The sequence below is a fragment of the Berghia stephanieae genome, chromosome 2 (assembly GCF_034508935.2).
Source record: "Berghia stephanieae isolate SIO BIC M18660-M18661 chromosome 2, UCSD_Bste_1.3, whole genome shotgun sequence".
In the NCBI taxonomy this organism is placed as follows: domain Eukaryota; kingdom Metazoa; phylum Mollusca; class Gastropoda; order Nudibranchia; family Aeolidiidae; genus Berghia; species Berghia stephanieae.
The window spans coordinates 5,848,028-5,920,116 of NC_088361.1; the positions used below are offsets into that span (position 1 = coordinate 5,848,028).

The 72,089-nt window shown below is 34.9% G+C and overlaps 4 protein-coding genes and 1 pseudogene across 4 annotated transcripts in view; 3 read left to right on the forward strand and 2 right to left on the reverse strand.

The window, feature by feature from the left end:
• Nucleotides 1–969: 969 nt before the first annotated feature.
• Nucleotides 970–13,094, forward strand: LOC144964217 (GPI-specific phospholipase A2-like PGAP3). Its single transcript, XM_078898232.1, has 7 exons — nucleotides 970–1,387; nucleotides 2,502–2,651; nucleotides 4,836–4,898; nucleotides 5,571–5,632; nucleotides 6,868–7,001; nucleotides 8,294–8,504; nucleotides 9,055–13,094. Exons 1-7 carry the CDS (start codon nucleotides 1,106–1,108, stop codon nucleotides 9,119–9,121), a joined length of 969 nt encoding a protein of 322 aa, XP_078754358.1. The 5' UTR covers nucleotides 970–1,105; the 3' UTR covers nucleotides 9,122–13,094.
• A 6,127-nt stretch (nucleotides 13,095–19,221) lies between these two features.
• LOC144964218 (tetratricopeptide repeat protein 1-like) lies at nucleotides 19,222–30,090 on the forward strand. The gene is made up of 6 exons (XM_078898233.1): nucleotides 19,222–19,351; nucleotides 21,264–21,728; nucleotides 22,317–22,490; nucleotides 23,186–23,371; nucleotides 23,950–24,004; nucleotides 27,378–30,090. The coding sequence occupies exons 2-6, from the start codon at nucleotides 21,360–21,362 to the stop codon at nucleotides 27,512–27,514; spliced, it is 921 nt and encodes a 306-aa protein (XP_078754359.1). The 5' UTR covers nucleotides 19,222–19,351; nucleotides 21,264–21,359; the 3' UTR covers nucleotides 27,515–30,090.
• Nucleotides 30,091–37,180: 7,090 nt separating this feature from the next.
• On the reverse strand, nucleotides 37,181–45,849 carry LOC144964219 (phosphatidylinositol N-acetylglucosaminyltransferase subunit P-like). The gene is made up of 5 exons (XM_078898234.1): nucleotides 45,792–45,849; nucleotides 43,344–43,432; nucleotides 42,153–42,225; nucleotides 41,138–41,256; nucleotides 37,181–40,147 (listed from the first exon to the last, which is right to left on the reverse strand). The coding sequence occupies exons 1-5, from the start codon at nucleotides 45,836–45,838 to the stop codon at nucleotides 40,032–40,034; spliced, it is 444 nt and encodes a 147-aa protein (XP_078754360.1). The 5' UTR covers nucleotides 45,839–45,849; the 3' UTR covers nucleotides 37,181–40,031.
• A 15,214-nt stretch (nucleotides 45,850–61,063) lies between these two features.
• LOC144966695 (battenin pseudogene) lies at nucleotides 61,064–62,972 on the reverse strand (annotated as a pseudogene).
• A 7,721-nt stretch (nucleotides 62,973–70,693) lies between these two features.
• The window catches only part of LOC144964220 (uncharacterized), a 2,655-nt gene continuing 1,259 nt past the window's right edge, over nucleotides 70,694–72,089 (forward strand). Inside the window, exon 1 of the mRNA XM_078898235.1 lies at nucleotides 70,694–72,089. This exon is cut by the window's right edge and continues 1,259 nt beyond it. Within this exon, the coding sequence (XP_078754361.1) occupies nucleotides 70,712–72,089 (1,378 nt within the window). The 5' untranslated portion in view covers nucleotides 70,694–70,711.

Sequence of the window (72,089 nt, forward strand, 5' to 3'; positions counted from 1 at the left end):
CATTATTATTATTATTATTATTATTATTATTATTATTATTATTATTATTATTATTATTATTAGGCCTACTACTACTACTACTACTACTACTACTACTACTACTACTACTACTACAACTACTACTACTACTACTACTACTACTACTATTATTATTATTATTATTATTATTATTATTATTATTATTATTATTATTATTATTATTATTAACCATGTCTAATACTGAACATCAATAGCAATGTAGAATCTTGTGACAAAGCCAGCGTGTATCGGCTTCTTGGACAAAGCCCAAGAAGGTTTCTCTTTGTTTTGCTTTTGTTTTTTGTTTGTTTTTGTTTTTTAATCTGGACCCGTTCTATAAGACATTCAACACTATAACCCTAGAAAGAGGAGAGCTAACGCGTTAGCTCGCCTATTTCTAGGCTATAACTGAAGGTTCATTGTGACATGGGTTAATCCACCTGCTGGTGACTATTTGACTAAAAAAAAACAAAAAAATTGAGCTTTTATATAGCGCGATATCCACTTAATGTGCTCAAAGCGCTTTACAATGAATGTTTGTTATGATTTATTTATTTAATAATTGTTCCAGTGTTGTCAGACAAATTTAGAGAAGAAAACAACAATACATATACAATTGACAATGTCAAGGTTTGAAATTATGCTAACATTTCAAAGGTGGCGATGTCCACCCACCATGCACTGCCACCCACCCACCCACACAGACGAACACAATTACTCATTGAAGCCAAACCCGGTTTCTCCATGAAAAAACCCCACAATAAATAATAAAAAATAAAACACAAGAAAACAAAAAAAAGAACAGTAATGCGAGACAAATCTAAAACTAAAACAAACAAACAAAAAGGAAAGAAAGAGAGAAAACAAGAAAAACAAAAACAAACACAAAACCGACGTATGCACCTAAGAAAAATGGCAATCCTACTATGCTACCGGCCGGCCACCGCCCCCACCCCACTTCCGGAGTCGACCGACTGATGAAAATAATCACTTCAGACAGTCCACGACAGTTTATGAATGAATACCCCTTTCACTTTTCATGTTCTGCATCCAATTCCGTTGATATATCATTAGAAGACCAGCAGTAATGAATGAGATTACATTTATTTTGTTCCAAACCATATCTGTTCTATTGTTTCAATTAGTTTTGTCATCGAGGGGAGACCGATCCTACATATTTTCGAAGTGTTTGAGGGGATGCTCTCAGCAGAATTGTACCAGTGAAGGAAAGTTCCTTGAAAGTAGACAACCGTTTCACCTAAAAGTTCTTCAGTGGGGATGTGATGATGATTGCAAATATGAATGCATGTGGCAAACTGTTAAAGCTTTTGACGACGATGGAAGCGATGTGCCTCAATTTTTTGGAAAGGTACGCTCTGATTATGAATCAATCAAGACTCAAGACGCAAGAAGAGTATCTGAATCTGCATAGCCATAGGCTAGGACTAGGATGGGGATAGGATAATTCTATTCTACTTCGAAAGGTGCAATTTTTGGTTTTGGTTATGTGGGAGGGGGAGGGGGAATCAAACATTTAATAAAGCCTTGATATTATTCCAATTACGCGGCGTCAGTTCCAAGTAAACTGGAATTATTATTATACCAAAAAGATCTGTCAACTCAACAACTTAGATATTATTAGTCATTAAAATTAAATGTATTTTTCATCAATTACTGGTCATTCCACCAGGAGAACAAATGTGTGAATTCTAGCAATGAGATAGTGGATTGTAAGTGATCGACTCAAAATCAATAAGGCTCTTAACTTAGTTTAAGAGGCTTTCTGCTTATTTAATAGGATGGGATATTTCTTTTCTTATTCATTTAGATTAGATTGTAAGGAGAAAGAGGACAATTCTTGGTTTTGGTTAATAAAAGATGGAGAAATAAACGAACCAATGATGAGGCATTCAATAAATATGTGGAATTAATATTTTTAAAAAGGGGGGTCCCGATAGCTCAGGTGGAAGAACTTCCATATACAGGCACCACTCAGGAAAAATCCACGAATATACAACAAATGTCATAAGTTATGTATAATAACATATTTATTAAACATTTATGATGCATAAGTATTCAAAATGGAAATAATTGGGATTTGTATAACTAGTTAAGACGTCTTCCATAAGGAAGTATAGTATAACCATTAATATAGATAATATCCGCAAGAGATGCTTTGAATGAAGTTCTAAATATTTCAAATTACTTTTAAAAATAAAAGATAGAATTAATGTAAAAAGAATTAATTATGCAAAGGTTAAAAATAATAAGAGCCTAAAAAAATATAGATTTTAAGGCTCGTATTTTTAAAAATTGTTTTATTATTGTTATTCAAAACTGTTGAAATGACTAAGTATGGATGTCTTAAAAGGTGGGCTTCTTGATTGATATGAATTCAAATATCCTGTAAGGAAAAGGAATTGTGCTAAGTAAACCTACTTACTGATTTTTATTACCCTCTTGGCTTTGTTTGGTTTCCACAGTGGCCATTTGTTAGATTTGCTGGAATTCAAGAACCCGCATCGATGGTATTTTCTGTATTTAATGCAATGACTCATCTTGCCATTCTACGATTTAGGGCAAACATTGATTCATCAACCCCTATGTATTATATTTGGCATGGGATGGCGTTGGTAAGCAAACATTGATTCATCAACCCCTATGTATTATATTTGGCATGGGATGGCGTTGGTAAGCAAACATTGATTCATCAACCCCTATGTATTATATTTGGCATGGGATGGCGTTGGTAAGCAAACATTGATTCTCATTTACACTAGTATAAGAGCTCTGGATTTTGTATTTTTGAAATTGATTTTCCTTAAAATAAAATAGTTAAAAAATAAAAAAAAAATCAGGCAGTTTGAAGAAAAATGAGTGTGTTTTTGTGTGTGTGTGTGTGTGTGTGTGAATGTGTGTGTGTGTTTGTTTGTAAGTGTGTGTGTGTGTGTTTGTGCGTCTGAAGCTTAAAAAGTTCAAAAAGTGCTCCCACTAAAATGTGCTGAAAGTAGTTTACTTTTACTAGGGGCAAGTTTGAAAATTTGTGTGTGTGTGTTGTGCGTCTGAAGCTTAAAAAGTGCTCCCATTAAAATGTGCTGACAGTGGTTTACTTTTACTAGGGGCTGAAATCATCTGCAAAGTCAAACTGTAACAATAAAGAAGAGACATTATGCCTGTGTGGCTCTATTAGTAGAATTTCTTTCAACAAAAACCACACTTTTACTTTTACCAGCCATGAGTATAATGAGAGAATCTGAATAGGTTGTCTTTTCCAAAGACTCAATTTTGTGTGCCCACCAAGGGGGACTGGAACATGGGACCTACAGGTCAGAAGTTGAACGTCTTTCCACAAGACCACAAAGCTGCACAAATAATAAGTGAACCTTCGTATTTGACTTGTAGTAAAAGCCTTCTGGGCTATTTTTATTTCTGTGATTTATAGTCTTCGTTCATTGTTCATGTATAATGTCAATAGTTCCGTTCTGCTCCAATCCTTTAGTTCTCAACCAAACATGGCTTGGCAAGTCTGACATGGAAGATTATTATTATTCTCATATATACTGACAACCCCATGACTTTGATCGGTGCTATATACACCTAGACACTTAACGTACAATGTAAAAATATGAATCGATGTGAATATTACAGTGCCTTATTTTCCATTCTACTTTAAAAATTTTTTTTATTTTTTAACTTATTAGGTTTCTTAAAAAGTATATAGGTTTAAAACCTTTTTATCGTCTCGGGTGCAAAAGACGCAAACTCTGCTGAATCATTTAACTGCAAAATTACTTCTCTGAGGCAACATTTTACATCCTGGAACTGTCCTTTACCGAGAAAAAATAGTTTTGTCTGGATTTTATTTTCTGTCTCTTCTTTGCAGAAATTGAAACAAAATGACCATTTCTTGAGTTATGTATCGTAGGACAATTTTAGGGTCAATTACTAATCAAGATGGACTCAAAGGGAAGTGAAAGGTGGCTGACAAAGCAAGAAAGAAAAATAGAAGTAATCAGAAGGTCTGAAGTTTGATCCCCAGTCGAGGTCGACTGATTTTTGGGATGGTTTTTTTTTCTTCTATTTTTCTTTCTTTCTTTGCCTGGCACCTTTCATACACACTTGTTCTTATCCGAACCAGATACACACTTGTTCAGATCTATATCTTATACTGGTGCCTGCTCCTTAATTTGTTTAATTTGAAATTCCTTGGTTGGGTATCACAGGATGTTATTGGGGTAAGGCCACTGTAGTCATGCATTTTAAAAAAAAATTTTTTCTTTGTTGATATTATGCCGGGATTATAGTTTCTGTTTCTTCTTTGCAGAAATTGAAACAAAATGATTGACCTTCTCCTGTGTAGTGTATAGTGGGGGCAAAACTCTAAGGGTCAATTACTATCAAGATGGACTGGGTATTTTTTTTCACAAAGGGAGGTTGATTTTCCTGGGTTGGGTCTCACATGCAATTGGGGTAGGGCCACTGTAGTCATGGGTGGTGATTTTTTTTCCCTTTGTAAATCATCTCTTGAATGTCTTGGTTCTATACATTAATTAATATTTTGCTTATATTTCAGACATTGTCAATGACATCAATATATTGTCATTTTCCAGATTAGACAGTGTTTTTCATCCCAGACTAGATACAAAAGTACATTTCTTCTAGTTCCATCCATCATCTACTTCTGTTTTCCCTTTTATCTAATCCTATTGTCTTACTTTTCCTGATGCTTACTTAAATGACCCATGTGTTTTGCAAGTGCTGTTAAACTTCTCAAAAGCAAAAACAATGAACAAACCTCTATTTTATATTTATTGTAGGTTGGTATTGTGACATGGTCATGTGCTGCCATCTTTCATACCAGAGATTTTCCTATAACAGAGGTAAACATCTATTATTTATTTAAAATGACTCTATATTTCTTTTGACAGCATACAAGCCTTTAAAAAGATAAGCACCAAATATGCTTTTTTAAAATGATTTTACAATAGTCCGTTCCAAGATCTGTGCTCATAGAAAATCATATATTCCTCTAAAGCTTCGAAATGTGATGCCATGCTGTTTTTGCAGTCCAGTTTATGTTTTAATTGATATTTTGAATTTGAATTATGTTGGTCAAAAACCAAACAGTTTCATTGCAATGCCAAATTCCTTTGATCTTTTCGGCATTTGTGATAAATTCTGTCTTGAACTTAAGAATGTTCAATACAAGGATGTGATGTGTCAAATTCACTTTGACATAAAGAAAATCTTGAAACAGAATTGACAATCAATGGAGTAGCTAAGTTTATCATTTAGGGTTCTTCGAGTAGTGCATCTCGTGCTGCATTAAAGTACAAATATTTATGTTAACCTGTACAATTGTACAGAGATGCTAGCGGTACACCAAAAAATCATATTTGTATTCTGTTTAAACCTTTGTAAGATCGCATGCTTTTTCTCTCCGATTGTACATTTTAAATTATTATTTATTTATTTATCTATTGGTTTATTTTGTAAATAAATAGACATATAGATATATCAATTTTTTACAAACTTTTAAAATTTTATTTCAGAAGTTAGACTACTTTAGCGCCTTTGGACTTGTACTGTATAATCTTTTCAGTTTAATTGCAAGGTGAGATGCTTTTCTGTGAGAATCCTCAAAATGTTTTTATAAATAAATAAAATAAAATAAAATTCCCTTTATTCATCCCAAAGGGAAAATTCGTCTTTAGGGTCTATTCCAAGGGAAGACTGGAATAACCCAAGCGTCAGCGGCAGAGCAGCGCCGCAAAGTGAGCTAGGCGAGGTGACTTGCCCAAGGCCATACAGCGCAGCCGCGGGTGATTGAACTCTGTACCTTTTGGGCACGAAGCAAAGACCGTACCACTGAGCCACGCTGCCCCAGCGTGTTACTTTATAATATTTATATTTTAATTCTCTGCTTTTGATTCAATCTGATTCTCAGAAGCTCAGTTTTGATGGGTCTTTTTAGTATTATTCTATTATACCTTTTATTGGTTTAATTCCTCCTCAAATATTTTGCTGCATTTGAAATGGAAAATGTGCGCAGAAGCAACAGGGACGACAGAAAAATATGTGTGAGAGAGAGCTTGATTGATATATAATGATTTATTTGTCGAAATATATTCGTTATATCCATGCCTTTTGCATGTATTTTTCATTAATCCATTCTTTCCTTATCACTCACTCTCACTCAATTCCATGACCGGATGGTCGTTGGGGGGACTTGCGTGAAGCAGAAGTTACAGTCTTCCTCCATGCCTGCCTGTTGCTAGCCTTATGTTGCAGCTCCGGAACCGACATCTCTGTCCATTCTTTCCTTATGCCTGTGTCTAAAACATCTAAAGCTTGCTTATTCAGGGTAGCTCTATATGTTGTTGTCGTCGTCATTATTATTATTATTATTATTATTATTATTATTATGAATTATTATTATTATTATTATGATGATAATTTTTTTATGATACTTATACTACTACTTCTACTACTACTACCACCACTACTTCCACTACTACTACTACTACTACTACTACTACTACTACTACTACTACTACTACTACTACTACTACTACTACTACGACTACTAATAATAATAATAATAATGATAATAACTATCATGATAATTGATTATATTTACGTATTCCATTGACTTTTAAAAAAGTCATGTACCCATTCATTCAAGTGACTCGTGTATAGGAGAATAAGTTCAGTTGGGAGAATCTTTTGCCATCCGACAATTATTTCACACCAACTTATTGCAGAGATATATTTGAATGTCTTTCTTGTACAATTTTAGCACTTCTTTTTATTGTTTATAATATTTTCTTTTCTTTTTTGTCTCCACAGAATACTTATAGAGGGTTATTGCCACCTTCTATATGTTCCTGCACTCTTACTAGTTTCATTCTATGCATATCATATCCAATGTCTTTGTGATCACTTTGACTATGGTTACAACATGTTGGTCAATGTTTCTGTTGGTACGTTGAATTATGTTTAGTATAATAAAAAGTGCTGTTTTAATAATGAGACATGAGGTGTAAATTTTCATCAGTAACACACTTGAAATCTGAAACAATGGCTTTCTGATTGCAATGTTGACATCTCATGTGAAAATGAACAATTGATTAATTTGGATTTCAATTATCTGTGCTGAAACAGATAGGCCTTCATTACGTTGCAGAGGTTATCTTCTCACAAAGATGATAACTATATTTCCGTCTTATTCACGACATCGAAAATGTAGCAACAAGAGATTGAGAATGCTCTTTGATGCATATTGAAAAATTAACTAAATTCATTAATTGACATCTAATCCTCCTCACAGACCATCAAATGTTATTTAATTAATGTATTGTAAATCAGCCTCCAACTTGAAAAAAACAAGGCATTGCATAGACCATGCTTACCATGCAAACCAAACTAAAAGAATTTGTTCTATTTCTTTTAATTTCATATCTCATTAAAGCCAAAGTCATTGCATTGATTATCTTTGTTGGTCACATTATCATTGGCTTGGCTTGGATTTTGTGACTGTGGTCATGTCTTCTTGGTCTAACAGAGTGTGTGCTAAATAAATAAATATTTAAGAGTGTCGGACTTGGCCTGTTGTCTAATTGTAAAAACTGTTCTCGTAGAGTTGAATTTTACATATTTGAAGATACTGTCACTCAAGAGATATAGGGAATTATTCAGCTAATTCTCTTGAGCTGCAGATTTTAGATTACAAAGTATGAAATAATTTATTGAAGGTGTCATCATATCCAGGCTAATAATATTGATTTCTTGTCATGAAAATAATACAATCTTTACTTCATATAGATCTTTTTTTTTTTTCTTTAAATTTATCTGCCTTTACTTATCGGAGCACGTGTATATAATGATAAAAAGAAAAGGAGCATTGATAGAATTGATGCAGGGAAGTATCATAATACAGTTTGAATTTTAAATGTCAGGAGCTAATGTGATTATTTATCTCATAACTTTCCTCATTATCAGGGATGCCCTTTTTTATTTTATTTTAAAGATGAAAATATTCGTTGTTTAAGGGCAACAGTTAAGGGAAAGCAAGATGTATAAATGTGTCCTTTTCTATGATTTAAGAGTGATAGCTTTGATGAAGAGGTCTACGAAATGTTCTCATGTAATATGGTCTTTATGAGAAAATTTTCAGGCTTTTCTTATTTTAGCAAATGGCATCCCTGTATTACCTAGTACTGACTTCAGTTTTTAAAAAAAGAATTGACAAATGGTATGGTTTTTATTTTTACAGGAGCTATAAATTCCCTTGGATGGATTTGTTGGTGTTGGTACCAGTACAATTTAAAAGGGAAGCGCTATGTTCTCAAAGGAGCCTGTGTTGTCATTGGGCTTGCTCTGCTTCTTTCTCTGGAACTGTTTGACTTTCCTCCTGTATGGTGGACATTTGACGCCCATGCTTTATGGCATGCGGGCACAGTGCCTCTGACACTATTGTGGTATAAGTAAGTTTTTTTTGGGTTTTTTTTTGGTTAGGCAGTAGTGTAAACAAAAAAAAAAAATAAATAACAGAACTGGGAGTTGCTGTAAAGGATACTGTATGGAGTAAAGAAAACTTGTGATATGTAACCAAAATTTTATATTTATTTTACACGGCAAGTTTAGGAATTAAGCTTTATAAATGTTGCAGTTGCAGATGTTAGCTGGACAAAGACTTTGTAGTACTAATTCATAAACATAGTCTATGCATTATTATTATTATTATTATTATTATTATTACTGGCATCATTACTATTATCAGTATCATTGTTCATCTGTGATATTCAAGCCATTGCTGTGTAGTACGATTCAGACTTGCAAATCAGAAGAAAGGTTCCAATAATGTGCATGTTTGTCAAGTGTTTTACCCATTGAGCCATGAGGCCTTTGCTGTTGAAGATAAAAACAATGACAAATCATTAAGCATGCATTTTAAATCCTTACTGCAGATGCATTCATCACATTCATTGTCAGTTCGAGTATAAAAGAAGCAACATCAATTCTTTTCTTCCCCAGATTTATTATTGAAGATTCAATACACCTTCAAGACAAGCATGGTTCATCTTTGAAAAAGAGAGTATAGAACACCAAACTCGAGGAAATGTTTTAAGATATAGTGCAAATAACGTTGATGTTGAATGAAAATACTAGCTTAGGGAGTGGAATACGCTTTATAATGGTGCGGCTAAATCTAGCTGGACAAAAGATACCAATTTTTAATTTAAATTTGTCCTATTCAATTAATCCTATTTCAACATGAACAAAACAAAAAAGCCAAGTCATAAACAAGTCAGTGAATACGCATATCAGTTATTAAATTGGTTTTATTAAGCTTCTTAGTTAAAGATAAATTTGAAATGTTTAAAATCCAAGTATGATGTATACTGAGCAACAGCTACAATTCCACACCCACACTTTGAAGTTTTAACACAAAAAGGTCAAGTAAGAAATATTATAATGCCATCAGCTAGAATGTTTTATTCCCATTTGAGTGGCTGTAATACCTAGATGTTTAGAAAGTCTTGCTGTGATTTTGCAATCAAAATCATACGTTAGTCCACGCACAAACAACAATACATAAAAAGCATTTTATTGCATCATCGCTAATATGAATGTCTTTTTTGTTGTTGTAATGATTCAATAAAAAGTCATTTGATCATTTTAAAATGTATTTATGCAAATATACTATCAATAGGTGGCCATACTACAGTCCAGTCCAGATAATTCGAAATCTGATTAACCGAATTTCTTTTAAATCGAAGAAAATACGATATAATGAATTATTTTCTTCTTTTTCTATATAAAATATTCATGGTTAATTCGAATTCGAACAGTCGTTATTCTCTTTATTCGAAGTGCAAGTGCTTGCCCATCACTAAAAAAAAAAACTCTGGAAGGTCATAACGAACTGCCTGTTCTCCGTATCCACCCTCCCACGCGTTTTAATGACTGAGCTGACTAATAATAATAATAACTAGACCCCTGAGGCATGTAATGGCGTGTTGTTCCCTCTCCGTCCCACCCGCCCTCTCTCTTCTTTCTCCAAATTGACCAGCTGTCTCGCGTCATCCCTCTCTCCTTCTCGCGCTCTCATCACTAAGACTAACTTGTGGTCTGCTGGCCGCTGGCTAACAAAGGGGGTTGGTTATAAATAGATCTAACACACAGTGATAACCACAAGCTGACCAATACACGGCACGAACAATCATAGGTCACACCCCACTCCACGCGTTTCTCTTTCTCTTCTGTGCTGTCTTTCTTTATTGATCGATGGATCTAGATCTAGAAGTAGAGGGCCTACACAGCATGCAGTGTTAACTACTACTCTGTGCTATTGTGTAGCTTGTAAGTGTAAGGGCCAGGGCCAAAGCATACGTGTACAACAAGGGTACAACAGTCAGGTTTAGTTATTTCCCTTGTTTGAAGACAAATCGAATTATGATAAATAGAAGTCATTTGCTTTTCCCACCCAATTCGAATTATCAGGACTGCACTGTATGTATTCTATCACTAAATATACTGTGTTTTGTTTTCTGACATTCCAGTGATCAAGCAGCAGCAACAAAGTGGTGAATGAATGAATGAATGTACTGAAATGTTTGTGAATGTAATATCTATTATTCTGTGACAACCCTGGAAACCTTAATGGTTAAGCTTTGGGAGTGTCTTGAAAAAATCTTGTATTATATGAGTTACTGGGTGATGTCTTTCTTGTAAAACTGGGACGGCTGGTACATTATATTAGCTGTGGTCAAAGAGACAAAAATGTTGGTGGACATATCCTGAGTTTGTTAAATCCGTAGGTTGTTACTTTATAGCTTGTTCATTATATGCCTTATGATTTGATTGAAATAGAAAAAAAAAGCAGGTATGCTTTTATTATTTCCATCAATTTGTTACAAACACGCTTGGTATATAAGTGTGTTCTGCTATATTATATGCAACTTGCGTTAAATTCTTGCCTTGGTGTTTTCTTTGTACCAAGTTTTTTTGTTGTGTATATATTTTTCAATTTCATTTGTAAATGTAATGTATTTTAAAATATATCAAGAGTAAAAAAGAATAGTTATACAAATAACAGTATTTTGAATGTTGTTATTATTTGGGTCACTCCTTGACCCGAGTATGATCGTAGCGGAATGGTAGGCAATTTTCCATAAATTTTACTCTAGTAATATTGGGTGTCAGTGTGATATAAACTCAATACTAATTACTACGAGTTACTGTACATAATTCGTCTCATCAATGATGAAAATGCCTAGATATCTTATGAAAAACACTGCTATTCCATGCTGCACATGGGCAATATTATACCTGCTGTAACTTCCCTTATTGAAATAAATGATTATGTCTTTATTTATATTTTTTTCTTAGCCGACATTGAAACAGGATGACAGTAACAATCTCCTGTGTAGTGTATATCATTGGATTATGACCATTGCATCATATTTTCTTTCTTCTTTTTTATTTTTTATTTGCTTTTGTGTGCGTGGGTGTATGTGAGAGAGAGAGAGAGAGAGAGGGGGGGGGGGGGGGAAAGGATGGGAGGGAGGTGGTTTTTCCCTTGAAATCATCTTGCAGATTTGTGTCCTTAGCCCTTATGTTGATTCATGTTATATATGAAGAATTCATTGGATGTGTTAATTTATATTAATATGTTGATTTAAAGTACGGTATAAATGTATCTTTGTCCCTGCTCACCGGTATTTTTGAAACTATTATATCAATTTGATTGAAACTGGACAACATAACTCTGATTACAAGAAACGTTATGAATTATTTTGTTTGAGATAAATAATGAATTCATTACTAAGGTAGCTTATTAACACCACATAATAAAGTCAAGAGCAACTCAGTCACTCTGGGTGGGGATCCTGACCTCCCATAGTGGGCAGTGAGGTACATGCTGTGTCTTCTATCCCCTCAACCTGTTTTCCAATTGTTTCCTGTCGTTGTCTTGGAATGAGATTACTTGGTTTTGTCCTGGCCCTGGCCGGAGTTCCTTGGCTGGGAGGGAAACAGTCGAATGTATAGTTATAGTTTTGGAAGATGATATTTTTTTCCTTGTAAATCATCTCTCTATTATGCATTGTATTATGTTTAGTTTACATATTATATTATATGATTTGTAAACATTTGAGTGTATTCCTCTTAGTTGGGACCTGTGCTTGTGTCTGGATGAGACTTTTAGGTGATCTCAAACTAAGTACTTTGGCGGTGTGCTCTTGGAATCTACATCTGTTCCCTATTTGAACCAATTCCCCTTTGTCTCACCTTTTCTTTTGTGCTTTAATTGTAATTCTAGAACTTTTTACTATCCCATTTTCTTCCTTTTTACTGGCGCTGATATGACCTTAATGTGTTGCAAGCGCCGTAAAACCCTTAAAAACATAAAACATAAACAACTCAGTCACTCTTAATTCAAAACTTATGCAGCTTTACAGTACCCAATAAACACAATACAATTTCATATGTAAAGCATGTGAACACATGCTTTCAGGATGTGGCAAAAATAATAATTAACTAAATTTCCCCGGGTGGGGTTCCTGGCCTCCCATAATGGCGTGGCATTTAATGTGTATTCTATCCCTTATATCTGTTTTCCAATTTGCTTTCTATCTTGGAATGAGATTACTTGGTTTTGCCCTGGCCGTATTGCTTGGCTTGGAGGGAAACAGTCAAATGCATAGTTAATGTTTTGGGAGATTTTTTTTTTCTTGTAAATCATCTCTTTGAAATGTATTGTTATATTTGTTATTTTTAATGTATAATGTAAGCATTTGAGTGTATTCCTCTTGATGGTATCTTGTGCTGGTGTCTGGGCGAGACATTTAGGTGATCTCAAACTAAGTACATTGGTAGTGTGCTCTTGGAATCTACATCTGATCCCTATTTAAACCATTCCCCTTTGTCTTACTTTTTCCTCAAGTCCTTTTAACTGTACATCTAGAATCTTTTTACTATCACATTTTCTTTCTTTTTACTGGCACTGATATGACCTAAATGTGTTGCAAGCGCCGTGAAACCCTTAAAAGCAAAAAAAAACAAAAAACAAACAACTAAAATTCACACTCATAACCTTCACAATTTTCAGTGACGTATTGTCTTTGAATCATTTAAAGCAATGGATTTTGAAATATAGAATTACTACAGTGCAAAACATTTGCACATATTTTGAAGATGAAGCCAAACAAGGATGTCTATTTCACAGCATTGAAACTGTCAGTGTTACAACTAATATATAATATAGAAAAAAAATAGATAAAAACAGACATAAGGATGTGGGGCTCTAGGGTCAAGATCATGACTTTGAGAACTGAAACACCACTGAAAATAACATGATATTATGTTTAATGTCATAATGGTAAAATTCTGTTATTCAGATGGGCTTAACTCTCGAGTTTAGATGCATGGAAAATCGAACAAATTTGTTCGATTTTCCATGAGAGTGAACTCGCGAGAGTTAAATGAAAACACTGCCAACATTAAAGAATTTTACGATTGTACAGTAACCGAAAGAGATAGTTTTCATCTTTTCGATTCACAATGTTTTGTTTTTTACAAATCCAGGATGGCTTGCAAAGTATCACACAAATCTGTCAGACGCACGCACATGACTTTGAAAGGAACAAGAACCCATTATTGGTTATAACGCAAATGCATTTTCATTTTTAACACATGCCCATTCGAAGGACTGGACTTCCCATGGCAGGCAGGAGGCCACTTGCTGTGTCGTCTATCCCCTTACACCAGTTTTCCCAGTTGCTTTCTGTCTTTGCCTTGGAATGGGATTGTTTGGTTTTGTCCTGGCCCTTGCTCGAGTTCCTAGTTGAGAGGGAAACAGTAGTCAAATGTTTAGTATTAGTATTAGTTTTTGGAGATCTCCCATAGTGGGCAGGGAGGTACTTACTGAGTCTTCTATCCCCCTATGTCTGTTTTCCAACATGCTTTCTGTCTTTGGAATGAGATTACTTGGTTTTGTCCTGGCCCTGGCCGGATACCCTGGCTGGGAGGGGAGGGAAATAGTCAAATGTGTAGTTAGTTTTGGGAGATAATATTTTTTTCCTTGTAAATCATCTCTCTGTTATGCATTGTATTATGTTTACTTTATATTATATACGATTTGTAAAACATTTGAGTGTATTCCTCTTAGTGGGGACCTGTGCTTGTGTCTGGATGAGATTTTTAGTGATCTCAAACTAAGTACTTTGATAGTGTGCTATGATATGACCTTAATGTGTTGCAAGTGTCGTAAAACCCTTAAAAACAAACAAACAAAACATTTTTTGGAGATTATTTTTTTTCCCTTGTAAATCATCTCTCTGTTATGTATTGTTAGTTATGTTAAATATACTCAGTAAGAAATTGAGTGTATTCCTCTTAGTGGGATCCTGTGATGGATGAGACTTTAAGGTGATCTCAAAATACATTGACCTACATCTATTCCCAATTTGAACCAATTTCCCCTTTTCTTACTTTTTCTTGAGTGCCTAAATTGTAATTCTAGAAATTTGTTATCATAAAACCCTTAAAAACATACAAACAAACAAGCGAGGTTGTAATTTTCACCAGACTAGGTGCAAAATAGTGCATTCATCTCTCGTTTTCTCCATCTTACTATTACTGTTACTACTATTCCTAGATCTGGGTGTAACCCATATATTTTGCAAGTGCCATTAAACTTATAAGAAAATAACCAAACTGTGATTTATTGAATAATATGATACAAAGTAACATTGTCCATAGATTCATTAGCAGTAACAACAATGTTTAACCTGTACCGTCATTTTAAAGCATTCTTCGTTTATAAATTACTCTGTGCTGTCCTCAACAAGAAAGAGAAATCTATATTAACTTTTATTGAAAATTTGACTAACACTGCGTGTACAGATATTAGTGTGAGGTCTTTAACTTAATCCATAAATTATTCATGTTTAAAACACTTATTAATTGCCAATGTTTTTTACCTTTTTGTATTAAACTTAATTTGAGAATGTTTTGAAAAGAATTAAAAACATAAAATTGTTTTTTAAAGTTTTAATGTCTTCCTCATTGTTGTATGTGTTCTGATGTTTCTTATGTCACCCAGACTTTTGTTTTTGGTCATCGTTAAGACTTGAAAGGCTCCTTCCACATTCTTCTTATTTAAAACATTCATAGAGCCTGTTGAAATTGGGGTAAGGCCCTATACAAATGCCATTTATTAATACCCAAATAAACACATCCCTGGCACGGCTTAACTGTGGTGAGTGAAACTTATATTTATGGCCACAGAGAGCTAGCCTCCACTTCATCCCATTCTGAACTGAAATGGGATCCAAAGTAGAATCACGCTACTTCCTTGGTTCTTATCAGACTTTTCACCAGGCTTGACTTAAAAAAAAAATATGTTTGTGCTGTTATAATTGTCTTTGGGAAGCTAATGTATATGGGTCTTGTGGTATGACACTTGCTGTCGGATCGGAGGGTCCTGGGTTTGAGCCTCGCTCAGCGCATAGTTGAGTCCTTGGAAAAGGCTTTTTACTCAGATTCTCTCACCATACTCAGGAGTAAAACGAGTACCTGGCCGTCAACAGCGTTGTCTCTGTTGAAAAAAAAAATCTGTAATGTCGCCCAACACATCGCGTCTCGCTCTACATGTGACATGTTGCTATTGGTCGGGACCCTTTGTAAAGCGCTTTGAGCACGTTTAGTGGATATTGCGTTATATAAAAGCTCAAGTTTGTTTGTTTTTTAAAAAAAGATTTCATGATTCATAAAACATTCACCAATTTATTACAGTTAAAAGAGACCAAGTGGAACATTACCAGAATGTGATGAACAAATTGTAAGCAGATTTATAATGTGCAAAGGGAGAAAAAGGGAAGAATCTAGAACATGTGCTCTAAACCTACAGTTATTGCCATATGTTCAAGTCAGTTTCATATAATAAATCCGAATTAATTAATGCTCTTTTTCCAGAGATGCCCATTTTAGTTTTCTATCTTATAGTTTTTCACTTCTCTTTGGATTTCCATCTTTTTTTTTTTTTTTGGGGGGGGGGGGGGGGGGGGAGGGGTCACTTGCTACTGTATCGTTTTTTTTAATTTTTTTTTTTTTATTGAGACTATAATATTATCTCATCTCCATTCCAAGACTTTGATACACAAAAGGACGTACCAAATAAATATCTAAGACTATATTATCTACATCTCCATTCCAAGACTTTGATACACAAGAGGACGTACCGAATAAATATCTAAGACTATATTATCTACATCTCCATTCCAAGACTTTGATACACAAAGACGTGCCGAATAAATATCTAAGACTATATTATCACATCTCCATTCCAAGACTTTGAAACAGAAAGACGTACCGAATAAATATCTAAGACTATATTATCTACATCTCCATTCCAAGACTTTGATACAGAAAGACGTACCGAATAAATATCTAAGACTATATTATCTACATCTCCGTTCCAAGACTTTGATACAGAAAAGGACGTACCGAATAAATATCTAAGACTATATTATTATCTACATCTCCATTCCAAGACTTTGATACACAAAAGGACGTACCGAATAAATATCTAAGACTATATTGTCTACATCTCCATTCCAAGACTTTGATACACAAAAGGACGTACCGAATAAATATCTAAGACTATATTATCTACATCTCCATTCCAAGACTTTGATACACAAAAGGACGTACCGAATAAATATCTAAGACTATATTATCTACATCTCCATTCCAAGACTTTGATACACAAAAGGACGTACCGAATAAATATCTAAGACTTTATTATCTACATCTCCATTCCAAGACTTTGATACACAAAAGGACGTACCGAATAAATATCTAAGACTATATTATCTACATCTCCATTCCAAGACTTTGATACACAAAAGGACGTACCGAATAAATATCTAAGACTATATTATCTACATCTCCATTCCAAGACTTTGATACACAAAACGACGTACCGAATAAATATCTAAGACTATATTATCTACATCTCATTCCAAGACTTTGATACAGACAGAAAAATTTTTATTCTCTATTGTCTTCTGGCACTTTTCTATTCACTTCATATCTTGTTGTTACCAACATAAGTGCCTGCTCCACTCACTTTTCTGAATTAAAAATTCACCCCATACACCGGAGCATACTCAATGTCTCAATCGTTTCTATGTTATATGTTTGTGTTGAGAATATTGGCTATTAAGCTTAACTGCTGGTCAAAATTATTCGCGATGGTGGTGTACGAACGAATCGGCGGTCTCAAGAAGTGGGTGAGAGAGGGATCTAGTAATGACTTTGAGTTTGAAACGAATATTTTTGTGTTCGTGGATAGCTCACACGGTAGAGCCACGCTCTCACCTGCCAGGCGGAGTTGTCGTACCAATAAGGTCGCAGGTTCAAACCCCACCACCGCCGCGAAAAAATTTTTATTCTCTATTGTCTTCTGGCACTTTTCTATTCACTTCATATCTTGTTGTTACCAACATAAGTGCCTGCTCCACTCACTTTTCTGAATTAAAAATTCACCCCATACACCGGAGCATACTCAATGTCTCAATCGTTTCTATGTTATATGTTTGTGTTGAGAATATTGGCTATTAAGCTTAACTGCTGGTCAAAATTATTCGCGATGGTGGTGTACGAACGAATCGGCGGTCTCAAGAAGTGGGTGAGAGAGGGATCTAGTAATGACTTTGAGTTTGAAACGAATATTTTTGTGTTCGTGGATAGCTCACACGGTAGAGCCACGCTCTCACCTGCCAGGCGGAGTTGTCGTACCAATAAGGTCGCAGGTTCAAACCCCACCACCGCCGCGAAAAATTTTTATTTCTTATTGTCTTCTGGCACTTTTCTATTCACTTCATATCTTGTTGTTACCAACATAAGTGCCTGCTCCACTCACTTTTCTGAATTAAAAATTCACCCCATACACCGGAGCATACTCAATGTCTCAATCGTTTCTATGTTATATGTTTGTGTTGAGAATATTGGCTATTAAGCTTAACTGCTGGTCAAAATTATTCGCGATGGTGGTGTACGAACGAATCGGCGGTCTCAAGAAGTGGGTGAGAGAGGGATCTAGTAATGACTTTGAGTTTGAAACGAATATTTTTGTGTTCGTGGATAGCTCACACGGTAGAGCCACGCTCTCACCTGCCAGGCGGAGTTGTCGTACCAATAAGGTCGCAGGTTCAAACCCCACCACCGCCGCGAAAAATTTTTATTCTCTATTGTCTTCTGGCACTTTTCTATTCACTTCATATCTTGTTGTTACCAACATAAGTGCCTGCTCCACTCACTTTTCTGAATTAAAAATTCACCCCATACACCGGAGCATACTCAATGTCTCAATCGTTTCTATGTTATATGTTTGTGTTGAGAATATTGGCTATTAAGCTTAACTGCTGGTCAAAATTATTCGCGATGGTGGTGTACGAACGAATCGGCGGTCTCAAGAAGTGGGTGAGAGAGGGATCTAGTAATGACTTTGAGTTTGAAACGAATATTTTTGTGTTCGTGGATAGCTCACACGGTAGAGATACAGACAGGACGTACCGAATAAATATCTAAGACTATATTATCTACATCTCCATTCCAAGACTTTGATACAGAAAAGGACGTACCGAATAAATATCTAAGACTATATTATCTACATCTCCATTCCAAGACTTTGATACAGAAAAGGACGTACCGAATAAATATCTAAGACTATATTATCTACATCTCCATTCCAAGACTTTGATACAGAAAAGGACATACCGAATAAATATCTAAGACTTTATTATCTACATCTCCATTCCAAGACTTTGATACACAAAAGGACGTACCGAATAAATATCTAAGACTATATTATCTACATCTCTATTCCAAGACTTTGATACAGAAAGACGTGCCGAATATCTGACTTCCGTCGATCTGTTTGTATTTTATCAAAGTAGGAAAGTATTTATGATTTAATTGTTTTTGTTTGGGTTGTTGTTGTACTTTTTTTGTTTTTGTTTATTTATTTTTTATTTTGGTTCATTTTGGCTGAAGATGGCTTTTAAGCGCGAAACGTCCATGTTTTTTTTTGGAGCCGTTGTTAATATTAATATAGAGAGAGAGAGAGTATTGATATCAATATCGATATCTTATCAATTTTTAATCAATAGCTCTTTTGTTTGAAAGTTCCATAAGTCAAAAGAAACTTCTTGGAACTTGAAGGGACGTAATTGCAGTTGACAAAAATTGACAAGCATTATTATTGGATTGATCTGTGAATGAATCGAATCTTCTCTTTATCTAACACTTACGTTATGTTATTGTAAGAATGGTTTCAATGAATAATGTGATATGTTACTGATAGTATTTAGAATGTTTAACACTTAGGTGTTTTCAGAAGAGGCAATGGTCAAGTCAGTTCACTATTTTTATTGTTGGTTATCGTTTTTTGTCATGGCCATGGCCGGCTCTATTTCTCCGAACTAGGCACTTTGATAAAATTTTCAAACTGAAAATATCTTGATTTGACTCAGTCAGGGGGATGGGACTTGAAAAAACATAAAATTTGATACCTTATTTGTTTCTCTACGACCTACGGTTCCAGAGTTATTTATATTTTTCTACTGAAATTTTTTGTCAACTTTACAGAGAGAATCTGTGATCTCACTGCTGCCTCAAAACCAGTATCTCGCGGCGATCGGGAAATTTTGAGTCTTGCAGTCAACATGGCCCACTTATTGTTTTCAGTAATTTTGTTTCAATTAAAAAATAAATGGCAAGTGTTAGATATCATATTAAAGATCAGAAAATAAGCTTTATTTTCATATAAATCATTTTCATGTATGGAAAGTTTGGAAAAGATTAATGATAAACGAAAATGGAAAAAAATATGAGGTTTTTGTCCTAAAAAGTGGGGTTGGTGGCGGAAAAAATAAAATAATGAGCGAGTATATCAACTTTTATGAAATTTGGCAGAGATGTTTTTCAATTAATTGTCTATCGATGTATGAAGTATAATTAAAATGTATCCATAATGTAAAAAGTTGTTATAATTCAAAAATTTATAAATTTTTATTACATAAGTTTTCTGAGAAATACAATCAGGAATTGAGAATGAAATACACCGTTAGAAAGCTTGTTTTGTGCCCTTTATAATGATACCAAAATTAGTCACATGGGTTCACAAATAACGCCATGGTGACCAACACAGTAAAGGGTCAAAAATAAAGTTCCAAAAAACGGGTTTCACCTTACAGTGAGCCTATCGGCGGCCACTGGACTGGAGTTATCAAAGTGCCTATCCGAACGCTCGAGAAAATAAACTTGAACTCTATTTATCCGAATGGCCGGCTAGCCTCCAGTAGCTGATGGGTTACAGGGTGATATCAAAATCAATGAAAAAGTAAATGCTCAGAGTGGACAGGGAATTCTCACGAATCATTAAGTCATCTAGCGTTTTTAGTAATTAATAGATCACTGAATCACATTGTTGACAAAGACAAAGAGAGATTTTATCAAAAAGTTGTGCTATCGCGAATACTTCATGGCGCGTTCACTTTTTGCACTTCGCACTGCACTATCAAAGAGAGAACAGAAGTAAACCTAAGGAAAAAGCTAAAGTCTCAAGACGGGAACAGAGGTTGAAAGACAGGATAGCACAAACTCAAGATAGAAATTTAACAGAAAGTTGGGAATAAAAGACAAGAGCGCCCAAGCACTGGCAAAAGAAAAATAATAAAAAAAAAAAAAAATGCAAACACATTCATCATTCACACAGACACTCTCGTTCGGAGAAACAGAGATCAAGTTTATTTTCCCGAGCATTCTGAGAAATAGTCACTTTGTTTTGTTATTCCCAATTCAATTTCTACATGCCAGTAATATTCAAAGTTTTTTGGACTTTGCACTAAAATGTCAAACTGGTATACTTGCCTTTTCAATCAGGAAATCGTTTATTGAACTGTAGTTACCCCCCCCCCCCCCCCCCCCCCCCAAAGCAAGGTTTTACGATCAACACTATCAGTTTAATCGTTTCATATGTTCTTTTTTTTCTTTATCTTAATTTTTCCTTTCAGTATAAATAATATTCCAGGGAAAGTTGAGTGAAATGGAGGAGGAGAGAGGGGGTTGTGGATTATATATAGAATTACAAGTATATTTAACCATTTTTCTCATTTTATTATATGTCACTGCTATTGTAATAAATACCCATTATTTTTTCTTTCACATTTCAGCAACTTCTGAAAAGTGCAAGAAGGCCCCATGATATGATGTATTGAAGAACAAATACTTTTGCTGTATATTTTGGATTTTTTTTCTGGTCTGATATAATGGAAAGCAAAACCAATACAGCTTGTGTTGAAACTAACTCTGAGACAGCAAAAAATGAAGCTCCTGAAAAAGAATCTGCTGAGGACATTGTCAACCAATTGATACAAAAAGCATCATTGGCAGATGGTTCCAGTGATGAGGAGTATGTGTCTGCGGAGGAAGAAGATGAAGCTGACGACTCTTATGTGATAAACAGTATGAATGAAAATGCCGAAGTCCATCAAGACAACAGCAGTGAGAGTTTGGATACAAGTGAAAAGGATCATGACAATATAGAGGAAAGTGAAAAAGACAAAGAAGAAGAAGTGATTGATGCAATGGAAGAAAGAAGGAAAGAGGAAGAGTTACTTACAGAGGAGGAAAGAATGGTAAATGTAGTATTGACTATGTTGAACCAAAAAGTTCCAGAGGAAACTCTTTGAGATATTGCAATAGAGAAGTACTTAACAGCACGATAAATATAATTATTTTATTTATGCTCATTATTAAATGTCGACTATTGGACAAGTATGTGATTCATCCCCTCTGTACAGTATTCTGATAGACAGGGGAAAAAAAACCCCAGAAAATTTAATTTAAAAGTTCATTCCTGAAATTTTAGCTTATTTCATGCTTTTATCTAGGAGATTGAAAAAATTACATTTTTAACTGCAATAAATCCAAATATCATAATTTAAATATTTTTTTTGTCCCTTTAATTCAATTTTGATATCCATCCCATCTTGACATAATACCATAATTAGATGGAGGATTAAGACATTAAAGAAATTTCTTGGATAACCACTGGCACGGTTATCAATGATGGGTCTATATTAATTTGTAAATGTGTAAGCCTTGAATGAACTCAATCTAATCTTGCTTCACTTTTGATTACTAATATGGATAATTTATGTTAATTTTGACTAAGATTTTATTGATTGCGAACCATTGAATCTTTTGTCTTAATTTTCTTTCAGGATCGCCGAGAACAAGGTCAAACACACAAAAACAAAGGCAACACAGAATTTAGGGATAAGAATTTCCAAGAAGCTCTCACTGAGTATACCAAAGCTTTGGAGATTTGCCCATTAAATTTCCACAAAGAGAGGGCAATTATGTATGCAAATAGAGCTGCTTGTAAGATGAAAGAGGTCAGTTTGATAATTAAATTTATGAATCAACTGAATTTTGGTTGTTCAATCTTCCCTTAGACAAAATGAAATGAATGATTCTTTTGCATGATATTGCCACTTCCCATTAAGCAGGTCTGACAAGAAACTGGTAGCTCCATTATGGGAAAAATTACCCAACTTGCCTCATAGTCCTGATCTTGCTCCTTCTGGCTATCATCTCTTCTTTTCCCTAAAATCTTGGAGGCTCGAATTTCGATACCGATGAAGCTCTCATGAAAGAAGTGAATGACTGGATGACTAAGCTTTTCTTTGATGCATAATTGTCAAGGCAATTATATTGAGAAGTATACAAAGAATGTGCATAACTTTGAATGAGTTACGATAGAAATGTTTCAAGATATAACAAGTTTCACCCCACTGGTAAAGATTAGTCATATTTGAATGTTTTATTCTATTTGAAGCAGAGCATCTTTTTCATGATTTATTATTTTTGTGCTGCATCACATTTGTTGTCCCATTCTTAAGATAAATCTATAATCAGTACTATTTTGACTAATCTTTCATTATTTCCAATCCCCCTCCCCTTTTAGATTTCTTAATGCAATGTCTGATGAACACACCTTAGGGCAAACCACAATAAGGATTAAGCGAGAATCACAAGAGACTTTTTCCTAAAACTTAATTATGCTTTTGTGCTTCTTTGTATTTTTCAGGATGCCTTTGAAGATGCCATAAAAGATAGCACTCTTGCCATTGATTTACACCCTCAGTATCTCAAAGCAATACTGCGTAGAGCAGAGCTTTATGAAAAGACTGAGAAACTGGATGAAGCACTTAAAGATTATGAGGCTGTGGTAGAGCTGGATCCTAGTCAACATGCAGCGAGGGCTTCATGTATGGTGAGTATTTGAGTTGAGAAAACCCTTGTTAGTTTTATTCTGTTGTCAACACCTTTTCAGACAAAAGTGCTCTCCATAGACCGATGATAACAGTTTGTATTGGGTGTTGGATTTGATATAAAAGAATTGATTTGACATTCCAACCTTCAATGAATTACATATTCTAGATTGCTCTTAAAGCGTGAAAAATGCCAGTTATATATTTTTTAAAAATGGAATTTAACCATGTGCTCTTAAAAATCACCAGGCTTCATATTTAATTCATTGACCATGATAATGTTGATGACAAAAACATAAGAGTCTCACAACAAGTTCCTTATCATAGTATACTCAGGAAATGTCATTAAATTAGATTTATTACTGATTCATACTTAAACCTTACCCTGCCAATGTAAATCTTAATTAACTGTATAATTTACGGAATAATGAAAATGTTGGTGTTTGAAGCTCGAAGGAAATGTCTTCATCAAATAAAGTGAAGCTTACAATTCAATCCTTATCGGCTTATCGTTATTTTTTTTGGTATAATTTACAGGAAGCAGATTATATAATTATTATTCTTTTTTTTTTAATTTTAGAGACTTCAAGAAGAAATAAAGGAAAGGAATGAAAAACTGAAAGTGGAAATGATGGGTATGTTGAAATCAATATATTTTTTTAATCTCTCTCTGTCTCTCTCTCAATCTCACCCTCTCTCTCTTTCCCTCTGCTCTATAAATTTGTTAAAAATTCCTTCAGTCCAGTCCAGATAATTCGAAATCTGATTAACCGAATTTCTTTTAAATCGAAGAAAATACGATATAATGAATTATTTTCTTCTTTTTCTATATAAAATATTCATGGTTAATTCGAATTCGAACAGTCGTTATTCTCTTTATTCGAAGTGCAAGTGCTTGCCCATCACTAAAAAAAAAAACTCTGGAAGGTCATAACGAACTGCCTGTTCTCCGTATCCACCCTCCCATGCGTTTAAATGACTGAGCTGACTATAATAATAATAACTAGACCCCTGAGGCATGTAATGGTGTGTTGTTCCCTCTCCGTCCCACCCGCCCTCTCTCTTCTTTCTCCAAATTGACCAGCTGTCTCGCGTCATCCCTCTCTCCTTCTCGCGCTCTCATCACTAAGACTAACTTGTGGTCTGCTGGCCGCTGGCTAACAAAGGGGGTTGGTTATAAATAGATCTAACACACAGTGATAACCACAAGCTGACCAATACACGGCACGAACAATCATAGGTCACACCCCACTCCATGCGTTTCTCTTTCTCTTCTGTACTGTCTTTCTTTATTGATCGATGGATCTAGATCTAGAAGTAGAGGGCCTACACAGCATGCAGTGTTAACTACTACTCTGTGTTATCGTGTAGCTTGTAAGTGTAAGGGCCAGGGCATGGCTTGGCCAGGGTCAAAGCATACGTGTACAACAAGGGTACAACAATGTGTAGTCTTTCTTTCTTTGTTGTACAACTTGGCTTTCTACTCAAGCAGTCTAGGCTTGTTTGGAGACAAATCGAATTCTGATAAATAGAAGTCATTTGCTTTTCCCACCCAATTCGAATTATCAGGACTGCACTGTATTTTGTCATGTTTTAAGTTGCTTGTATACGAATATCAGAATAACAACAGCAGCAGTAGTAGCAAAAGATGTGTATGGCAACCTGTCTGTGCGAAGCGTAAGTAAAAGCAAATTATTCATGGTTAGGTGGTCTTAAGATCAAGACTCTTTTGGCCGTACTGTGCTAAAGTGTAATTTTTGCAAGCAAACTTCTATGGTTGTACCATGCCTGAATAAATTGTTTTAGTATTTTCTAATATGGACTAACATTTTGTTACTGTCTGTCTGTACTCCAGCATTGGACTATTGGAATTAATTACAGTGCAGCTTGACTATGTCTAGTCCTGTCATTACTACTCTTTTAATGAATAGACCTTTCTCTCTCACCGCATTTTATCATCATCATCACATGCTATTTAACTGTGGAGAAAGATTCAGTTATTTGAACCAGTCCCTTGTGTCTTACCTTTTCACTTTAATTGTAAATCTCTAATTGTTTGACTATCCCATGTTCTTCTTTTTTTACTGGTGTTGAAATGACCTAACAGTGTCACAAGCGCCGTAAAATCCTTAAAAACAAATCAAATTCAGGTAATTATGATTCATGATAGCAAAACCCTGACCTGCCATTGTGCTATTCAGATGTGAATGAATACTTGCTATCCTTTAGATAGGACACTAGTCTATCACAAAGTACTTTGTCAGACCTAACAGTCCCATCTACCTGATCACTGCTGGGTAGGTCGACAGAAGGGGGAATCTCGACTTCATTTGGGACACATCTCAGTCCCTTTCCGTGTAAAGCCAATGCTCTACTATCTGAGCTATCGGGGACCCCAGATTGTAAGTATGTGAGCCAGTACATAATTGACGTCTGAGAGATGTTGTATATCATAAGGCATTGAATGGTCAACACCAATATTGTTGTTTCATGAACACTTTATTTAGTCCAACACAATTACCACAAGGACCAAGCACATATGCACGAACGGCAACTGAGTATGAATTGATTGGTTATGCAGTCAACATTAGGGATATAGACAAGGGTACAATGCTTTTTGTCTTTAAGAAAGCAGAATGTACTTTTATATGTCCAAAAGGGGCTTACACTCCATATTACAAAATGGTACAATTCATATTGTTTTAGTCACAACAACAGTCAAATTGTATGAAATGGGTACAGTGGAACCTCCCGATAACGACATGCCACGGGACCGAGTTTTTATGTCATTATCCGGAGGTGTCGTTATTTAGAGGTTTCCAAGATGGCGGACAAAGTGGGCGTGGTAAGGCTCGCGAGACCAGTTTTTATTAACATTGACAAAACAAACAAAACATTGTAGTGTATTCCTCTTAGAGGGTTCTTGTGCGTATGTCTGGATGAGACTTTTAGGTGATCTGAACTGAGTACACTGATAGTGTTCTCCTAGAATCTACATCTGTTCCCTATTTAAACCATTCCCTTTTGTCTTACTTTTTCTTATGTCATTTCAATTGTAAATCTAGAATGTTTTTTACTATCCAATTTTCTTCCTTTATACTGGCGCTGATATGACATAGATGTGTCACAAGCGCTGTAAAACCCTTTAAAACAAACAAAAACAGGTAATTCGGACGCTGTGAGTTATTAGATAAAATTCCTCATCCTCTTCCTCCTCCTCCCACAAAAACACTACTACTACTACTACTACTACTACTACTACTACCACTATTACTACTACTACTACTACTACTACTACTACCACTATTACTACTACTACTACTACTACTACTACTACTACTACTACTACTACTACTACTACTACTACTACTACTACTTCTATCACCACATAATATCACATTTTCCAAGATTTTGTGTTTACTTGCTTACACTTCCATTCATACCTTGGTTTTTATTAATGCATATCAGCCAAGATTCGTCAAAATAAAAAGCTGCGTTGTCATTGGTTTCAAAAGCTGCGTTCTCATTGGTTCAAGCAGGAATCGTTTTTATAAACTTTTGAGTACTCATACTCTGTATTTTTATGCTATTCGACCTTAAGGACGAATAGGGCTACCCTTTTTCGTATCAGATATCTACGAAAACTGCCGAAAATCGCCAAAATGATGTCGTTATTCGGAGGTTTTATCAAAAAGTACGTCGTTATTTTGAGGTGTTTTTTTTACTGATCTTAAATAGAAAAAAAAATCTGGACCACGGGTCAATGTCGTTATCAGGAGGTTGTCGCTATTCGGAGGTGTCGTAATCGGGAGGTTCCACTGTAGATTTAATCTGGTCTGTTTGGGGGGGATAATTAAGCATTTTAAAGCACATTGAGCAACGTGGAACCCAAATGTGCTTTTTTTTTTTTTTCATTTATACTTTTGTCGTTTGTGATAAATGTGCTTACTATTACTCAATCATCATTTCCATATCTTCATATCATTACTTTTTTGTCTCTTACTGCAGGTAAACTCAAAGACTTGGGGAATTTGGTCCTCAGACCATTTGGCTTGAGTACAAATAATTTTAAACTCCAACAAGACCCAAGCACTGGTTCTTATTCTGTGCAATTCCAACAAAGTCCCACAGGCAATGGATCCTGACATAGGCCATCGTAACTTTTATGTGAATGTAAAAATAATTTATTTACAAATTAATTGAACTGCTTTTACACAATTTATGGCAGGTTGTAGGAAATAATTTAAAAAGCAGAGATTTTCCTTTAATGACAATGTGTGCTCAGAGCTCTCTTTCCAGTGAGGGGTAGATTTGCGGTACAAATGTTTGTCATTATTATCAAAGTAACACGTGTTTTTTTTTTTTGTTTGTTATTAAAGCTCATTTTTGTTAACTCTTTAAAGATTCAACGTGACAAAAACCTACAATGGCCAAATATTCATGGGCGGGGTAGTCAAGACTGACCTCAATAAAATTCATACGTTGTGGGGGAAATGGCAGGCTTGTCAGTTTAGCTGATTGTGTTCATTTTGATTTTTATAAATTTGCCGACAGAAAATAAAATATGTTGTAGAGATTGCGATTTGGATCCTATTTTATTTTCGGGTGAAAACCATTGACATTGCACTTTGGTAAAAATCGGACAAAAATAACAACTTTGGTGATGAAAAATGACTGATGACAATTATTGTAAACTTAAAAAAATATTATGAATAATTTATAACTCCCTTATTTGTTGGGCGATTTTGTCATTCGGGGTATCAATTTTATTGTAATGGAGGGATAGGAACTTCAGAGTTTTGTTTTTTTATCTGATGCGAAATTATTACTTTGTATTATTTAGCACTGAGAAAAATGGTTGGTAAATAAAAATGTTACCGTCATTGATCCACCGCCACTGTCTATTCTTGTTGAATTGTGAGTCAAGCATCCCAAAGTCTTCAACCAATCACAGGCTCTAACCAGTTGTCTGAAACAAAGGTCCTCCTAACGGTCAAGGGATTACGCTAATGTTATGCAAAAAATGTAGCACCTTTTTGAGTCAGCCTAATAACTAAAAACTAAAAGTAAAAAATATAATTGTTAGGAATTTGAAAATCACATTGTTGAAATCAGTTTGAAAAAAGGACATTGGTCTTTATTTCAGAAAAATCGGTTGATCACCAACTGTTTTACGAGTAAATTTCATTAAAAAAATTGTTTTTGTTTATTTTAGTTTTTTTTTTTTTTTTTTGCAACTTTTTAATTTATCGGTCGATTTTATTGATTTTTATATCATTTTTTATATCTCAATGAGACGTGATAAGTGATATACTTTGTTTGTTTCAAATGTAAATAGAACATAATTTGGCCTTTTTACATATCAGTCATGCCTGGCTAATATATTCATCAAGGTGGTGATTGTGACGCAACTATGCGATGATTGTCTTCTAAAGCTTCAACTATGACTCAAGGCATAGTTGACACGTGAGCTGTCAGAACGACCAGTCGTTGAAGGGTCAAGATTCTCTTCGATCAAACGAACTCATGAGAAGAAAAGTTTGAAATATGGCAATCAACGGACCTATGAAATAGTTTCTGGGCGGAGTTTAGACATGAATGACTGTATAAAACGAAAATGCGACTGCAGACATCAAAGGGTAGGCTTATATCATCAAAGTATGTCAACATGATTGACATTGTCATATAGGGAACTCGTTAAAGATTAAAAGATGTTTATCTCATAAGATGAATGACAAACATGATGTATTCTTGATAGATAATTGATAGAAGAAAAATCAGATGTAGACCATGTTGGAAATTAAGTACTTTCTACCAGATTGTGCAATTCTACCTTTCCGATTACTGCTGGATAGGTAATTGTTATTGAAAATAAGAGAAAATAAAAACTGTTAATCAATCGCTTATTGTTTTGTTTAAACAATCACCTAGTGAATACTAGATATAAATAATGCACAACTAGTGAAGTGTGAATATTGTGTAGGACGAGATCACTTTTGTAACAAACTGATCATTCCCTTCCCAAGTCATATTATTTTGTTGATTGAAGACTTGCAGTTATCATCCATCTGATGGTAGTAAATAGTGTTGAGGATATGTTAGAATTCAATCAGTACTACTTCCATTCTTATTATTCAATTACATATTTTTGATTTCATTTTCAATCCTTTATTTTATTTATCTTGTTTTTGTTACTTGCACTGTCAACAGCATTGCATAGATTGCTATCGTTTCTTCATTTCTGATTGAAAATATTGATAATGAGATAACCTTTAGGGAAGAAAGTTCTTTACTCACATTGATTCAATAAAAAAATTTAAAAGGTAGTTGTTCAGCTCATAGAGCTGGAATTTATTCCGGTTTCTATAGTGTGAAGCGGACAATAGCAATTGCTTGCTACCCTTTTAACAGAATGCTAGTCTATCACGATAATTTTCACTAGATCTAACGGACCCAGCTATCCAATTGCCTGTTAGGTGGACTGGAGGGGTCGGAAATAAATCCACAGACTTCACCCAAGATCAATTTCTGTCCCTTTGCGTTTGCTCTATGAACTGAGCTAATGGGACCTCATTGATTCAATGTTAAGTATGAAATCAGAAGGTGTCATAATAGTTACATCACTGACTCAATTACTATATTCATTTATTTATTTATTGTTCATTTTGAATGTCAGCAGCTTTTCATATTATTTGACAATAAAAAAAATATTGCCTGCTAATTTTATTTCGTTGTTTTAAAAACCTCCTTAAAACATCTCTGTAAAATTCTTGATCTATGCGCTGAAAAATTTCCTCCTTTTTTGTGACCAGTCATTCCAAGGGAAGACTGGAATAACCCAGGCATTAGCCGCAGTGCAGCGCGCAAATTGAGCTAGGGCGAGGTGACTTGCTCAAGGCCACACAGCGCAGGAGTGGGCAATCGAACTCGGTACCTTTCGGGTACGAAGCAAAGTTTGTACCGCTGAGCCACACTGCCTCCCCAAGTGTGCGACATATTTCATTGGTGAGGAGTGTTCACAATCACAAGCTGGTTGTCTGGCTAGTGAACATCTGTGTAATGCCAAGTGCCAGCTTTTTTGTCTTGCTTTTCTTCACCTATGGAATATGCACCTGTCAACTGGCCAGGAGAGAACTGGATATCATTAGTCAGCCAATCAACCATTTCATTGGTCCAAAAATTCCACCTTGACTTTTGATTTGAAGTTGGCGAAAATCACCATATGCCGCATGTCATTAATTTGGGATTTGACTAAAAAGTATATCATGGTGTGTTTTTGAGAAAAAACTGGATTGGACACCATGTCGCTATAAAGAGGATGTCGTTATGAGTGGCTGTACTGTATTTTTTTCACCCGCTATCGACTCTTAACCTTGAACTGATGCTCTTGAAAAATATACGAACATAAAATGGATAAGAAATAATAATTTTGAATAATCAGCATAGATAAAAAAAGAGTAGATAAATGGTTGTTATTGAATCATTTGCATAATTGATGGGATTGACCCATACCACCTAAACCAACCAGCCTCACAGATCCTGAGCGTCATTTACACATGTAACACAGGTGATTGAAAAAATTCAGTGTCATCAATTGTCGCTGGAATTCATCATCGTGTCAAAATATTGTAATAAATACTCGCAAACTGTGGGGGTAACTGATTCGAGCTGCTTGGCATGTACTAAGGGTCGACTGCATAGAGAAATCCATCTCAAACACTTAATAAAAAATAACCTCCAAACAAAACATTCAAGGTAGCAACTGTCACCATTGTTCTTTTTTGGTAGCACAATGAGAATTGAGTGTCAAAGATTTTTTTTTTTTAAAGCACATGGTCATATGCACATTCAGCTGTATATGTGCCCTAAAGAAGAACTGCTGCCAAGGCCTAAGCAAAAATAAGTCTCAGTGCTGGGCTATGGCGAAAAGTCACATACAAATGACAACAATAAAGGGACACCAGTTTGACGATTAAGAACACAAAAGTTAAATTATCAAACTCTGACCCAAAAATGTCAAAAATAGATTTATTATTCAAACATTATAAATTTTGCAATAGTAAAATTCAAATGATGGTAAAATTGAATCTTTTATTAATTTTGACACCATTCAAGGCATAAAAGAAATAAATACTAGAACAAAGAAAATAAGTTTTAAAAGACGTCATTTTAGTGCACTTAATTATAGATATTTCAATTTTTTTCTTTAATTTGTTAAATAAAACAAAAATCACAATACCACAATGTTTATATACGGACCCTTTAAAACTTAAAGTTCAATTTTGCTCCTGGGTGTTCATTTCTATTAAGTAATGTAACAATGCATTATATATATATATATATATATATATATATATATATATATATATATATATAGTATTATATATATATATATATATATATATATATATATATATATATATATATACGTGAGTAGGTTTCCAAACATGGCGTTTTTTTAAAGAAAAAAAATCCCAAATTTTGCAAGCTAAACAGCAAAAGTTGCAAAAAATTTGCGATCAATATTCCTAAAAACCCATAAGCAGTTCATGAAAGAGAAAGGTATTTGTTTGTTTATAAGGGTTTTACGGCGCTTGCAACACATGTAAGGTCATATCAACGCCAGTAAAAAGGAAGAAAATGGGATAGTAAAAAGTTTTAGAATTACAATTAAAGTACCCAAGATAAAAGAAGAACACGCTATCAGTGTAATTATTTTGAGATTATCTAAATGTTTCATTCAGACACAAGCACAGGTCCCCACTCAAAGGTGAAAGAAAAATAATACAGTGCATAACAGAGAGATGATTTACGAGACAAAAAATATAATCTCACAAAACTCTAACTCCAACTATACATTTGCTACCTGCCGTTTGTACCAATTTAATCGGGACCGTCCTGATTTTTATGCGAAATTTGCTGCTGTCCCGATTTCCTGATTTTTCTCTCTCGCGTCCCGATTTTTCTTTTTACCCTTAATTTTTTAGTTAGAAAAAAAAGTTTGGGGGAAAAAAATTGGTAGAATTATTATTTTTTAGCGGTAATCAAATGATGAGGTGACCGTATGAACCGGATGTGTACAACATATCCCCACCCCATTGTACGGTATCGATATAATGATATCAGTAATGTTGTCCAGTCATAAGTATTTCTTTTTATAGTATGAGCAGACGGGAATGAATTCGTAGGTGTTATTGTTTCATAGAAGACATCGATACTGTGTTGTGGTTTATTTCAATTTCGTGCACACATTCGTCAATCGTCAATCACCAGTCACAGTCACTGATTCATTGTTCTCAACTCTACCTCGTGCTGAGCTGAATTGTTAATTGTGCATTTTCTTTGGAATTAATTCGTTTCTTACTTCTTTTTCATCTGAGTGCATTATAATTGGTCTTTGTTATTTGTGCTATACATAATACATCCATTGATTCATTTGTGTTGATAGATAATTATTGATTTTATTGACTTAAGATAATTATGGCTTCGCCAGCACCAAAACGACCTCGTGTTCAAAAGTTCCGTGAAGAATATAAGAAGATTTGGAACTTTGTGACTGAGTCAATGTTAGGAGATGAGTATGTCAGGTGCACAATTTGTGAATGTGACGTAAAGATAAGTAGTGGAGCACGTTCTGATTTGGAAAGACATATTAAGACCCCTAAGCATTCGAATCGTGCTAAAGCATTTTCTTCTACCCCATCTGTGATGTCCATGTTTTCGCCAAAGTCTCGGAGCAGCTTAGATGATAAGGTGGCGACGGCTGAATTGTTATTCACAACTTTTATTGTTGAACACAACCTCCCTGTGGCCATTGCTGATCATACTGGAGAACTATTCAAGATGATGTTCCCTGATTGTGACATAGCTAAAAAATTCAAATGTGCTAGAACGAAATGTCGCCAGTTGATGGGTAATATTGCTGAGGATGCTAAATCAACAATTGTTAAATCTGTAAAGGATACCCCATTTTCACTGTCAACTGATGGAAGCAATGATCGAGGATCAGAGCAAATATACCCGATTGTGCTTAGGTACCATAACAATAGTCAAGTTGTGACAGATGTTTTGAGTATCACCACTCCAACTGGGAATTCAACAGGAGAAAATATATATACTGCACTGAGCAGTGAGTTAGATAAACATGGACTCTGTTGGAAGAATTGTATTAGTTTTGGTAGTGACAATGCTGCTTTTATGTTAGGGAACCAAAATGGTGTTGCTGCTCATATTAAAAAAACAAATCCTGATATTCACATTCAAGGTTGTCCCTGTCATTTACTACATATTGCAGCCAAGCGAGCCTGTCAGACACTGAGGTGTCCTATTGAGGAAATTTTAATTGACGTTTATCACTACTTAGACAATAGCACAAAGAGACAAAAATCCCTGCAACAGTTCCAAATAGAAACAGGGCATGTTGTTAAAAAAAGTAATCAAACATGGACCAACAAGGTGGTTGTCACTTCACAAATGCATCGAAAGACTTGTGGGACAATGAGATGCCTTGACTGTTTTTTTCAGTGCAGAAATTAAAGACCTTAAAAAACCGTCTGATAGGTTGAAGAGAATTGATTTATTTTTTTCCAACGCTTATACTCTATTCCTCAAGTCTGCCCTTCCCACCTACATTAATGCTAATCTTCTCCTCCAGAGAGGAGCCAACAGTACACTTACTGCAGCAGCGTCTTCATGATGTTGTGACTGACATATTAATGGCTTTTGTTAAACCAGAGGCCATTTCCAAGGAGAGTGATACAGGGCTGCCAACCTTACGCGAAAAATACGTATTTTTACGTTTTTTTAACTTGTACGCGTGTAAGACTTTTTATAAAATTGTACGTATTTTTGGGGGTTTTGGATTTTTTTTTTTTTTCCGCTTGCATTAGGTTTTCAAATTCTAATGACCCGGTTGTATAGCCGGTTACCGGAAGTGAAAGTAATTTTTAAAAATGCGGGATGGGTATTGTCCAGCCATGATGTAATCGATACCATTATAATCATGGTAATGATGATACTTTTTATGTCTATTTATTACAATATTATTTGCCATCAACGATTACAATTATGGTATCTAGCTCTATTTATAACTGAGATTGAGATTCGATATTCAGTGTGGACTGTCGACAAAGATTAGATTCACTTCATCTACCAGTCGTGACTGTCACAAGATTCATTCGTCACAGTTTTTCGCGTGTAGTTGGATCAACTTGTTCTCTCAATTGTGTTACCTTCAACTGTAAAAAGTCGTGACAGTTGTGTCTAGATATAAGTGCTGTGAAATTCTTGTGACAATGGCTGAGCCACCCTCTAAGAAATCAAAAATGGCTTATGATCAGACGTGGAAAGAGGACTATGCTAGAGAATTTAAAGGAGTTGTTAGGTCAGAAAAGGGATCAACAATGGCTTTCTGCTCTACATGTAACTCGCATTTTTCGATAAAGGCTAGTGGAAAGTATGACGTTAAGAGGCATTTAACAAAAAAATAAAACATGTTTCTGCTCAGAAAGCATCGGGGAGTTAAAACATTCTGTCTTCATTCACGAAGTCTGAGGATTACAGCGCCAATAATGCTGAGGTTGTATTCACAAAATTTATTATTGAAAAAGATTTGCCAATTGCTATTTCTGATGATGTTGGGATTTGCTTCGCACCATGTACCCAAATTGTGCAGAGTTTAGAAATTACAAATGCTCGAGGACAAAAACCACTGCTATAATTCATTCTTTGGCTGAAGATGAGAAAAAAAAAACCGTTGAAAATTTACTCAACTGTGGAGTCTATTCGCTTAGTACCGACGGAGGCAATGACACTAAACAAAAGCTTTTTCCGATCATTGTGCGCTATGCAGATGTTGAAAACGAAAGGATTTCAACTGATATTTTATCAGTTGACACTCTGAATTCTACAACTGCTACAGGTTTAGATATATTCAACCATGTCAAGAAAATAGTTGATGATAATGGGTTTGATCTGTCCAATTGCATTAGTTTTAGTGCAGATAATGCTGCAGTCATGGTAGGGGAGAAATCGGGTGTGGCTGCACACTTGCACTTGGTTAATGAAAACATCAGCATCATAGGTTGCCCATGCCATAGGTTAAATCTTGCAGCTCTTAAAGCTGCAAATTCTCTTCCTCATAAGATCGATCAATTGTTGATTGATATTTACTTCTTTCTCGATAAGTCTCCAAAGAGGGTGTCCAGGTTGAAAGAACTTCAGAATGTTCTTGGATGTGAAAGCCATGAGATTTTGAAACATGTTAACACTCGATGGTTGTCTCTTGGTCCATGCACATCTCGTCTGCGCAAGCAATGGGACCCGTTGAGTGCATTATTTCTGGAAATATCTAAGGATAGTATTTCAAAATCGACACAGGACAAAGCTAAGAGTGTATCTAAAAAGCTCCTCTCATCTGAAGTGCAAGCATATGCTCTGTTCCTTCAAAATGTTATTCCTGTAATTGAGAAAGCCAATGCCTTACTACAAAAAGAAGGGCCTCTAATTCATAGAGTTAGGTCCATTTTCAGATCTGTTATAAACGACTTCTGTCTTCGCTTCATTTTGCCATCAGCTGTAGGTGAAAATGACGAGTTCGACATAGATGTTAAGAAAGATCTCCTTCCTGATTCTGAAATAGATGTAGGTTTTAAGTGTAGAAGTTTTGTTGAAAAGGAGTTAAATGTGGAAGAAAAGGTAATTTTCTTCAAATCAGTCACCAAATATTTTCAAGTGGCCATTGAATTCTTCCAGAAAAAATGTAATATGGACAATAAGGCACTTCTCCATGCATCTGTGGCCGACCCTGTTAAAAGGAAATCTTCGTCTTTTGCTGACATCAAGTACTTTGTTTTGAACTTTAGATCATTGCTACCAGCTGATAAGGAATTCAAGAAAACATGGATATTTTAAATAGGGAGTTCAGGCAGTGGCAGGCAAGCAATTTAGACATGGATAAGACTGAATCAGCGACAAGTATTGGTTTAGAAGGCAAAAGAGGAGACACAGGAAGGGGGTAAACGATTCACTGTTCTGAGTAGATGCATGCTTGGAGTGTTATCAATTTTTCATTCCAATGCTTCTTGTGAGCGACTGTTTAGCATGGTAAGGAGGAACAGGACAGATTTTAAGAAACTGTATGTCAAACAGATTGTTAGAATCACTTGCAATACGTAAAAACAGAGGAAAATCATTTAGGGAGCCTGTGGCAAAGGAAGTGCTTACTAAGGCTAAGTCAGCCACGGCCAAATCCATCAAGATGTGAATAACAAAATATAAATTTAAAGGACCTGTAAATAGTTGTTTGCTCTACTTTGTCCTATTGATATTTATTTTCTGGGAATGATATAAATTGTGTTTTTAAGTGTTCTTTGTGCGACAAGGGAATTGTTTTGTTACTCATCATTGTACTGCTGTCAAAAAAGAAGTCTACAGTGCCAAAAAAATAGGTATGTACGTATATGAGTATGTGACATTCTTCGAGTAAATCGCTTACTTTTTAGGATCTTACTCATTTTGCCCAAATCTTACTCTTTTTCTCCCTCACTTGTACTCTTTTTTACTGATGGGGGTTGGCAGCCCTGGTGATATTTATAAAATCGAACACCACAGGAGAAGCAGACAGAAGGATAGAGAGGCACTGTCTCAAAGGCCGAGTTCTAGAAATGCTCTAGGTTAATGACATCCTTTGCAGAATATTTCAGGTTAGCCGGACCCAAGTCTCTGACATAAAAAAATACATTGGTTGGCAATGGTTGAGGGGCCACTACTGACAGATGGTGACTCTGTCAGCACCCTCTGTTTCTTTGCACGTTGGGTAGAATTTTCTTCTTGCTCCCTCTTGGATTTTTGCTTCGATGAATCCAAGTAAGAAGAAACACTTGATTTTCAGCCTCAATCCTGAAAGTGGAAAGGTGCTCGCCTTCGCTGGCACAAAATTCATATATCAAATTGGCAGTGAGCAAAGGACAATGATCACTGTTTTGGCATGCTGCAACGGAAGTGGGCATTTTACATGGCCAATGTTAATATATCCGGGGTCACAATTGCGGCTTCAGGCCCCAAGATGTGTTCCAAGAGTCATATATAACCAATTCACAAAACGGCTGGACGAACATGGACATTTTTGCCAATTGGCTGGAGTCAGTATTTATTCCACAGACATCTTGTAGAACAAAGCCTGTGCTTCTGCTTGTTGATGGTCATATCAGCCATCATTCAATCCGAGCTGCATCATTGTGCAGAGACAATGACATTATTCTGTATGCGTTGCCACCACATTCATCTCATGTCCTCCAACCGCTGAATGTTGGGATATTTAAGACGTTAAAAGCAGAATGGAAAAAATCTGTGCGCAAACAAAATGAGGAGGAAATAATTACCAAGCGGATTTTTGCCAACGTTTTTAAAGAAGCTTACAATAGAACTACAGTGGAGAAAGATCTTTGTCCCCAAGCATTTAGATCTTGTGGATTGTATCCCTTTGACCCTACAAATGTTTCTTGGGAAAAGGTGTTGCCTTCTGCCACAACCTCGCCAAAGCTTCCTGGTACAAATGATTCTTCAGAAACTGCCTCAGCTTCAGCAGAACCAACTTCTACCATATCTACCACTTCCACGGAAGCCTCATCTGTGTCTGCCACTACCAGCTCATCATCCGTTATTCAGACTCAGACATCATCGACTACTCCATCCTGTGTTGGACCTTCAACCTCTTCGTCAGGATCAACTCGAGGACGGATACTTAGAAAATTTGCTTTGATCTGCTCCCAAATCGGAGAAGCAACTGTTCTAAAATATTATGAAAGACTGGAGGAAGGGTATGACTGCGAGGATCTGTTGTATTCTTTATGGAAGAGCTATCATGATGCGATGGTCCAGGACACAGAAGCCCCAGTCACCTCAACACCAGCTAAAAGTACTCCCACGCCAAAGCCAACACGTGACCCGCTTTTGGTCAACACACTGAGTCGTGGCACAGCTAAACAAAAAGTAAAGAAGTTGCCATTTTAATAAGTGGGCCTGAATTTATTGACCACCTCATTCAAAAAGACTTGGATGCAAAGGCAGATGAAGAAAGGAAAGCTCAAAGGAAAGTAGACTTGGAAAGTAGGAGACAAGAAAAGGCTGCAGCATTGAAAGAGAAGCAAAAAGTAAGGGAGGAAAAAGCTAAGTTGAGAGAAGAAACAAAGAAAAAGAAGAGAGAACAAATTGAGAAACGCAAAGAAGATCGTAAAAGGCGAATGGATGAAAAAAAGAAGGGAGGAAGCAAGAAAAAGAAAACATTAAGACAATGTGACTCAGACAATGACACCAGTGTTGATGATTCTGAAATGGTGTTGGACGATAATTCAGATCTAGATATTGATAGTTTAGAAGAACTTTTAATGAACGATACAGCCGTTTTAGATGAAGCAATTGAAAATTGTAATGAGGGAGAATCAAACTCAAACCCTGATGGTGGTGAATCGAGATCAATTTGGAGCGCTATTTTGCCACCATCAGAAAGTAAATAATGGGCCAAATTAGAATACAGTCTATATATGTCCACAACACAATTAGTGTTAGATTCTAATTATTTATATATGTTATCTATTTCTTTTTCAAATTAATTCGACTTTCTTACAACTTCTTTTTTATAAGGTGGATTAATCTTTTATATTGTATTTGTTTTCATGTTGATTCTTATTAAATACATTACCATAATGTCCAATGTAATAAATTAAAGGTTCCAATTGTTCCCTAATTTATTTTTGAGTTTGTAATTCAAATGGTTGCATTCAGGGTACATAATGGTTGCTTACAGGGCAGGGTGGTTGCACTAGAGTCACTTGACTGGTTGCAGCTGGGGCATGTGGTTGCGAACAGGGCATGTTATGGTGCTTGCTTTTCATCACATAGATTCTTTAAATCCTTACTTATTTTAAAAGGATCATTGTCAGGCCCTTAGTGCAACCATATGGCCTGGTTAAAACAAAGAAAAGATTCAATTGGTGGTTAGGAAGGACCTCTGTGCAACCACCCCAACAAGTGGTTGCACTAGGGCCATCTACTCTATTGTTATTTCAATTTATATTTTTCTTTGGGTCCTGATAGCTCAGTTGGTAAAGTACTCACATCACACACAGAGACCAAGATCGGTTCCAAGTGAGGTCAAGATTTTCTATCTGAACCTTCACTTTCCATCCAATAGTTATTGATTAGCTGGGTCTGTTAGATTAGGCGAAAAGTACTTTGCAATAGACTAGCGTCCTACACACACAAACAGAAGGTGGAGGGAAGGTTAAGGGAGGCACATGTACAGTTTGGATGCTTAACTCCATGTGATCTCAGGTCCTGTTGGTATCGAGTCTCATTGTACCTATTCAGGCATGTTTGCAAGTTCATCAAGTATATACATTCCACAAGCTCACATACCAGTTAGATTATTCCTCCATAAATATAAGCTGTTTGCCATGGTTGTCAAAAAATCTCATGCATCAAAAGGCCTTCCTTTAAGGTTAAGTATCTTTATATAAAAAAGACATGCCAGACAGCACTTGAACCCTGATTATCATCCTATCCAAGGCGGAAGGAAGTTTGAAAATAGGCCATAATAAAGAAGAGATTGATTGATTAATACCAGCATCAAATGTCTTGTGACATTATTTACGACGGTGATCATCATAATTTGTTTTTCTTAAGATACATAATTCTGTTGACAGTTGAAATGTCTACATCTTGAAGAGGTGGAATAGCATCTGGATGGCAAGGTTCATTCTCATAGATGGCATGTGAATCTGTAGAGATAAATCAGAAATAAATTCATATTTTGAAACATTTGGTGCATGGACACTATCTCTGTGGAATATTCAAAAAAGGGAAAGAAAAAAAAAAAAACTTTGCTCACGTAAGGTAGTATACCTTAGGGCGTATACTAATATATGTCTTTGAGGAAAAACGAATGCCCTCCCCTGTCCCTGGAATAAAATATCAAATAAAAAAAACCGTTTGTTTATACAGATTAATTTTCTCAATAATAGCATCTGCCTTACTCCCAATTGAAGTACATTCAAACCAAATGCACTCAGCCTTCTTCCTGAAGAAATTAATTAATCTATGCTCAGAGTTAATCAGAAATTTCATTCCCTTGAATTCATATAGGCCATGAATTTTGATTATATCACAAGCCTATCAATATTTTTTCTCATGTAAAGCAATTCAACCCATCAATATGAATCGAATGATGAGCACATCTTAAACTTACAATTTTCAAGTCAATTGTATTAGTTGTATCAAAAAAATATTCCAACAAACTACGATTTTTTTAAACATAAGCAATTTCGGAATTTTGTTAAATCTCACCAGTATTATGTCAGAATTATCTCTGGCTTTTCTGGCCTTCCTGTCAATCCAAAAATGATTGGGAACCTGAGCTCAATGGTTATATTACTCTCCGAAATCAAATCAATTTCTACCCAGCAGGTACCAGGCCATTGTGACTACGACTTGTTTGTTTTTGTTTTGTTTTAAGGGTTTTACAGCGCTTGCAACATATTTAGGTCATATCAGCGCCAGTAACAAAACAGGTTATAAGTATAAGTCGGTTTTCACTGTATCTCTTAAACATTTAGCTTCCTAGCCTCCTGGCAGTAGTTCTAATATAAAGGGGTAAAAATGTTAGTCTAATAATAGATATGGAGAAAGGAATATAAAATTGAAATTGATAAATGAAGACTGGGTTTTCAAAAGAGCCAGCAGTACTTTTAAGATATATTGATATCACTCACCGGTAATCGTCCTGACATCTGAAAGCTTTGGGGTCATCAGAAAGATGATGCCAATATAAGCGACATAGCTCAATATGATGCCAACACACAAGTAGACGGGTAAAGCCACAGCCCAGTATCTAAAAGAATAAAATGTTATGGATTTCATATGAGGTTATTAATTGATTGTTTGGTTTTAGAACATGATAACAAGAAAAAGGAATATGGTGGAATAGTCAAAATGTTATAGTTAACCTGCACTTACAAACTTCAAAAAAAAAAAAAAATTAATAATAAATAAATAAAGAATTTTTTTTTTAATTAAAAATTAATTGATGGCATGGCAGCACGGACTGATTCAAATGGGCAATAAAAGTATATCCCAACAGCAATATCTTTATGTATCTAGTCTCAATTGTTTAAAAAAGTCCCCCACACAAAAGCATGGGATGGCTGCCATTAAGTGTGAACGTTAATGAAGATAGAAAGTAAATACAAACTGATTCTCATGCTATTCAAATCATAGCCTAGAAATCTCATTTCGGTATTTAAAGGCAAAATCTTAAGTTTACCTGCCAGCCAAATTTTTCATTATTTACCAATATCATACTAGGAGCCCTCTGCTACTTGCAGAGTTAGTTATATATTTCTAATTTCGGTTTTAAAAAAAAATTAATTTAATGTTCTGGGTTATTCAAGTCCTCTCTTATCCCTTAAGAATAAACTTCCCATGAGAAGAAGAATGAGAATCTATATAAACTTATTGAGACATTTACTGTAAAACTGTGACATGTCGTACCTTGGGAGTATAGTAACACAATTATATATTATTAAAATGTGTAATATTGCTGAACAATAATTCAAATAATGAAACTCTTTCAATCGTTTTTATTGTTTAAGACCTGATGTGTTCATTTTTACTCAACAATTCTTTTAATATATTACCTTCCTTTTACAGTCCATAGTGGTGTCTAGCAGTTTAATATTTACATAATTAATATTTATATATTGCAAGCATCTAATAATACCAACTTACTTTTGAGGCCAGTATGTCAGACCAAAAGCATGCAAGACACTCTCTGGAACATAAGCCCAAACCAAGTATAGTCCTGAAACAGTTTGATTTTTTATTAATAGATAAAATTATACAGTAGAACATCAAATCGCAGGAAAGTAGAAATCACCATAAAGTGATTGTTAGATGACAAAGATGATGCCAGAGAAAGGACATTTCTTTACATTAACCATAACCCATTTTGTTGATATTTTTTTTTCATTTGAATTAAAAGAGCACAGTGTAGCATTCTTATATCAGCATAGGCAAGACTACCGTAAAATGCCATAACCTTTAAAATAAATAATCACTGATGATGAAATATGAATAAACAAAGAGGTGTTGATTAGGACAACTTATCGCCCATAAAATAGCATTTTTTGAGGATGATGGGATATTGGCTTGTGTAGTGTTAAGTGATTATCCTTTGTATTTGTAAAAATTTAGATACGTTTAAAAAGAAATTGAAACTGAATTATTAAGAAGAGCTTATTTTGATAATAAATTGCGCTTTATATGTTTTAAATTAGGGTGGATGGTATAGTAATGAGTATGGTGTGTGTATGCGATGATGTTTTCGTATATGGGTTTGAGTACTATGGTCGTATTTGTGTACACATCTTAGTGTGTATGATAGTGTACAGTGCAACCTCTGGATAATGACAACGTTTGATAACAACATTGATGTATGCTAGTTTTATTCAGGATTTTTTTTCTGTAAGGGTGTGTCTTTAAAAAATATAGGTTGCTTATAACCACCATAATAGTAGCTAATTTCAGGGAAAATCATGTGTGGGACATTGAGTGTTTAAAATTCGTATATGGGTTATTGATAATGTGATCAAAAAGAGATGAGAATATAAAAAGAGGGTTATGAATAATTATGTAACCGTGATTGCTGATATATACGACTGTCTGATTATTGACCACCAGAGGTGTAATCTGTTCTCCTCTCTCTCTCTCTCTCTCTCTCTCTCTCTCTCTCTCTCTCTCTCTCTCTCTCTCTCTCTCTCACACACACACACACACACACATACACACGCACATAAACACACTCTCTTTTCTCCATTCATTTCCTGGCTGATTGCTACTGTACTACATAATACTACAGTGTAGATACCATCTTTAAAGAAAAAAAAAATCCAAAAACCAGAAAATCTTTACAAGCCTTACCAAATGCTAAAAGCGATATCTGATACAAAACAAATCCATAAACAGCCCGTTCTGGAGTTGGAGAGGGTGAATGTTCCTGTGACATCTTCCTACAGACATATAAAGTGAAGTAGTTGCTAAAAATTATGTAATGTAACAAGTGCTTTAAATACAATATCTTGAAATAACATTGCTTTCCTCAGGGTAGCAGTACTTTTTATGTTAAAATGAAAGCATTGATCATTTTAAATAACTACCAAATGGACGAATTAATAGACTGATAAAAAACAACACACCTTATCAAATCATATTACTTGTTTAAATCATTAGCTGGGATACCATTAATATTGATTTCTTCATAACAATTCAGTTTCACAAGTTGATCAGTTACAGTTTTCAATATTACAGAATAGGGATGGATAGTTTAATGAATGTTCATAGGACCAAGAGGTTGTCCATCTCATCTTGCTTATGTCTAATCTCTATAACAAAAATAAACATGCCTAAAATCGAAGTGGCAATTCGGGCTCGAGTCTGAATAGTCTCCTGCAGATCTTTGGACTCAAACTCTAATGTGCGTGCCCAAACACAATGTGGATACTAAGGGCTGTAGGCAGAGGGCTTAACTGAAAGAAGCAGAAGAAGAGTTCAGAAAAAAATTATGTTTTTTGCCCATATCAGTCTGACACCTCGTCTTCGGATTAGAAGAATTGATATCTGTCTAACACTATCAGAATATATATGTATTACTTTGTCCTGATTTTATTTGGACATCGTGTAAAGATATATTAGAAAAGCCTTCCTTTAGACCACAGTTACTTTGACAGACTTAAGTTCCTTTGGAATGGAACTTTTAACCTCTTTTCTTTTAAACATCTAACTTGACTTCCAATTGCTCAATGATTTTGTCTTTCACATCAAATAAAGCAGTTTTGTGGTCTTGTGGCATTACAATCTCCTTTGGATCAGAAGGTCCTGGGTTCAAGCTCCGCTCTGAGTAGTGCGTAGTTGAGTCCTAGGTAAAGGCTCTTTATTCACATTCTCTCACCTTACTCAGGTGTAAAATGAGTACCTGGCCATTAACAGAGTTGTTTCTGTTGGAAAGATAATGTAATGTCGCCTTACAGGCATCATGTCTCGTCCTACATGTTACATGTTGCTGTTGACCAGGAACCCCTGGTAAAGTGCTTTGAGCATATTTAGTGGATTTTGCACTATATGCAAAACTGCTGATAGTTATTATATGATTATTGTTATTCTCATTTGCATCAATTTTATGTAATTGTCAATTATGAAAATAAACTGAAATAAAAAAACAAACAAACCCAAAACTATATGGCCAAGGGAGACTACTCGAGTCTGAAGAGCTGCAGCCATCCAAAATGGGTGTTGTTGAAGCAAAATACTCACATACAGACACATAAATACAAAAGATATTGGCCAAAAGAGTAAAGAGCCTTTTCCAAGGACTTAACTTTGCACCATCCAAAGCAGTCCTCAAATCTTCACCCTACATACATGAAGTTAGCCACAAACCTGCATTTTTGGTCACACTATTAACAACGTAAGAATTGACTTTTAATTTCCCTGATACCCCCCCCCCCTTGTGTGTGTGTGTGTGTGTGTGTGTGTGGGATATATATATATATATATATATATATATATATATATATATATATATATATATATATAAAGTGTTAGTAAGAGAGAAAAGAGAGAGAGAGAGCGAGATGTTTGTATGTTTTTAAGGGTTTTATAGCGCTTGCATTTAGGTCATCAGCGCCAGTAAAAAAAAGGAAGAAAATGGGATAGGCAAGAAAGTTATTTACAATTGAAAGCACACGAGACTAAAGTAAGACAAAGTGGAATGGTTCAAATTGGGAACAGATGATCAGATGAACATTCCAAGAGTACACCATCAGTGTACTCAATTTGAGATCACAAGAACAGCTCCCCACAAAAAGGAACACACTCAAATGTTTACAATACGTGTTATATTCAAGACAAAAAATATAATAGTACGGACATAATAATAGTAGACATATGATTTACAATGAAAAAATATCACTTAACAAAACTTACACTGAACCCCACCCAGGGGAGGGAGGGATAGAGATAGAGAGAGAGAGAGAGAGAGAGAGAGAGAGAGAGAGAGAGAGAGAGAGAGAGAGAGAGAGAGAGAGAGAGAGAGAGAGAGAGAGAGAGAGAGAGAGAGAGAGAGAGAACGGAGAGGGGAGATAGCTTTCGTGATTTGCCCATTGCTGTGATTATTATTCAGACACACTTTTAAACACTCCAGACTCCAGAATATGGAAAGTTCAGTAACAAATCAAGTCAAAGAATGATCTATTCGTATTATTTGAAATTTCATGGCTTATCTACCTGTCTTAAAAAGTAAAAAAAAAAAAGAAGTCTCGTAAGAAAAGTGGTGTACGTAATATAATGAAAATGAACATAAAACGATTTTACCTCAAAAGGCGAAAGTGAAAGTTGAAAGAAGAAAGTGGCTGTCTCATCTTTTACCTTTAGAGTCGTTTCCCTTGGACAACATGACGTTTTGCCAACAAAATTCGCTTATTTATTTATTTATTTATTTATTTATTTGTTTATTTATTTATTTATTTATTTATTTATTTATTTATTTATTTATTTAATAATAATGCCATCATAAGCGTTATAGGTAATTCTGATAGTATCAAATAGCGGCTATGTGGTCTTGTGGTATGACACTCGCTTTCGGATCGGAAGATCCTGGGTTCGAGCTTCGCTCTGCAGCGCATAGTTGAGTCATTGGAAAAGACTCTTTACTCGCATTCTCTCGCCGTACTCAGGTGTAAAATGAGTACCTGGCCGTTAACAGCGTTGTCTTTGTCCGAAAAAATGTAATATCGCCTAACAGGCGTCATGTCCCGTCCTAGATGTTAAATGTTGCTGTTGACCAGGGACCCCTTGTAAAGCGCTTTGAGCACATTTAGTGGATATTGCGCTATATAAAGCTCAAATTTTTATATTAAAAAAAAAATAATCAGAAATTTTTAATTCTTTTTTCACGAAGATTATATCGTTAGCTCGCTCAAATTTTTGTCCAAAGAAAAATCATTTGTGAACCTAATTTGACTCGATGTCGTCGTCGTCGTCATCATCATCATCATCATCATCATCATCATCATCATCATCATCATCATGGCCAACACAAACTAAACAACTATTTCCTCATTTAAACATCCTTAAAATGGGGCTATCGGCTGCTTTTCGGTTGTCGCCTCGTTTCATTTCATGGTTCGAAATCATCGGGACACTCGTGAGTTTATATCAAATGCGTTTTAAAAACACATCGGATCAGAAACACAAGACGTTTTTACATGAGATAGTATGGCAACTTTATACGAATGACTTATACATGACTTACCTTATTGTGGCCCAGCTATTTCTGTGTTCGAAATCATTTGTAATCATATAAATATCAAGAAATTCGGCGAATAAACAAAACAAATTGTATAAAAAAAAAAAAAAGCTAAAATAAACATAAGCAACTTTTAAAATCAAATTTATCCGTAAAACAGTTTGTTTTCAACATATTTTTCTGAAATAAAGACCAATGATCTTTTTTTCAAAATTCTCACATTATGTTATTTTACGTTCAGATTTCAGCTTTAGAGGCTGACTCAGAAAGGTGTAATTTTTTTTTTTTTTACTTTTTGCATAACACAGTAACGAAAATATCTCCTGAGCGGTAACTTAGTTCAAGTAATGACCCGAGGTTGACCGGGGTCACGCCTGCCAAATTACGGGAATCCCCTAGTGAGTTCAGTTACGGTGATATCGGGTGATACCAGTCGATTTATGTTCACTTTCATCTCTTTGTTATCGCTTCACAGTGAGCTTAAACACAAATATTCTTTACTCGGTAATATTTATCAAGATTTCATGTTTCCATTCATATGTATTTTATGCCACTGCTGTATATAATGATCGTGATATTTCAGTCCTAAATAGACCGTTTTTTCTGTAATTTAAAATGCATTAATTTTTCCAATAAAAAATTGAATTCTTCAAACAGAAACATAGAACAAATCTATTCTTTCACAAATAGAATCAATTATAATTGAACTGTAAGTTGCTAAAATTCCATTTGTGCGTCATCAAAATTGAATTTATTATGATTTTAAAAATTTCGTTTAGTCATGGACCACACTCAACAAATTCATGATAAACATTTGAATGAACTGTGTAGGCTTTGTAGAAAAGTCAAGAAACACAGAAGAAAAGAAAACGAATCTCAAAACATGATTTTTTTCAGGATTTAAAACCAGATATTAATCTTTAAAACCAGATATTTATCTTATCTTTATAATTGGACATTGACAAAGACAATGCTAAAAAGTCCTCAAAACTATGCGTTACAAGTGTCATGACAGACTACGTACGTAATGTTGAAATTTTGAGCTTTTTTATTTAGCGCAATTTTCACTAGACGTGCTTAAAACGCTCTAAATAGTGTCCCTGACCAACGGTAACGCGTAACATGTAGAACTGGACATGATGTCAGCTAGGCGATATTACATTTTTTTTCCGACAGAGACAACTGGATTAAAATCAAAGATGAGGGAAAGCACTGACAACAGCAACTATTCATGCACAGTCACCACATCTTGTCGAAATAAAATCAAAATAAATCAGTGATTGCTATGTTTTCTCAACCTTCTTGAAAAACGCAAAAAGAATAAAGAACAGCAACAGGGCGACATTAGAAGCCCCGTTATGTAAAAGTATGGACACAGCACAAAATATGTCACGTGTAGGTCACGAGGCTATGGAGGCAACAGAGTGACTTTTACAGTTATAGACCAATGTCTTTGTCCTTCATTATGAAAATCTCTCTCTCTCTCTCCTCTCTCTCTCTCTCTCTCTCTCTCTCTCTCTCTCTCTCCCTCTCTCTCTCTTTATCTATCTATCTATCTATCTATCTATCTATCTATCTATCTATCTATCTATCTATCTATCTATCTATCTATCTATCTATCTATCTATCTATCCCTTTCTCTCTCTCTCCCCCCCCCCCACACAAACACACACACACACACAGACACACACACACACATATATGTATATATATATATTTATATATATATATATATATATATATTTATTTTTTTAATTTAATTTTTTTTAAAATTTTTCTTTTTGACATGGTTATTATTTATCCTTTGTTCCTTCGTTAAGTCGTGTTTGTATCAAGAATGCTTAAAATGATCACCCTTAATTAATCATATATTGATCATTGCAGCAAAATAATTACAAGGTTTCTTTTTTACCCACAAAGTACTGAAACAATATTTTAACCTGGGAAGTAAATTTCAAATATATACAACTGAAATATGAAACGACTCGGACTTTATTCTAGTGTTCTTGGTTGACCACGTTTGTTACTAGTGGAACGGAAAACTGGCATAACCGTGTTCATATAATATTAAGCTAAACTCGTGTGACCATCTGTTGAATATAATTTGTGCGATGAAGACTCAATGACCGGAATTAATAACCCTCTGAACCAGCAGTGATCAAAGCGAAACAAATCGGACAGCTGCTATCGCATATCATCAAAGAACTAAGAGTGACGCACACGTTGTGAGGGAATGGATGAGAGGTTACTTTATTCCTCCATCGGTAAGAGCAAGTTTTGAGAGTTTCTATCGGCTTGTTTGCTTATAATAATGCAATCAATAAATTAAATTTAACAAACTATAATCAAAATTGTGCTGATATCTTAATGTGAAATATCTCAAAGACAGTAATTCTAATGATAGAGTGTTTGGTACCATAATACAGATCAAAGTTTTCTCAATGTGTTGCCAATTTGTTTAAATTGGTAAAATTGACTGTGGTTGTGCAAAATCTGTTAAGTATCACCCGTTGCACTGGTCGGGAATTTGATGGAGTGAATGACCTCTTGACCGCGGCGCAGGTGGAGAACTAAAAGCTCGCCTATTCAACACTGTGATAACAACAAGATATGAAGTGAATAGAAAAGTGCCAGAAGACAATAGAGAATAAAATTTTTTTCGCGGCGGTGGTGGGGTTTGAACCTGCGACCTTATTGGTACGACAACTCCGCCTGGCAGGTGAGAGCGTGGCTCTACCGTGTGAGCTATCCACGAACACAAAATATTCGTTTCAAACTCAAAGTCATTACTAGATCCCTCTCTCACCCACTTCTTGAAACCGCCGATTCGTTCGTACACCACCATCGCGAATAATTTTGACCAGCAGTTAAGCTTAATAGCCAATATTCTCAACACAAACATATAACATAGAAACGATTGAGACATTGAGTATGCTCCGGTGTATGGGGTGAATTTTTAATTCAGAAAAGTGAGTGGAGCAGGCACTTATGTTGGTAACAACAAGATATGAAGTGAATAGAAAAGTGCCAGAAGACAATAGAGAATAAAATTTAGAATCGGCGGTCTCAAGAAGTGGGTGAGAGAGGGATCTAGTAATGACTTTGAGTTTGAAACGAATATTTTGTGTTCGTGGATAGCTCACACGGTAGAGCCACGCTCTCACCTGCCAGGCGGAGTTGTCGTACCAATAAGGTCGCAGGTTCAAACCCCACCACCGCCGCGAAAAAAAATTTATTCTCTATTGTCTTCTGGCACTTTTCTATTCACTTCATATCTTGTTGTTACCAACATAAGTGCCTGCTCCACTCACTTTTCTGAATTAAAAATTCACCCCATACACCGGAGCATACTCAATGTCTCAATCGTTTCTATGTTATATGTTTGTGTTGAGAATATTGGCTATTAAGCTTAACTGCTGGTCAAAATTATTCGCGATGGTGGTGTACGAACGAATCGGCGGTCTCAAGAAGTGGGTGAGAGAGGGATCTAGTAATGACTTTGAGTTTGAAACAAATATTTTGTGTTCGTGGATAGCTCACACGGTAGAGCCACGCTCTCACCTGCCAGGCGGAGTTGTCGTACCAATAAGGTCGCAGGTTCAAACCCCACCACCACCGCGAAAAAATTTTTATTCTCTATTGTCTTCTGGCACTTTTCTATTCACTTCATATCTTGTTGTTACCAACATAAGTGCCTGCTCCACTCACTTTACTGTGATAACAGTAGTGTTATACCTTGGCGGCTTGTCGCGTCTTTTTTTTCGGAAGGCCGACTAGAGAGCTTGTGATTAGTCAAAGCAAGACTTTGGGACCCTTTACTTACTTGACTCACTATTCTACAAGAATAGACGGCGACGGTGGATCAAAGAGGGTAATTTTTTTTATTGACTAAACATTTGTCTTGGTGCTAAAAAAATACAAAGTAACAATTTCGCACTTTAAAAATAACTCTGAAGTTTCTGTCTCTTCATTACGATAAAATCAGCCCACAAATAACCGAAATGTAAATTATTCATATTTTAAATGCTTACAATAATCGTCATCAAAGCCATTTTAATCAGCAAATTCGTAATTTACCAAACAAAATGTAATGTCAATGATTTCCACCAAATCGCAATTTCTACAACCTTTCTTTTGTCGGCAAAATGATAAAAATTAAAGCTGAAAACAACCAGCGAAATGATAAAAATTAAAGCTGAAAACAACCAGCGAAACTGACAAGCCTGTCATCTCCTTCACTGCGATTGGATTTTACTTAATGAGTCCAGTCTTGACTACTCCTCCCATGAATATTTGACCTTTGTCGGTTTTTGTCTGATTGAATCATATTTAACTCTTTAAGGTATTGACTGTGACCAGTCACAGCGAAGTTCAAATAAGTGGTCTTCAGTTTAAATGGTCGCTATATTTGCCCGTTAAGATCACGCCTTTAGATGGTCTTGGTCGCGTTAGGGATCTGGAGGATTCGGGTTATATAGATGTAAAATATAGAGAAAAAACTCAAGGGTGTCAACAGATAATAATAATAATAATAATAATAATAATAATAATAATAATAATAATAATAATAATAATAATAATAATAATAATAATATAATATAATAATAATAATAATAATAATAATAATAATAATAATAATAATAATAATAATAATAATAATAACAACAACAATAATAATAATAATGATAATAATAATAATAATAATAATAATAATAATAATAATAATAATAATATATATAATATAATATATATATATATATATATATATATATATATATATATATATATATATATTATAAAAACAAAAATCATGAAATAGTAGTGCTCAACTTTTTTTCATATAAAAGGAGTTATTTATAAAGCATTTCAAGTATTATTATGATCAACTTCAACAATATTGTTTCGAGCATTCGCTCTCGTCACTCCTCCTTCCTTATCAATATTGTAGAAGTTGGTCATAATTATACGTGAAATTATATATATATATATATATATATATATATATATATATATATATATATATATATATATAGAGAGAGAGAGAGAGAGAGAGAGAGGGGGGGAGAGCTAGTCCAGACTTTTTCACAAGGTGGGGTCAATTTTATAGATTTTTGGGGTCTTTCTTTCATTGTTTCTTTTATTTTCCTGTTTTCTTTTGAGACATCAAAAATGTAAAAAAATAAAATGGGTCGTGATAGAATAATTATTGAGCAAACGGGCCGATAGATTCAATTTTAAAATAAAATGTTTTCTTTTCTTTTCTTATTTTTTATTTAAAAAAAACGTCTTTGTCTTTGTTTCCTTGTTTTGGAGTTGTTGTTGTTTATGTTGCCCCCGTCGTCGTCGTTATTGTTGTTGTTGATGCTGCCGTCGCTGTTTTTTTTGTTTCTTCTCGAGGCCCCTGTCACCAATAGTGATAGGGTAGTGAGTTGTCAGTCACACAGTAACGGCTACTTTGTGATTGGCCAGCGCCCCTTTCAAAGGGTAACTAGTTGCTGTCTAATGCAGTCCTTTGATTGGAGACTATATTTTTATAATATATATTACAAGGAAGGAAACAATTGGATTCAGTAGTCTGATGTCACGCAGCCCGGCAACGGCGGCCATCTTAATAATAATAATAATGCTGAAAACTTATATAGCGCTATAACTCCGAGACACCAGACTCTAAGCGCTTAAATTACAAATTACTTTGGCTGAAACATACTCATTCACACACACAAGCACACACACACACACACACATACACACACACACAACACAACACACAACACAAACCAAACCTATCTTGCTTCTCATACCATCTACTAAAATCGAAACAAATATGTTTTAAGCGAACGTTTAAAAATAGACAAAGATTCTTTTTCACGAATGCTCTGCGGTAAGGCGTTCCAAATAGAGGGTCCGAAATGAGAAAAGGATCTCATTCCAGCATTTTTCCGAATTCGAGGGACAACTGGTTTTGTGGAATCACTGGCCGAACGTAAGGGGCGGGGTTTTGAATATCTTTCAATTAGTTCTGAAAGGTAGGAAGGGGCAGTACCTTCAAGACAACGATACACTAAAACACAAGCTTTGAATTTAATTCTTTTCCCAACAGGCAGCCAATGCAGGTCATGAAGTAGAGGTCCGGCAGAGTCGCACCTACGCTTCATGAATACTAGTCTGGCAGCGCTGTTTTGGACAATCTGAAGACGTTTCAGATTGTATTGCGAAACGCCAAACAACAGAGCATTACAATAATCCAATTTCGATAGTACGAGGGAAACAACCAGGTGCTTGGTCACATCCTCAGATATGAACCGTCTAATGGAAGCAATCTTTTTTAGTTGTAAAAAGAGAGATCTAACCAAATTATTAACCTGATGCTCCATCGACAGTCCAGAGTCTAAGAATGTGCCAAGGTTTTTCACTTTGTCAACAATTTGAATAGAGGCATCCCCCAACTTCAAATCTGTTTCACTTTTCCACTTCCTGTTCCCCACATACAGCACCTCCGTCTTATCATCATTCAGTTTCAGTCTGTTCTCATTCATCCATTTCTTCACACTTTGGATACAATTTTTACTATTGGCTGATACTTCTTGTAAATTTCTCGTATTGGAAACGCAGTACAATTGCCTATCATCAGCGTATTGATGGTAAGACAGACCAAAACTTCTGATGATTTTAGACAGAGGGCCAACGTACAAAACAAAAAGAACGGGTCCAAGTACTGAACCCTGGGAACCCCACAATCAAGAAAGATTTCCTCCGATCTATATTCATCCACCGTAATAATCTGTTTACGATTAAACAAATATGACCTAAACCAATCAAGCGCTGCACCAGACACGCCATAAGTAATTTCAAGACGTTTGAGAAGAAGATTGCGATCAATAGTATCAAAAGCAGACGATAGGTCAAGCAAATTCAGCAAAGAACATGAACCATTGTCTATAACAGAGAGGAGATCATTAACAACCCTAACAAGTGCGGTTTCCGTCGAATGATGTTGCCTATAAGCAGACTGAAATTTTTCTTCAAGACAGTTATTTTTAAGATGAGACAGTAATTGTTTCAAAACAAGCTTTTCTAAGATCTTAGAGAGAAAAGGAAGATTAGAGACAGGGCGATAGTTTTTTAAGTTCTCTTTATCGAGATCAGGTATTCTCAAAAGGGGTTTGACATGAGCAACTTTGTAAATGTCTGGTACAGCACCTGATTGCAACGAATTATTAACAATACATGTAAATGGTGTTAAAATTACATCAATGCATTTTTTTAAAATGGCAGTATTTAAGGGGTCTAAATCACAACTTTTAGTTGGAGACGACATAATGCAATCACATAAGTCAGCTTCAGTAATCATTGAAAAATGGGTTAATGAATCACCATGAAACGTGTCAAATGTCTGGATCGATTCAGACGACAGTTCTTTCCTGATGCTATCCGTTTTTTCTTTAAAATATTGACCAAAGCGAATTGGTAGATCTGCACGATCGATTAAAGATGGGAGAGCTGGTTGCGTCTGTTGTCCCAGCAGTTCCTTGGTCAAGGCAAAGAATTGTCTCGAACGTCCCACGTTTTTGAGGCTTTCTTCATAGAATTTCTTTTTGGCCCTGAAATTGACAGCTTTTGCATCATTTCTAGCCGCGATGTATCGCTTCTTATCGACAGCATCTCTGGACTTGAGCCATTTTCTTTCTGCCCGCCTCCTGGCTAATCCATTCAATTTTATTTCGGTATTATACCAGGGTGCTTGACGTCTCACTTTTACTGCTCTAGTTGTTAAGGGAGCATGCTTGTCCACCGTACCAACAATTGACTCGTGGAGCCATTCGCATCATGTTTATTTTTAACGTTATGGTCAAGGTCTTGTTTAAAAATGTTCATGTTTATATTCTTCAAATTACGAGATGTTATCATCTTTTTTACTTCGTGCTTCATTGGAAATAAAACGCAAACACAATTAAATGATGGTCAGAGATTAATTTATCAATATTTGAGACAGGTGAAGAGAGAGAATGTTCAATGTCTGTAATGACATGATCTATTGTGTGGCCATGGTTGTTTGTAGGACCGCTTACAAGTTGAATATAGTTGTTTGTGTCAATTATCTCCCGAAATACTTTCGATTCATTTTTTTTCCGAAATAATCAATGTTACAATCACCCATAAAAATATTATGCTTTTTGTTAATGGATTGCATAGACATAAATTCTCCGAACTCAGATAAAAAATCAATTGTTGATATTTTGTTTTGTTGGCTTTGTGGTGGGCGGTAGACACAGTGAAATGACTTTTTAAAATTATTTTCATGAATGGCAAATCCAGCGTATTCAAAACTTCTAAAACTATCATGGTGAAATGATATCTTGTCAAAGAGTGACAAGTTGTAAATAATTGCAATTCCACCTCCTTTCCTCTCAATGCGTGGAAATGATTTAATACAAAAGCCTTCGGGTGTAATTGCTTTCATAATTGGATCATCATATGAATGATTAAGCCATGTTTCCAAGATGACAAAAATAGTAATTTTATGAACTTCAATAATGTCGATTATGTCTTGAGTTTTATTACGACACGATCTAACATTTAGTAATCCAATTTTTAAACTGGTATTATCACTACGTGCAGGTTGTTGTTGTTGTTGTTGTTGTTGTTGTTGTTGTTGTTGTTGTTGCTCAAGACGGTGCTGTTGCTGCGAGTTGTTGTCATGGTGGTCGTTAATTTCATATTGACTGTCACGGACAGTGTTGACATTTGACAAGGAACGGTGAGGATTACCCATTGAAGTGATTAGATTGGATGGGGGACGAGTGTTGATAAATTGAAGCGAGGATCGAGGTCGTAGGGGAGGCGGGCGTGGGGTTGGCCGATGACCAATGACGGTGGTTATAGGGCGTTGTTTTCGTCTACCCCCTCTGAGTCTGTTCATAAAATTAGTATTATACATAGATCGATGTACACGGTAGTTGTTAAAAGTTGTAAAATATAGCACAGTGAATAAAGTTTCCAATATGGCTGTAAACAAATAGCAGTTTAAAACTATGTTCGACTTTGGAAAATCAATACTTAAATTTTAAAATTTTAGAAAAATCCTCTGTTAGAAATCGTTAAAATGTATATCAATAAAACCACAAGACTATCACAAATCAGATGGTATTAAAATCCAGGCGAAATGTCAGATAAAAATCACTCAAAACACTTGGTTCTAAACAAAGAAAATCATTACTTTTTATTCTTCATGCTGGCTAGAACTTTTCATATGTCTTGTGATCAGAATGTGTAAAAGTCAAAACATGATCAAGTTTATGTTTTTTTCCCCTCTGGATACGGTTTTATGCTCGCCGGAGAAATATTTCATACGGGCGTCCGCCATTGTTCCGATAGTTTAGAGCCAGTGTTACTAAGTTACCATGCGTCATTAGGAAGGAAGTGACGTTACGACTGTTGAAGAGTATTGAGAGTGATATTGAAGTGTTTGGTGTGTGCACATGAATAGGTTTGATTTGTGATTTTCGATCAGTCGAAGTCACCATCAAGCCATGAGATGTTTTGTTTACGTCTAAGATGTCCTTATAATAGTATTCACTGTGTTTATCACAATTAAGGTACAGAAACAGTGACAAAGGCATTCCCCTACAAATTATGGTTATTGTTACTACATAAACGTTTTCCTCCTCCTCCTCCTCCTTCTTCTTCTTCTTCTTCTTCTTCTTCTTCTTCTTCTTCTTCTTCTTCTTCTTCTTCTTCTCCTCCTCCTCCTCCTCCTTACTCTCCTCCTCTTCCTTCAACTCCTCCTTCCCATCCTATTCCATCTTCTTTTCCTCCTCCTTCTTCTCCTCCTCCGTCTATATTTTTTTCTGACCCCCCCCCCCCCTTGTCCACCCAACAATGACAAGATAGCTGGATCTTTATGATCTGGCGGAAAGTACCTTTCCATAGACTAGAGTCCTATCAAAGGAGAGCAAGAAATTGCTATTGCCCGTTTCTTGCTGTGGAAACCGGGATAAACTCCTGCTCCATGGGCCAAATGGCTCTGAAGGGCTTATTTTGCAATAACGGATGATACGTTCCTAGAACACATCGACGTGGTCAGAACTTTGCGACCACTGTTAAAAGCCTATGTTCATTGACGGTGGTCAACATAGCTTGATTTTATTATAAGACAAGGCATCGTGGTGCTTGGTCAACGACACAACATACATATTTTAGGAACAGTCCCGGTTGTGTATCAATCAACGTGAATATATTTAGAGGCTGATAACCGGACGCAATTGTGAGCATGATTTATTGTTGTATTCTCGTGGTTATTTTTGCATTGGATAAGTAATGCTATATAGGGAAAAATAAAAGTGCTAAAAACGCACTGTTATGATAAATTGCGAAAGTGGTTCTGTCGCAGGTGTCATTTATAATGGTCTTAGCTACCTGTATACAAATTTCATTGCTTAAAATCCGAATTTGCACGGGTGTATCCTAATTTCCCCAACTACAATGAATATGAAGAATATATATATATATATATATATATATATATATATATATATATATATATATATATATATATATATATATATACTCAGTTATTTCCCTTGTTTAATATAATATGGATGTAATAGGGAAATTCTATGGCCTTAAACCGAAACGTTATGATTGATTTGCCAGAGTGGTTCTATAGCAGATGTTTTTTAAAAAAAAAAGATCTTGGTAACCTTTATGAATTGAAGAACTGAGCTTTTATATAGCGCAATATCCACTAAATGTGCTCAAAGCGCTTTACAAAGGGTCCCTAACCAACAGGAACACGTAACATGCAGAACGAAAAATGACAATAATATTCCAATTTTTTTCGGACACAGACAACGCTGTAAACGGCCAGGTACTCATTTTACACCTTAGTACGGTGAGAGCATGTAAGTAAAGAGTCTTTTCCAAGAACTCAACTATTCGCCGAGCGAGGCTCGAACCCAGGACCTTCCGATCAGAAAGCGAGTGTCATACCACTGGACTACATAGCCGCACAACCTGTATGCAAATTTGCACGGATTTAGCCCAATTCCTCCCTACTATGGAGAATGTTTGTGTTGCTTTGAGAGATTTTTCATTACAATGAGTCTATAACAATTTGGGTTATCAGGCTTGCAAATGAGTACACGTCGGATTCAATACAAGCTTTCAAATTGAATAATACGACGTGTATTGTAAGTTGTTTTAATATTATGAGTTTATTCAAATACATCTGCAAACAGAATTATTCCACCACTTATGTTAAAATTGAATTATTTGCAAAATAATAATAATATAGAGCAAATGAATGAGACAATGAGACAATCAAAAGAGTAATAAACCAATACGAAATAAGTAATGAAGAAAACGAATTAATACTTCGCTTTGTAGAGAATGGTCAATATAAAACATGTATTCTAATATACATATTAAGATAATTTAACAACAAGTTCATTAAAAATAGAGTTAATGATGATATTGATGATGATGATGATGATGATGATGATGATGATGATGATGATGATGATGATGATGATGATGATGATATTGATGATGATGATGACGATAATGGAGATGATGAAAACATAAAAATCAAAAACAAAAACAAAACAAAACAAATATACCAGCCCTTGATTAAAAAAAAAAATTGTCTTATGGAAAAGTATGCGGTAATGACTATAGGAGTTAATTTTTGACATTTTACGCGGTTCAGTTCCTTGATTACAGTACAGGCTTCTTCAAAATGGCGACCAACGATTTCAACACAAGGGGCTCTGTGTCGAAAAAAAAACGCGACAAAGAAAAATTTGAATGTGTGAATAGGATTGATCCATATCACATAAAATTGGAAAAACTGGACAAAGGATGTCAAGACTTATCCTCCAATCGCGTCCCATCAGTGTGGAGACCGGGATGGCCGAGGCCATTCGGGCACCGAGTTGAATCTCCCATTAGTCACATATCAGGTCGGGCCGTTCATGGGCCCCGCTATAGGCTCAACATCCGGGACGGTCCGTGACGGTCAACAGGAATAGGATTCAATATAAGTCTGATGTCACGCCCGCCCAGCAACGAGCAGCTTGGTTCTAAACAAAGAAAATCGGTACTTATTATTCTTCATGCTGGCTAGAACTTTTTCACATGTCGTGTGATCAGAATGTATAAAAGTCAAAACATGATCAGATTTATAATGTTTTTCTCCCTCCTGGATACACTTTTATGCTCGTCGGAGAAGCATAATTTCATAAGAGCGTCCGCTATTGTTCCGGTAGTTTAGAACCAGTTACTAAGTTACTATGCGTCATTACGAGGGAAGTGATGTCAGGATTATTGAAGCCTATTACTCATTTGCCCCTGATATGCCTCAAGCTCCCCCACCAACGACAAGGTAGGAGATCCACGAGGGAGAGCGCTTGATCGTCCTCGATTCGCAGACGCTTATGAGGAGGTGAGTACCGATAGCTCACTTTATAAAATGGACCGAGAACGATACCAAGTGAAGTCGAGATATATTTTTGTCCCAATGACAGCGATTGGATAGTTGGGCTCGTCAGATTTGGCCAAAATTACTAATAAACTAGCGTCCTAACCTATGGATAGTAAGAAATGCTATTGGTCTTTTCACGCTATTTTAACTCCGGCTCCATGGGTCTCATTGCTCTGATGGACTACTTCATTGATTCAGACAATTCATTCATTTATACATTACATTCATTAATTAATTAATTCATATATCTATTCATTAATTCATTCAATCACACATTCATTCATTCATTCCTTTTTTCCCAACTGATGTGGTTGTTTCTTCAAATCTTCATAGGTAATAAAAAAAATTCGAAACTAACAAAGGGTATGATGGATACGTATTTAAATGACTCTAAATAAATAAACAGTTGAAATACGAGCCTAGCTCTACATATTAAAATCTCATCCAAATAAGATTGCTTTGATTCGAACAATCTCAGTGGAACATCGGTCTTATCTTTGTTGTAATAAGATTGTTTTGATTCGAACAATCTCAGTGGAACATCGGTCTTATCTTTGCTGTTGAGATGACACCCTAGTTTTATTCAATTCATAAGTTAGTCACTCTGACCCGCATTGCGACATTTTAGGCATCTAAATGGCATATTATATTATTCTATCTGTGGAAGCTATTAATATTATTATTAATATTATTATTATTATTATTATTATTATTATTATTATTATTATTATTATTATTATTATTATTATTATTATTATTATTATTATTATTATTATTATTATTATTATTATTATTATTATTATTATTATTATTATTATTATTATTATTATTATTATTATTATTATTATTATTATTATATTATTATTATTATTATTATTATTATTATTATTATTATTATTATTATTATTAATATTATTATTATTATTATTATTATATTATTATTATTATTATTATTATTATTATTATTATTATTATTATTATTATTATTAATTATTTATTATTATTATTATTATTATTATTATTATTATTATTATTATTATTATTATTATTATTATTATTATTATTATTATTATATTATTATTATTATTATTATTATTATTATATTATTATTATTATTATTATTATTATTATTATTATTATTATTTAATTATTATTATTATTATTATTATTATTATATTATTATTATTATATATTATTAATTATTATTATTATTACAGTAGTATAGTAGTAGTAGTAGTAGTAGTATAGTAGTAGTAGTATAGTAGTAGTATAGTAGTAGTAGTAGTAGTAGTAGTAGTAGCAGCAGCAGCAGTAGTAGTAGTATAGTAGTAGTAGTAGTAGAGTAGTAGATAAGTAGTAGTATAGTAGTAGTAGTAGTAGTAGTAGTATAGTAGTATTTAGTATATATATTATAGTATATATGCTATTATTTCTAGTATTATATTATTATTGTTATCATTATTGCTATTATTATTATTATTATTATTTTATATTATATTATTATTATTATTATTATTATTATTATATTATTATTATTATATTATTATTATTATTATTATATTATTATTATTATTATTATTATTATTTTATTATTATTATTATTATTATATTATTATTATTATTATTATTATTTATATTATTATTATTTATTAATTTATTATTATTATTATTATTATTATTATTATTATTATTTATTATTATTATTATTATTATTATTATTAATTATTATTATTATTATTATTATTATTATTATTATTATTATTATTATTATTATTATTATTATTATTATTATTATTTATATTATTATATTTTTATTATTATTATTATATATTATATTATTATTAATTATTATATTGTGGTTGTTAAAATCCATATTGGAATTGCTCATCGTAATTTTAGCAATAAGTGATCAGTTTTCATATCATGAATTGACAGAAAGTTTGTTGATCCAGTTTTATATCGAATGCATTTTTACACCTTTGGGACGACTTGACACAAAGTAAGATTAGGTGGCGTGGATATTTTAAATTGGGCAGTATGAGAAACTTATGGAAGTAGTCTAGTTCAAAATGTTGTCTTTAAAAAAAAACGACATAAAATGTTGTTTAAAAAAACTTGAATGTGCTAATATGCAAATTACAACAAAGAAGAAAGAGGGATTTAGATCTTTAGATTTAGTGAACAGACGTAGTTGTGGAACGGGGCAGCAATAGCACCTGCTGAGAATATTCCAATAGGTCCTGACACTGTTATCAAACCGAGAACAAACTCCTTTTCTACGGAGTCCACGTTATTTGTCGCAATCGTGAACGTGCTCACGTAAGCAATGCCATTCACAAACCCCCCCAGGAAAATAATTGTCATGACAATCCAAAGATAAGGAATGTATCTATAGAACACTTGTGTTGTCAAAACTGCGACAATTCCACATAAGAATGTAGGGGAAACCCAAAGGTTTTTAACTATTAATATCTTTAATCCTGACCGTGCAATAAAACCACCAATTCGATATACAACCTGGTACCATCTGTATTGTCCGGCACGCGATATTATCTGTCCATTAAAATATAACAATTCAGCAAGGCCTTGGTTAATGAAGTATACCGTAAAATACACAACACTTAAGGTTATCAGATACTTTAACGTCGAAGGAAGTAATTTAACCCTTTCTTTTAACGTTAAACTCTCACTACTGTCAGATTTTTTAACAAGTTTATTATTTTCTAGGTCCATTGCATCTTCAGTGATCTCTACGTCTGGTTTTAACAAGAAAATATAACTAACAGCCATTATTACTGGAACAACAAGTAGAGCCATCATGAACGTTGTTTGAGGAATTCCAAGAGAAGTTAACCCCGCATAGACTAGGGTTCCCGACAGCCCAGCAGTGCCTGTTCCAGAAGACCAGGCAGATACAGTATTTTTGGCATAGAATGACGTTAAAGGCACAAAAGTTGTTTCTCCAAGTCCTACAGCAATACCTGAAAATACCACACCGATTATCCGAATCCATACTTGACTACCAAAGGCAAGTAAAAGAAAACAGAGTGCTCCTGAAATTACGGTCAAACCAATTTTAAAACAGTAAGAAATGTCCTTTGGAGAAAATTGAACCAACAGTTTTAGAATCAACTCAGGTAGAATAGCACTCAACAAAACGACACCAGTTCCTGTCGGATTACAGTAAAGATAATCATCGTTGCCAGTTACGTTCTTCATGGTGTTATCCATTTGTCTTGTAACATCTGATGATATCGTTCTTGGATCAAGAATGTCATTGGCGGCACTCAATGAAATGACAAAAATAAAGTTGGATGACATCCCAAATATCCAGAAGGCAATTATATTTCGTCGACGTTCTATTGCATTCCAAACTGAAAGACATTTTAAGAACATTCCGTTTTCGTCTTTTTCATGTGATTCTGCTCCCATAATTTTACTGGCTCACAATACGAAAAAAGATTATATTAATTGAAAGTTGTAACGCTGCTGATTTTCAAATCTAAATATTGACACAGTTTTATTAGAGCACATTACTTTTTAAATAATAAATGTTGACACAGTTGTTATCTTATATTCTAAAAGACTAAATTAATCCAAGATGAAAGCTTATCAATGAAAAAAGAAATTGAGATAACGGCTGTTGTGTTTCCAGTCAAATTATATCGTATTTTTTCTCCTGCCGTTTTTTAAAAGAAGACAGTATATGCTATTTGGTTACCAATGCATATACTATGATTTTAGGAACCACAGCAGTATGGGTTTATTCACACACAAGTAACAAAGCCAACTGCGTAGAATCCAGACAGTAAATGGTAGTCAAGAGTCATGTGGACGTTTACAATACAAGCTACTAATATCAACACGGTTTGGAGTCAATATGAAAGCTCGATAATTAACCAGTTAATTGCCGTACTTGGATAAACACGTACTTAAAAATTTGGCCAGAAAACTCGTCCTTCAAATATCAATCGATTTAAAGGGCCCTCATCTTGGAAAACAAACTTTTAAAAGCGATGTCATGCACATGAGAGTTTTTGCCAAGATGAGGGTCTTTTAAGTCGATCGATTTTTGGGGGACGAGATTTCCGGCTAAATTTTTAAGTACGTGTTTATCCAGATGACGAGAATTAACTGATTTACACACAAGCGCGCAGCATCAGGACAGAATGACATTTTTGCCGCCTGGCACACAGTTTAAACCATTAAGTGTTGGTGTTACGGAGATGACGGGTTTATGAACGTCTGAGGGTGGGTTAATACTAATTAACTAGTTAATACCTACGTATGGAAGCTATGAACACAGACGTAAATCACGTTTATTTTTTGTGCGGCTAAGGTATCACACTCGTATCGGATCGGAAGGTCGTGGGTTCGTCGCATAGTTGAGTCCTTGGAGAAGGCTCTTTACGTACATTCTCTCACCGTACTTAGGTGTAAAATGAGTACCTGGCCGTTAACAGCGTTGTCTTTGTCCGAAAACAAAATTGTATTATCGCCTAACAGGCGTTATGTCCCGTCCAAAATGTTAAATGTTGCTGTTGGCCAGGGACTCCTTATAAAGCTCTTTGAGCACGTTTATATTGCGCTATATAAACGCTCAATTTTTTTTAAGCAGAAGAAGAAAAAAAAACATAGATGAACATTGAGGTTTTGGTGTTTACTCCTTTTCAATACACATGATCCTAATATTAAACAGGCGTGAAATAAACAACTGAAGTATATGGGAGTCGTCCATTTCCCTTCACTGCGTTATATTATGTATTCATTTCGTGCAGCTCAACTTTCATCATCATCATCATCATCATCATCATCATCATCATCATCATCATCATCATCATCATCATCATCATCATCATCATCATCATTTTCATCCTCCTCCTCCTCTTCCGATGTTCTTAACTTTCTCCTCTTTCTCCCCTCCCTGGACTGTTTTATCTATCATTCTATCTCTCACTCTCCCATTCTTCTCTCTATCTTCCTTCCTTTATCCCTCTTCCTCTCAAAACTGATTGGTTGAGGCTTGTCTTGGAGACACTCTGACTAAAATCACTGACCAAGTTAGTGACCGATTCATTCCGTCTCTGAGCCTTGAATGGCTAACATATGTAGCGTGTGACTCCTAGACTAAAATAACCCCACAAACTTAAAAATTCTTCATTATGCCTACAGAATTAACAACTCTATTAGTTATTATCTATATTATCTGACTGGGGTAGGTGAAATAGATATTGATGTATCATTGTACAGAATTATTAATGATTATAACGTGTTATAATTCAAGCGCTGTGAGATGTGTGTGATATGTTCCTTTAATTTTCTGCTTTACATTATAATATTTTGATTCATGATGGCCACATTTATGACTTTTGTGTTAGCAGTCGGAAGGCGGATGGTCTCGGCTTAATAATATTGATAAATATGAATAATATGAAAATAATAACATTAAGAAATTATGATACATTAATAATTATAATAATCATGATAATTAGAATAATAATAAGCGAGTATATAGAACATCTCACTCATCACCGGGAAGAGGCCGCTGAGCGCAATATATAATATTAAAATATTTTATAAATAACATAGGACTGGAACAGGTTTCTCTTGGGCGAAAACTCTACAACGCTGTTCTATTGACTGAGCCCATAAAACTCGCAGCCTCCACTTCGACAAGTTGTTACGACCTGAGTTAACTTGTCCACATATTTATTTTTCAGTCTTTATAGGCTTTGTAGATCCCCACTGACAGCTGCCTGTCACGTTGTCAGAGAACGCCTCGATATTCAGCCAATTACTCAAGTGTGTGAACACTCCTTTGTGCTGTCCCGTCAACCACTGAGCTAGGGCGATACTGGGAAGGACGCCTACCCATACCACCAACATCTTGGACAAAGTTAAGGCACTGTGAACCACCACCACCTATATAGCGCTTTACCCTGTTGTCACAGGCGCTAAGCGCTTTACAGTGATATAAAACAAAACATATTACAGTAAGACAAGTTTGATGGAAAAGTGATACGAATTCAATTTAACAACAGAATATGATAATAGTATTGCAACATTATGGCGTAAAAAGATAAATCTTTAAGCGAGATTTGAAAGTTGTCAACGGATCCGAGCATCTCTCGTGTGATGGGAGAGAGTTCCAAAAATGGGAGGCCGACAATTGAAAATAACAACAGGGGCCATGATGAAAAAAACCATAATTCCGTGGTTTTTGGGGGTTTTTTTTTGGTACATATTTGATTCTTTACTCTATTTATATAAAATCTCAAAACATATTTTCCTTTTAGCGTGAGTCATTGAGAGTTCTCCCCTATTATTTTTTTTTTGGGGGGGGGGGGGGACGGTAGGATCAGAATTTAAACTGTGTACTATTGTCCTGATTTAGCAACAAACACTACACATGGGGGGGGGGGGGGTGGTTGGATTTAAGTATTAAGTACTTGCTTACAGCTTTAATTTAATTTTAGTCATTAATACTCCCTCATTCTTTGCAGATTTTTAAATTCAAGTCACCACGCCCTGTAACTTATATATTGGTCTTGGTTACATTAGTCATTAAAATTTGTTTTTTTTTTAAAACATCTTGATAAATTTAACTACGTAATTATATTTTTAAAGATCTTGTGATAATTCGATCCTATTACTGATTAGTATCATTATCTTTGTCTATCATCTTTGTATTGAGTGTTGTACCTTGGCCTAGTCTGAAGCGCCGGTAAAAGTACCGATGTATCAAAAATAATATTTTGTCATTTTCATTCAGTAGTTTTGAAAATGAAACGCATTATTTTGCGTAGAGAGCTCGCACAACTAGCACAGGAAGAAGGCATAATCGACCAAAAAGAGATAGATCAGTTTGTGAAAAATGAACTGGAAAAAGAAGATAAGCATGAGACGGTCAAACTTGAGCTGTTACTCGAACAATCCAAAATAGCGCATGAACAAGCTAAAATATCACAACCACTTGAACTCGAGATAAAAAAAGACAAAACAGTTAGACATACACGCTAACAAAGACAATGCGAATATTATTTCGATTCCTCTCGCAACTAAAATTCATTTATAAGCAAAAATCCGGTAGATTGCGCGATTTCCCTTTCCCGTATTTAATCCGAGTAATTATCACATTGATGATTTCTTGCGCCGATTTGAAAGTAGATAGACTACCGCAAAAATGTACAATCTTGATCAAACTGAATGGTTTATCAAGTTAGCATCTGTACTTCAAGAGCGCGCGTATCAAATATTATATCTACAGCTGACACCCAACGTTCGTAGTAATTGCGAAGATATAAAATCGGCTTTACTGAAGAATTATGATATTAGTGCCAATGCCTACCGTCTACAATTTCGTGACGCAAAGCGTAACAAATCCGAAACACACATAGAGTTTGTTCAAAGACTGCAATATTTGCAACAACACAGTTGGGAACTTTCAGATATGGAGAAAACGAAGAGGGGCTAAAAGAGTTAATTGTCGCTGAACAATTCTTTGACAGTTGTCCTTCAGAAGTAAAACCATTCGTCTTACAATCTGGCGCCTCTAAACTAAAGGGCATTACAATGTACGTTGACTGATTTATAACAGCACAAACAGAATGTCCTCTGGACCGCCGTACATTTACCAGTGCGAGCAGACACGATTCTCATCAAACACCGGAAAGCGCTAAAAGTTCAAATAAAACGCAATCTTCTACTCACCTGAAACAAAAATTCTTTACAAAGTGTAAAACAACTACACACAATACTGAGGAATGTTGTAGAAAACACACACACGCGAAGAAATAATTTAACTTCGTAAACCGGTCGGACGATACTAAGATCCAACTACCGATTCTCATTTTTCAAACATAGGACAAGTCTATGTGAAAGGCATAGGTCGCTTTTGTATATACGACACAGGTTTACAATACTCAACGATAGTCAGACCTGAATTCGTGCACAAGGACCAGTACACAGGGGAGACGATCGATATTCAAAGCGCATCACTGGATATGCCTACGATGAAATTGTCGCTTGTGAACATCGACATGGCCGATTGCCCGTACGTTATTGGAAAAATTCAATCAGGAGTACTTGAAAATTCAACCAACGCTTTGTTTCGCGGTTGCAAATTCGTGTATCTTGTTCCACTCAATACATCTCTAAAATTAGAATCAGTCAATTTGCGCTGCAAAGCTATAAACTTTGACATCGAGCAAAAAGAAACCACTTCCACCCCGAATATTGCGTTGAACTGTGCACCGGAAGAATTCTGGAAAGCTCTGTTAGAAGACATTAGACTAAAACAATGTTTCCAAAAACTGAACCGGTAGAACCACCAAATGAACCACCAAAGAAGGGCGAATTTATAATAAAAAATCGAGTTTAGTACCGCATGGGAAATCAGGCCCAACCTCAAACATATCGCAATTGCGTTTTATCCACGTGCCACGACATTGCCTGGTCATGACATTTTGGACAATCAGGTATAAAGAATTGCCACTTATTTCTATTGGCCTGGCGTTAATTAAGATGCAAAGAGATATGTGCGTTCATGCTACACTAGCCAGAGAGAGAGAGAGAGAGAGAGAGAGAGAAAGAGAGAGAGAGAGAGAGAGAGAGAGAGAGAGAGAGAGAGAGAGAGAGATGCCATGTGAGAGAAGGTTCAAGTGGACTTTCAGAGGATGTGTATTGATAGAATCCCATGGAGCGACCCTAAAGAAGTAGCTCAGGGCAGGAAGCATTGGGTCTTAAGACAGTCCAGCGTGCTGATAGAGCAAGAAGAAATAATGTCTGGGTTAAAATTCAACAGTGATTGTGTAGAGTTGTATAAGCTCTGACAGAAAATATGATGCGCTGATAGTATATTCAATGGATTTGTCACCGTCTATTAACATTGTAAAATCGAATAAGCATAAGTCTAGTGGTTCGATAAAACTGCTACATTCGGAAACCGAGATAAACATTGTATACTTCATTGATTCTGTGGCTCTAAAGAATAGCAGCACGGTTCTAAAAAAGACACACATATTTTTAAACGTTTATCAACAATTCATTTTAAATTGCATTCTCTGTAGATACCTCTCAACTCTCAATGCCGAAAAGATACTCCCTCTTTCCCTTTTCAAAGTAATTAAAAAAAAAACAATTAATGGGTTATTAATGTTTTCCCCCGAGGGGAGTAGCACAGGGGAGATAAGCAGGGGTATATCGTCATGACATTCTGGAAACCATTACAAGCTGCTTCAGGGCCTGAAAAGAATTTTATTCAATTTACTGGCGTTCACAGAGCTGCTTTTAAAAGAACTTTAAGAAATAAAAGTTATTAATATTGTCACTAGTAGCTATTCCACAGCATAATTCTCAGAACGTGCAATGGTTTTAAAAGCGTTAAAACCGACATTTCTTCGAGGTTGTCAACTTGATTGATGTAAACTGTAAACACATCGTGGATGTTAGTACAAACCAAAAGATTTATAAATCGACGGACAAATCAACATATTTTTAGTTGATGTAAAGCAAATCTGGGATGTCATTAAGCTGCCATCAATCGGTCACAAACTTTGCTGTCTGTTAATTCCAAATGGTGTTTACTAGAGAATAGGTGTTGTATGGGGTATTAATTTCTTCTACCATTAATGTGCCACTCATATTTTTTTCTTTCATTTCTAGAATCATGCAGAAACTATTTTGACGTTTATTATTATTATTATTATTATTATTATTATTATTATTATATTATTATTATTATTATTATTATTATTATTATTATTATTATTATTATTATTATATTATTATTATTATTATTATTATTATTATTATTATTATTATTATTATTATATATTATTATTATTATTATATTATTTTATTATTATTATATTATTATTATTATTATTATTATTATTATTATTATTATTATTATTTATTATTATTATTATTATTATTATTATTATTATTATTATTATTATCATTATTTTATTATTATTATTATTATTATTATTTTATTATTATTATTATTATTATTATTATTATTATTATTATTATTATTATTATTATTATTATTATTATTATTATTATTATTAATATTATTATTATTATTCTTTCAATCAATACTATCCGCTATCTTAAAATAATATTATTTCGGTCAGATAATTTCTCTTCAATGGAAGTTGCTAAAAAGATGTGACCGAATAACCTCATTAAGATTAATCTACATAAAATCTCTTGATTAAACGAAAGAATGAAAACATCCTTATTATTGAAAATATCAGTATGCACTTAAGTTGATGTATTCTGGTGTTCTAAAAAAAATATTGGCTTTGGGTTATGCAATTTTCAACCGCTGGTCCTGCCTTGTTATTTCACCAGGAGGTGAACTGACCTAATCTGTTCTTGTACAGTGTGTAGATCCATTTCTTAGCATTCCCATAATATGACTTTAACTAGATAGTCTTAAACATTGAATTGAAAATGACATGATACTCAAAAGTTATTAATTTTTTAGATTACAGATATGAATATTTCACTATACAGAGAGTGACGACAAATCCGATATCTTCAATATTGTATATTATATTAAAATGTCTGAGCTACATGCTGTGTATTATACGATTAACTGTGCATTATGTCGGAATTTGAAACTTAACAAAAATGTATGATAATGAGGGAAATGGCTTCAATGTATGCATAAGAAAATATAAACGTGTCGAGGATGAATTTTGGGCATTTCTAAAATTGCCACCAATGAGATACAGTTGTAATAGACAAGTATACCTTGCCAGTTTTCGGAGACTGGGAGAAAAAAAGAATATAGAAAAAGTTATCTGATCAGCCATTGATCTGACATGACGTCAATCTACAATATACCCCAGGCAGTTGGATTGTCAATTTGATTCGTTGATTTGTTTACATACACCCTACATTATTATTCACGACAACAATAAACTGATCCTAAATTGATCCCTTTAAGATAATTGAATTTTCCATTAAAAACCAAACAAGTAAATAGCGATTTATCACGTGGGAATTGAACCACAAAAATTACCGTCAAACAATCCTAATGGCTCTGTCGCAAAGATGAACCAGTTAACTGCCGCGCTCTGGAAAAGCTCGTATTTAAACATTTGGCCAGAAAACTTGTCCTTCAAATATAGATCAATTTAAATGGCCCTCATCTTGGCAAATATAGATCAATTTAAATGACCCTCATCTTGGCAAAAACTCAAAAAAAAAAACATTGTGAAGTCCCAGGTTTGAGATTTTTTGCTAAGATGAGGGTCATTTAAATCGGTCAATATTTGAAGGACAAATTTTTGGCCAAATTTTTAAATATGAGTTTTTACAGAGTACGGCAGTTAAACGGTTAAGGGGGAAAAAAGAAAGAACAAACAAACAAAGAACAACGCATCTCGTTTGTTATTGGTCACCAATCAATTGGCGAGAACGGATAAATACGACGGGATCAAAACATAATTCGTTTATTCCTGGAATAGTTTACTTCAACCAGATTCCAGAATGACGCTCATTGGAGTTTTGTCCTTGTTGGTTGTCTTGGTGGTTTGTTATAATCATCTACTTATGGCCATGTGTGGTGTATCAAACAATGAAAATAATATGATTGACGACATTGCAATGGCAATTGTTGAAAAAGATGACACAAATAATCTTCGCAAAAGTGATGATTTTATACCTGGTGGATTAGTAAAAACTGAAAGTGTCAAAAATTATGTTAAACTTAAAGACAACATTGACCTGAGTGATGCACTGATTGGGTCTGAAAAGGACCAATTCAAATATTATGACAGTGAAGACAAAGTGCCTATAGACGGTGATCAAGTTTGGAGTAATATCCATTCACCAAATGACAGGGAGGAAAAAGATAATGGTGTTTTCAAAAATGGTAAATCTACTGGGAGTCGTGTAATTAATATTAACAGAGATACCTATGTGGCTGAGCCTTTGAAGACGCAAAAAGAATATGTGAATGAAAAGTCAGCCAATGAAAACTTCACTTCTCATCGACGTGGCAGAAGGTCATCAGAAAGAACAGAGGACATTTATGGTTCTGTTCCAGTTATGTTGAGCTACGAGAAAAAGGAAGGCAAGAACTACATTTATAATTATACCACTTTACTCAAAGAAATCTACCATCGACAGCCAGTGAAGTATCAGATTTCACCATTTGACTATAATCTGAACGGTGAAGAAGCAATAACCTTGAAATTCACTCCATTTAAAATTTTATCTGTCAACGAAAAAGAGCAGTCGGTGTCCATTGCATCTTATGTGTACATAAAATGGAGTGACGATGCATTGAAATGGGATCCATCAAAGTATAATAATATTACAAATATTAATTTAAAAACGGAAGAAATTTGGACACCTTCAATCATTATCCCCCAAGCAAACGGTGATGGTTTTGTCCTGAGGAAACCCGACTATGTGAGCGTTAATGTTGAGAAAAACGATAATGTAAAACTATCTACATTGTTTAAGTTCACAACTGCTTGTGAGTTGGATTTATCCGTGTTTCCATTCGACACTCAGTCTTGTTCAATCTTGTTTCGTGACGAAAACGGCCGCCCAATGACTGCCAAAGACCGCGACAACTATACGGATTTCATCATTGATATGGAGGAGTCAAGCGGCGAATGGGACATCGTTAAAAAGGAAGTTTACACAATACAAGCTTCCAAAATATGCGATGATATGGGAGATAGTGTTATGTATACGATCATCATGGCACGAAGGAGTACTTTCTACGTGGCTAACCTTCTCATTCCGCTTCACATGACATCTTTCGTGGCTCTATTTGTCTTTTGGATCCCACCTGAAACTGGAGAGAAAATATCATTTATGGTGTCGATGTATGTCTCCACTGCTATGTACCTGT

What these genes read in the sequence shown, in the direction of transcription:
- LOC144964217 (XM_078898232.1), top strand. Translation starts at nt 1,106, where the DNA reads ATGAATGAGATTACATTTATTTTGTTCCAAACCATATCTGTTCTATTG. An exon ending in GAGATTTTCCTATAACAGAG is followed by an intron (nt 4,899 to 5,570) that starts GTAAACATCTAT and finishes ATTTTATTTCAG; the next exon opens with AAGTTAGACTACTTTAGCGC. An exon ending in CTGACACTATTGTGGTATAA is followed by an intron (nt 8,505 to 9,054) that starts GTAAGTTTTTTT and finishes TTTCTTCCCCAG; the next exon opens with ATTTATTATTGAAGATTCAA.
- LOC144964218 (XM_078898233.1), top strand. Translation starts at nt 21,360, where the DNA reads ATGGAAAGCAAAACCAATACAGCTTGTGTTGAAACTAACTCTGAGACA. An exon ending in TTACAGAGGAGGAAAGAATG is followed by an intron (nt 21,729 to 22,316) that starts GTAAATGTAGTA and finishes ATTTTCTTTCAG; the next exon opens with GATCGCCGAGAACAAGGTCA. An exon ending in CTGCTTGTAAGATGAAAGAG is followed by an intron (nt 22,491 to 23,185) that starts GTCAGTTTGATA and finishes TGTATTTTTCAG; the next exon opens with GATGCCTTTGAAGATGCCAT.
- LOC144964219 (XM_078898234.1), bottom strand. Translation starts at nt 45,838, where the DNA reads ATGAGACAGCCACTTTCTTCTTTCAACTTTCACTTTCGCCTTTTGAG. An exon ending in TTTCACTTTCGCCTTTTGAG is followed by an intron (nt 43,433 to 45,791) that starts GTAAAATCGTTT and finishes ATATGTCTGTAG; the next exon opens with GAAGATGTCACAGGAACATT. An exon ending in CTGACATACTGGCCTCAAAA is followed by an intron (nt 41,257 to 42,152) that starts GTAAGTTGGTAT and finishes TTATTCTTTTAG; the next exon opens with ATACTGGGCTGTGGCTTTAC.